Below are 59,747 nucleotides of genomic sequence, written 5' to 3'. Positions count from 1 at the left end.
CGCTGTATCCCGGGAGGTTTCTCCAGCGTGCGGACACGCCCTTCCGCACCCCACCCTCCCGGGGAGTCGGAGGCTGCATTCGCGGACGGAGAGCGGCAGTGGGCCCCGGGGTGGCCGGCAGAAAGTGGGTGCCGGGAGCGGAGCCCAGGTGTGGCGCGAGCGCCTGCCCCGGAGCCCAGGGTCTGCATCGCTGCTTCAGGCATGCCTCGGCCCCGGGCCTTGAATGTGCGCGGTGGGGGCGCTGGTGTGGGGAGAAGAGCAAGAGGCCTCAGGAAACGGAGGCAGATAAGCGAACCTCATTTACAGATAAGCTTAAGGGGCAAGCCGCGGGCGTTGGAGAATCCCTGGATCGTGCGTAATCGCTGTCCGCGCTCCTCCGGGCACTCCAGGCACGTCACGAGGAAAGAGCAGCTTTGTCCACCCGGGGCTTTGGAGCCCACAAACGTTTCTCTTTGAAAACTGACTCCGTGGTTCCAGTCCCTGCCTTCTGCTTGGAAGCGGAAATGTACACCTGTGCAGGCACGGCTGGGAAAAGGACTTTGATCTGAAGGAGGGGTGATCCCTTGGGGTGGCTGCTGGGACAGTTCCCTCCCAGGACAGTCTGACCCAAGGCGAACTGCTAGGGAGGTATTTCCCAGAGAATGGCCCTCCAACACTCACGGGAAACGTGAGGTCAAGCTCCTAAGGGAGTGAGGGAGTGAGGGAGACTTTGATTTAGAATTCAGATCATCCTGGCCCCAGTCGCAGGGGAGTGGGGGTTGTGGGTTGTAGTTTTTTCTCCAGACCCTGGTTCCGAAGCTTTGGAAAAGGCTGTTACTGTGTTGGTTTTTTTGGTTTTGTTTTGTTGGCTTTTTGGGTCACACCGGCGATGCACAGGGGTTACTCCTGGCTCTGCACTCAGGAATTACTACTGGCAGTGCCTTGGGGACCACATGGGAAGCTGGGAATCAAACCCAGGTCGGCTGCATTCAAGGCAAATGCCCTACCCGCTGTACTATCGCTCCAGCCCTGTTACTGTGTTCTTGATTTAGCTATGGTGCCCAAGTACTACAGCTGTTTGCTTGCTTTATTATTATTTTTTTACGGTGATTTTAAAATTGGAGGAGGGGGGTTGGAGAAATGGTATAGTATGCAGGGTGCTTGCTATACCAAGCATCACTAATCCCCGGCATCACGGCCATAAGGTCCCTGGAGCACTGCCAGGAATAATTCCTGAATGCAGAGCCAGGAGTAACCCCTGAGGATTGCTGAGTGTGTCCCCCAAACAAAACAAATCACAACAACAAAAAAAAAATGAAGGGGAAAATAAATATGGTTTGGGAGCCAAAGAGAAAGTACCCAAGTGAACACGCTTGCCCTGTAGCTGATCCAAGTTCCACCCCCTGAGCACAGAATCAGGAGTAAGCCCTGAGCACTTCCAGGTATGTCCCCTGCTCCCCTCCAAAAAAAGATTTGGAGCCAGATTGATAGTTCAGCACTATTTTAAAGTCAGGAGGCCCAGATTTCACCCCTGGCACCACAGGGTACCCCAAGTACCAGCAGGAATGACTCCTGAGCATTAAGTGTGCAGTTCTACTGTGAGTGGGGTGTGCAGGCACTGGTCACGTCTTCATGCAGAACTGAAACTGCCTCCATCAGACAAGACCTTCTCAAGGCCCTCTTTCCTCTCCAGGAATCACCCTCTACTTTCTGTTTCTGCAAGTTGGACATTGCAACAGTCTGAAAGCGGAATCGTCCACTCTGGCTTCTTTTGGGGTCTGGCTTAGCTCGTTTGCTGCCAAGTCCTTGAGGTTCCTCTGTGCTGTTGCATGTCACCAACTGCCTTCCTTCTTCAGAGTGAATCTTGCTTATCCATCAGTGAACAAGGGAGGGGGATGTAGCTCTGTGACCTGCTGGCAGTTCTTCTGGAAACAGCCCCAAAAGTTGGATTGCTGGATTGCATGGTAGTACTTCTCTATGTCTTTTTTTTTCTTTCCTTTTTTAGGGAACTTCATTCCAGATTTTTTTGTTTTGATTTGTTTGGTCTTTGGGCTACACTCAGCAGTGCTCAGGGCTTACTACTGGCTCTGTGCCCATTTTTGTAAGATAATCGTGATTGTATTGGAGAAAAGGTTTGTTCTTTCCGTGGAGTGAAACAGAAATGTGGACTTAAGTTGCTGCTGATTGGTCTTGGGGCCACAGCCAGTGGCGCTCAGGCTCTGTGCTCAGGGATCACTCCCGGCATCTTGTGCGAGCATAATGACAAGTCATCAAACCCTAGAAGTGTGGCATCAATATCCTCATCACTCATTAACACCATGTGAATCCTCGATCCCGCACGTGTGTGGCAAGCTCTACAGGCTGCAAGGGGCTAGGGCGGCGCTGCACGTTAGCTGCCAAGGCTGTGCGGGAAGCCAGCCGCCAAGCTCTGGTCCTTCAAACTTTCAAGCTTCGCTGTTTTTTATTTCTTTTCAAAACAATTATTTAGAATCTCTAAACAATGATTTAGGATCTTACTCTTTGTGCCGTTTATTGTGGCAGGTACCGAACCCAGAGCCTCGCACCTCGCACATCAAGGCCCGAGTTCACCACTGAGCCCCAGGCCTGCCTGGTCCCTTTTCATCTGTAGAGCTCATTGTGCTGTGTGTGTGTGTGTGGCGGAGGGAGGCTGGGAGCAGGAGCTGGACCCTGCTGTAACAGTAACTTACACCGTTGGGAAAACTGCCAGGACAGGCTTCCCTGGCTGAGTGCCAGCTCTGCATGCAGAAGCCCAGGTTCAATCCCCAGGACCGCATGGTCCCCAGAGCACCACCAGGCATGTCCCCAAACAAAAACAAATAGAAACAATGATGCCAGGCACACAGGGTAGCCACACACCTTCCATTTGTATTTATGTTTGTCTTTGGGTCACATCCAGCGATGCTCAGGGGTTACTCCTGGTGGTGATCAGGGATAAGGGATATGGGATCGAACTCAGGTCAGCCGCGTGCAAGGCAAACACCCGACCCACTGTATTATCGCTCCAATCCCACTCCATTTGTACTGAAAGACAACAGCAACACTATCTTCGAAGTGCTGTAAAGTCGTCTGCTTCTCATCTGTCCCCAGCTTTCCTAGGTTTGGGACTCCCCAGTGTCTGAGCTCAGGGTGGTATTCTCATGCATAGCACAGAACTTGGCACACAGGACTGTTGTTGTACCTTTGCTGGCACTTTGTGTACTATGTAAACACAAAAAAGATCCCTGGGGGGCTGCAGGTGCATGTGTGTTCGTTTGGTGGCCCTGAGCCGCCTCCCCGCCTCCCCAGGGCTCCCCAACAGAAACACAGAGAGACAGGGAGACGGGGAGGCTGGGGACCACAGTTAGATGGTGAAATAGCCCCTGTAGAGTTGCTAGCATACTTATAGAACATCTGAAGGGGGGTTGAGGTAAGGACGGTGTGATTAGTTGTTTACACAGATAAACATTTGACAGAGGAAATTCTTTTAGGGAGATCAACTCAAAGGAGACACTCTGTCTTCCAGGGACAACTACATTGCTTTTATGTTTCCCTCTAATTGTATAAGTTATTGATACTTGCAGTTGTTTGGATAAACACAGTAAGAGACAAAGATCCCAACACTTAGTTCTCTGGGCTGAGAGCAAGCAAGGCTTTCAACACTTGGTTGTCTGGGCTCTGAGGACAAGCAAGACTTTTACCATAAATCCCAGAGTAAGTCCTCAGGCCAGTTCAGCTAGTCCTTGTGTGTGTGGGGGGTGAAGGGGGGGTTCTATCTCTTAAGTTGTAACAGTTTGCATCAAAGCCATGCATTTATGCTTTCTAAAATGTCCCATTTCACTGCCGGGTAGTTTTGCCACTTGCCCTGGGTCCATCCCAGTCCCACGGCGGGACCTCCCTTTCGGGGTGTCAGGAACGACAGGAACTGAAGCCTGAGTCAAGTAGTTATGACCAAGTAATTATGCCCAGGAGCAGATATATTTCAGTCAATCAACTCCCAAATATTAGGAACCTAGCATTAATAGTCTTTCTGTGTTTAACCAAAGAACATTGCTCTATGGCAACATATAAAAAGGTTATAGGGGAAACAGAAAGGCTATAGGGGAAGCAAGTACAAATATACAGCACTTCAAATACAAAGCAGTATAAATATAAGTTCAAAATTACCAGAAAGTTTTATTTAACAAGCAATCAAGATTGACTTGGGGAACTGTGACAATGAGAGGTAAAATACAAGGGAAAGGTTACAGGTAAACTTTAATTAAATTAGGGATGCTAGCAAGGGTATATTAAATTTCTCTAGGAGGAAGAAAAGGGACAATTCACTGATAAAGCCTAAAGCAATTAGGGTTAATATCCAACACAAAGGGAAGGTTGAAGATAAATTAAGGATGTTGGCAAGGGCATGGTAAGTTTCTCTGGGAGGAAGAAAGGGGCAATTCACTGACAAAGCCTAAAGCACTTAGGGTTGATTCCCAACAGTGACCCTTTGCTGGCACTTTGCTTTTGGTAAGGGAAGAAGCCTTCAAATGTATCAGCTAGTTCATTCCTCAACGTAGTTACCATCATGCCCATTTCAAAGAAAAGGGAGGCATAGAGAGGTGGAGAGTGCCCCATGAAGTGCGGAAGCGGGAGGTGCGGAAAGGGTGGAGGAGGAGTGCAGGTCCCCTTCGATCTACCTATCCCGCCTGCTTTCTTTCTAGTGCCTCTGCTGATGGTGGACTGAGCCCTTTCCAAAGACTACCTGGGCCAAGTTCACCTTTCCAGTCGGGCTCGTACTTTCACAGCCCTGAGCATCTGCATGTGAGGTTCCAGTTATATGGAAACATCTCCCCACCTACCTGACTCATTTTCCAAGTTCAGCCTAAACATTACCCTCCAGACGCCTCCCCACATGCCAATGCCCTCCTCTCCTGCGTGACTGCAACCTGACACCGGGAAAGCATCGCTTGCTCTCAGTCCTTTGCTAAGCTGCCTGCCCCTCTCAGTCACCCTTCACTAGTCCACAAAAGGGTCCGCCGTGTCCCGGGTCCAGGTCCTTCCTGGACACGTACTAGGGTGCTCACGTTTCTTAGTTTTGGGCCAGCTTGGCTCCGCAATGGGCAAGATCGATAGGGAACTGGAAAGGGCTGACTTTTTTTTTTTTTTTTTTTTGCTTTTTGGGTCACACCTCGCGATGCACAGGGGTTTCTCCTGGCAGTGACTTGGGGAACATGTGGGATGCTGGGAATCGAACCCGGGTCGGCCGCGTGCAAAGCAAACGCCCTACCCGCTGTGCTATCGCTCCAGCCCCAGGGCTGACACTCTTGAGGAGACAGTCTAGTCTACTCCGTGGGAAATCGGGGCAGTGGGGGGGCTGAGGGGGGAAGGGAGCTCGCTGCCAGACGACGGTGGGTACCCGCAGGCCCGCACAGCCGTCCGAGCTCCTGGGAGGCAGGAAGCCGCGCGCCAGGGGCAGGGAGCCGGGCGGCTGCCGCGTTGCACGCCGGGATTTGTAGTCCCGTCCATTGTTACAACACTCGCCCCCGCTCCCGGCCAGTTACCTCCCGCTGTCCTCAACCACGGCACACAGATAAGGTGCAGTCTTGCGTGTCCTGCACAGAGCGCCGAGGTTGTCCCTGCCCGGCCCGCCTGGCAACACTCTCCCCGAGAAACACCCGCTTTCGGCGGCCGCTAGCGCAGACAGGCAAGGGGCGCGGCCGCGCGTGCGCAATGCTTGACGCCCCGCGGCGAGCGCGCGGCCCCGCCTTCCGCCCGCGGAGGCGCATGCGCGCGGCGTCCTCGCCCGGCGGCCCCGAGCCGGGTGGCGCAGGCGCAGTGTCCCCGGGCCAAGATGGCGGCGCGGTGCTCCACACGCTGTTTGCTGGTGGCTGTGGGGACCCCCCGGCTGCCGGCTGCAGCGGGGAGAGGGGCCCGGCCGCTCGGGGGGCGCGTGGTGGGGGCGTCGCTGGGCCGCCCGCTGAGCGTCAGCGCCTTCGCGCCTTCCCTGAGAGCCCGCGGCGCCGGGGCGCTGCTGACATTGAGAGCCGGTGTCAGCCTCGCAGGTGAGGGCCGGCGCGGGCCGGGCTCCGGCGCCCCCGGAGCGAGCCGCCCTCCGCGGCCGCCGCGCCCGCGGGCCGGACGCGCCCTGGGGTCGGCGTGCGGGGCCGCCCGGGCCGGGGGCGCCGGAGGGGCCGAGAGCCGGCGCCAGGCCTCGTGGAGCCCCCGGAGGCGGGGGCGGCGGCGAAACGCCCGCACGCCGTGAACCTTCACCTCTGTCAACAGTTCTGGAAGCTTCTCCCGGCCCGGCGCCTCTCGCTGCCCCGGGCCTGCCGGCCGCCGGTAACTGCCGTCCTGCGGGCACCTGCCGCCGCGCCTCGGTGCTCGGTGGTGCTCGGTGCTCCGCGCTGGATTGCCGCCCTCCCAGGCGGGGGTCGAGGGGGAGGTCCGGGCGCGGTAGGCCCGCCCAAGGTCACCGAGGTAGAGGAGAGGAGTTGTCCCAAGCCGGAGCTGCCCGCTGCCCCTTGCTTCACCCTCCTGTCCATCACGTGTCAGTCGGAGGGACCAGAGGGTCCGCCTGTGACGCCCTCCCCAAGAGTGTCCCGGCCACGGAACGCAAACTGACGGCCCGTGCCGTGGACACGATTGTGTCCGCAGGTCGGTGATACACCGAGAGGTCGATGGGACAGTTGGTAGAAGGAGCTGGAAAGTGGCGGCTGGGGATTTTCATGGCCAGGTAGTGAATTAGCGGGTGACTCTGCAAGGGTTTCGGATGGCCCCTTTTGCTGTGTTCCGTGACCACCCTTATTTTACTGGGGAGGTGGTGATACTGGGCTACACCTGTGCGTGATCCTGACTCTGCGCACGGATCCTATCTGGTGCCGGGGATTGAACCCGGGTAGGCTGCTTGCAAAGTAAGTGCCTTTCCCGCTGTACCGTCCCTGGCCAGATTATTTAATCTCTCTGAACTTCTCTTCCATTAACTATTCCAAGTCAGTTCATTCTTTTCTGGGTATTTATTGTCATGAAGTTACTGCTCTAGTTACTGGTGAGATCAGATCAGTGAGCTGGGAAATGAGTTTTGGTTAAGGAATTCCACCCCCAACCCCTTTTTTTTCCCCCGCATGGTGTAAAGGATCAAACCCAGGGCCTCATACACAAGGTGTGCTCTCTACCTCTGAGCTGAGAGTGCTCCAGGGACTGTGGGGGGTGCTGGGGATCAAACCCAGGTGGGCTGCCTGCAAAGCTAGTGCCCTACCACTGTAGTTCCGCTCTAGCCCCAAAGCAACTCTCCTGATCCAGCATTTGGTTCAGTAGGACTGCATTGGCGTACTTTTTTCTTTTTCCCTTTTGTTGTCTCAGGGATCGAACCCAGGTCTTATGCACGTAAACCATGCACTTTAGCATTGAACCGTGTTCATAGATCTGGGTGGCCATTCTTGGGGAGGGGCAGGCTGTGTTTTGGGTCCCATTTGATAGTGCTCAGAGTTTCTTCCTTACTCCATGCTTGTGGACCCATATAGTGCAGGGGATTGAACCTGAGCTCCTAGGTTCAAAAAATGTGCCCAGCAATGTGGGTTGACAGTTCCTGAAATACTTTTGTGCTAATCATATTCAGGGTTATAGGTCAAGATGGTCATTAATCTTATTCTGGGAGATTGGTTGTTCTTTAGATCCGCTCGTTTTGGTAATTGTTAAGGCATTTGGATCATGTCACCAGGCTTGTGACATTTGAATGTAACTTGTCTGTGTGTGTGCATTTTTGCACCCTCTGTCTCCAGTGCTCAGCCCTGTCTAAGTTTCTGTTCATGACGTTGACGAGCCTTTCCCTCTGCTAGTTTCTGCCTTCTGCATTGGAAGGAGTGGGTAGGAAGAGGCTGGTCCAGCCATGGTCACCCCCCTCCTGAGTGAAGGGGGAGACAGGGAGCATTCAGAGAGGAGCACTTGATGTTTTTTAGTATCTGACTGAAGAAAGAGAGCTGTAATTTTTGTGGCCTCTCCACCACTTTTCATCTCCCGAAGTCTCTGGTGCATGGACGAAAAACTAACATTGGGGGCTGGGAGATGACTCAGGGCCAAAGCACTCACACTTAGTGTATAGGACCCTGAGTTGGGTCCCAGCACCTGCCTAGGCCTCTGGAACTGCTGGAAGTAGCCGCTGAGTACCGCCAGATATAGAGTGGCCAGAGGGGAAAATCAACAAAACAAATACCATACTACAGAAAACGTAGGTGTACTTCCTGCTTCTGATACTGTGTTTTTTGGGGGCCACACTTGCCGATGCTCAGGGCTGACTCCTGGCTCTGTGCTCAGGGGTCACTCCTGGCAGGCTCAGGGGATCACATAGGATGCAAGGGACAAAACCAAGGTTGGCCGTGAGCAAGGCAGGCATCCTACCCTCTGTTCTGTCTCTCTGATCACTCAATTTTTTTTTTTTTTTGCTTTTTGGGTCACACCTGGCGATGCACAGGGGTTACTCCTGGCTCTGCACTCAGGAATTACCCCTGGCAGTGCTCAAGGGACCCTATGGGATGCTGGGATTCGAACCCGGGTTGGCCGCGTGCAAGGCGAACGCCCTACCCGCTGTGCTATCACTCCAGCCCTTCTGATCACTCAATTTTTTTGGCTTTTTGGGTCACACCCAGCAATGATCAGAGGTTACTCCTGGCTCTGCACTCAGGAATTACTCCTGGCGGTGCTCGGGGGGACACTGTGGGATGCTGGGGATTGAACCAGGTCAGCTGCATGCAAGGCAAACGCCCTACCTGCTGTGCTATTGCTCCAGCCCCTTCACTCATTCAATTTTAACAAACTTTTAAACCTTGTTTTGAAAGCAGTTGCGTATATGTGTGTTCAGTACTGGGCAGAAGGGAGTATTGCTCCCTGGTCTGTGCTCAGGGGTCTCCTGACAGTGCACAAGATAATCATGTTCCAGATATCGTGCATTACTTTCTTTCTGCTCCTGGAGAGTACTTGCTAATGTAGTGCTCAATGAGTTTCCTGTTGCGCTTTTTCCTTCATTCTTTACTGCCCTTAGGATAAAATCCAGCCTCCTTGGCATCGCCCAGAGGCTCTTCTGCAATTTGATCAGCCTCATTAATCTTGCTAGCCTCTCAGCCCCGATTTACTGCCACACCCTCCCCCCCCCCCCCCACACACACACACCATCCGGGACACAAGCCAGCAGCCTGTGACTGTAGGCCAGCTCCACCTGGGAGGAAGAGGGATCTGGTCAGCAGTGACCTTAAGAAACGCTGAGACCGCTGGTGTGTGTGTTCACTCCATGTCTATGTTGATAGTACACCTTCCCCCTTCCTGAACTGGGAGGTCCTTGAGGGAGCTCCATGGCTTTCGTACTTAAGGTTAAAAGAGCTTTATTAAGAAAATGGGGCTGGAGCGGTAGTACAGTGGGTAGGGCGTTTGCCTTGCACGCGGCCGACCCAGGTTCGATTCCCAGCATCCTATATGATCCCCCGAACACCACCAGGAGTAATTCCTGAGTGCAGAGTCAGAAGTAACCTCTGTGCATCGCTGGGTGTGACCCAAAAAGCAAAAAAAAAAAAAGAAAAACGGTGAAGCCAGTTGGACAGCCAGGTTGTGGCTTCAGACTTGTTCTTGATGACCTCCAAGAAGGGGAGTCTGTCTTCTCTGCCTCACTCCACAGATTCACTCTCGTCCTCCGTGTAAGGTGCTGGACCTTTGAGCAGACGAGCAGGTCACGGGCCAGTGCAGTGTCTTCGGGTTCTGTTTTGTTTGTTGATGTTGTTGCTTTTTTTTTTTTTCCCCTTTTGTCTCAAACCCAGCAACGCACAGGGTTTACTCCTGGCGGTGCTCAGGGGACCATATGGGATGCTGGGAATCCAACCAGGGTCGACCGTATGCAAGACAAATGCCCTATCCACTGTGCTATCGCTCCAGCCCCATGTCTTTGGGTTGCGGACGTGGCCCAGTGGTCTTTAGGGAGAGAAGAGAGAAGTTGGTCACTTTGTAGTTGATCACAGTAGCATCAGGACAAGGACTAAGCCGGCTCCCCCATGCTCAGTGTGGGTCCAGGGATCAGAGACTCGTACAGTGAGTGGTCTCCATGCGATCGCCATAGGGTCCCCAAGCCCTGCCAGAATTAAGTGCTGGATATGACCCGGTGTGGGCTGCCTCACCCATCCCCGCAGAGAGATGTGTGATTTAGGGCTGGGGAGATAGCCTGGGGGCTTGGACAGCTGGGCTCTGTGTCTGTGTGTCACAGGGAGTGACCCACAGTGCCATTAGGAACCACCCCTCCCCGCTTCTGCCATGGGGAATCTTTGATACCTGTAACTCCCCGAGGCACTGCCTGTCACTGCGTGTCCCCGGGCCACTAGATGCTCTGCGAGTAGTTCCTTGTTGAAGGAATGGGTGATGGATTTTCTGCGTGGATGGTTGGTGCTTGCAGAAGTTCTCAGGCATGTGACCGTTCTGGAACTCGGAGCTGCCCCCCTATTCCCTTTTCTCAGTCCCTTGTCACATGGTGAGTTGGGTGGGGGGCATCGTTAGGACTTGAGTTCGTGGACTGTGTCTCCCTCACTTTGTGACAGCCGGTCCAAGGTGGCCCCTGTTCCCTGCATAGGTCAGCCAGCCAGAGAGGCCTGTTAGCCTTTCCTCGGGGCTGATGATGCAAGAGGCCTGAAAGCAGGGCAGGGCTGGGCTGGGCTGCGGCAGCCTGCCATGGGCCCAGATTCCAGCTCTGCTCTGGGGTAACGGGATTCAGCCCAGGCCCTTCTCCCAGTGTGTCTCTTGTGTGTTGTGTTCAGTGGCGCGGGTGCTGAGCACAGTGGCTCTCGGACGCTTTATACAGAGGGCTCGGAGAACAGCCCCCCCACGGGGCGTTGGGTTCCAGTGCAGGAGGGGCAGTGTCAGTGTCCGGAGCACGCCCGCAGCCCGAGGCCGGTGTCCAGTGCTGGTGGGTTCCTTAGGCTTGTTCCACACCTGCTTTTACTTCCTGGTTTGGCTCCACACTCGTGGTGCCCCACTGCTCACGGAGTGGTGCTTCAGGGGCCAAAGCTGGATCTACTGCATGCCAAGCAAGCATACCTTTCTGTGTGCGTTGTTTTTTGTATTTGGGCCGTACCTGGCGGTGCTTTGGGGCTACCCCCAGCTCTGTGCTTGGGGTCACCCCAGCAGTGTAGGGGATCAAAGCCCCAGGCCTCCTGAATGCCGAGTGTGCTCTAGCCAGTGAGCGGTGTCTGCATCCACCGAGCCCCTGCCATGCTCCAGTCCACTCCTGGCCCTCGGGGGCAGTGGCCTGAGCCATTTTGGAAGCACAGTTGGTCTGCAGTGGGCCTGGGGCAGACACCCTGGACCATTCTGACCCCTTATGACGTCTTTCTTGTGAGATTCAGCTTCCTTTCCTTGAGTTCATCTGCAGAGTGATTGTCTCGTTTCTTCTCTAGGAGTGAAACGTTATCCTTTTGTTTGCACTGCCTCCTTCCACACGAGTGCCCCGTTGGCCAAAGAGGATTATTACCAGATTTTAGGAGTGCCCCGAAATGCCAGCCAGAAGGACATCAAGAAAGCCTATTACCAGGTCTGTATGCCTGGGCTGAACCCACGTGTGGCAGGGCTGCTGTGGGCCTTGTGTGGTCTGACCAGCGCACAGTGATGTGTCTCTGTGTGTCGGCACATACACCCACAGTGTTGTCGGGTGCTCGAGTCGGCTCAGCTGCACCATGTGCCCCGTGCACAAGCAACACCTGATGAAGAGAAATCAGTTAGATTAAAATTGCATTTATCCAGGGGCCAGACTATTAGTACAGCGGGGAGGTCACCTGCCTTGCACACAGCTGACCCTTGTTCAATCCCCAGCACCTGGAATGACCCCTTAGTGCAGAGTAAATCCTGAGCACCATAATACTTCTCCATAGACCAGAGTGGTGGTACAGTGGGGAGGGCATTTATCTTGACAGTCAACCTGGGTCCGATCTCTGGCATTACATACGGTTCCCTGATTCCCACCAGGAGTAATACTGGAGTGCAGAGCCAGGCGTCGACTCTCAGCGCTGCTGAGCGTGGCCCCAAAACAAATAAGAAGTCTTTTTTCTTTTTTGGCGGGGAGGGGCCCACACCAGAACATGCTCAAGGCTTAGTCCTGGCTTTGCTCTCAGAGATCACTCCTGGCAGTGCTCTGGGGACCTTATAGGGTGTCGAGGATCTAATGCAGGTCAGTTGCATGCAAGGCAAATGTCCTGTCTACTCTAGTATTGCTCAGGCTCCCTACCTTCCTTTGGGGCCGGGGCGCTACAGCATCTGTGCTCAGGGACTGCTCCTGGCTTGGTACTCAGGTATCACTCCTGGCAGTGCTCCAGGGACCATGTGGTACGGAGGTTGGACTCAGGTCTCCTGCATGCAAGTGTGCTTTCAGCCCATCTTTATAGTAAATAAAGCTGTTCACTGCTAACAGTTGCTGCTCTGTCTCTGGATCTGGTTATTTTGGACATTTGGAGAAATGAAACCCTAACGTGTCGCCTTTGGAGTCTGGCTCCTTCAGTTTAGAAGACTCTTCCACACTTCTGGGTTGCGCAAACTTCCTTCTTTTTAGTAACCAGATGATGTTCCATTGTATGCACAGATAATATTTTATGTTTGCATTCATCAGCTGATCCATATTTGGGTTGCTTCTGCTCTTTCACTGTTAGGAGTGCTGTGATGACATCCCCGTATAAAATGGATGTATGCTCCACCCCTCCCCGTGCTCAGGGATCACTCCTGGCAGTGCTCAGGGGACTATATATGGAACCGGGGATTGAACTCAGGTTGGCCAAATCCAAAGCAAACACCCTGCCCCCCCCACCATACAGTCTCTCCGGCCTGAAACTTTTTTAAAAATGTTTGGATTGCTGAGTAATACAGATGTTGACAAGGCTGCACTGGCTTTGGTTATGCAGTGAAATGTGGCATTGTACACTTGCAGTTGCCACGTCAGATGGTAACTCGAAAGTTTAACTATTTGAGGAACCACCAGACTATTTCAAATGACCATGTTAGGACGAAGGGTGCAGTTCAAGGTCGAACACATGCCTTGCCCATGTGGGGCCCTGGGTTCAGCCATCCCGGCACCTCTTGGCCCCAGCAGCCCCCGGTGGTGCCCTGCAGCAACAGGAGCAGAGGCCACTTTGAAGCCTGGGCAGGGCGGGCAGTGAGAGGAGGTCCCGGCTTCCAGGCCCCCTGGTGGGGCACAGCAGTATTTCACGTGGCTGTGATGTGCACCCGCTGCCTTCTGTCCAGGCAGTCATTGCCTGGCCTGTTTGTAATGGCATGAGCATCGGCTTGGGACTCGGCAGCAGAGATTGTGCTTGGGCAGAGAACACAAGTTTTTGAGCTGGGAGCCTTGTTGCACAATGGGAGAAGAGCAAGTGGGAGACGAGACGGGGCCAGGGGCCAGGTGACCTGAAGAGAGCATGCATTTGTAAGTCTTGAATCTGGTGTTAAGAATTGCTATTAATAGGATCTCAAGAGACGTTTCTGCTGACACAGCTGAGGTAGGAGGGCTGTTGGGGTGCAGCTTCTGTGATGGTTCTGTGTCTGTATAATTTACCATTTCCTGCTTCTTTAGCTCGCCAAGAAATACCACCCAGACACGAACAAGGATGACCCCAAGGCCAAGGAGAAGTTCTCCCAGCTGGCCGAGGCCTATGAGGTAAGGGGAGGCGTGTGTGGTTGGTCCTTTTTGGCAGCCCAGTGCAGGAGGCCTGGCTTGCGTGACCGGGCTCAGGCAGGCTGTGTCCCTACCCCAGGAGAGAGGAAGGTGCCGGGACGGGAGCAGGGCCCTGTGGTGTGCTGGCAGAGCTCCCCGCGGAGGCGGCCTTGCTCCCAGTTGGAGACATGCTGTGCACTCACGAAGTTTCCCCTTACTACACACGTGTGTGTGCCTGCACACGCAGACACACAGGCGTGCGTGAACACTCCCATTGCTGTCGCAGCTCTGGAGCAATTCAAAACAGTGGGTGGGTGCAGGCCGTGCACTCACCTGACTCGGGCCTGATTCCCAGCACCACATACGGTCCCCTGAGCTCCACCAGGAGTGACCCCTGAGCACAGAGCCAGGAATAAGCCCTGGGCACCACCGATTGTGGCCCAACAGCCAAAAATAAATAACACAAGAATAATAAATGAAATGTGGGCAGAGACACACCACACAGCAATTTCGAGTTAACGAGAGCTGGGCTCTGGCTCCCAGGCTCTCCCCATACCAAAGGAGTTCAGGCACCACCTGCTCTGTGGCGCTGGCCCCCCCGTGGCCCCATCGGAGAGCAGGTCACAGCTGTCGTGTCTGCACTTCTCAGCATTTCAGTCCTGCTCCTCGTGTGAGGCCATTCTCTGGTGCAGGCGCAGTCGTGTCCAAGTCAGGAGGCTGGGGGTGGGCCCTGGTGCCCCGCCGCCTGATCGCTGCCTGTCCCGAGCAGGTGTTGAGCGATGAAGTGAAGAGGAAGCAGTATGACGCCTACGGCTCTGCTGGCTTCGACCCTGGGGCCAGCAGCTCAGGGCAGAGCTACTGGAGAGGGGGTCCCACTGTGGACCCCGAGGAACTCTTCAGGAAGATCTTCGGAGAGTTCTCCTCGTCACCTTTTGGAGATTTCCAGAATGTGTTCACTCAGCCTCAAGAGGTAAGCTCGGGTTGTGAGGAGACGTGTGTGGGCTCCTCCTGGACGGGGACGTTGGTGACAGGGAGCCTGTTCGTATGTGGGTCAGGGCTGTGCAGGAAACCCTGCCACGTTACCCCCTCCTGTTGTTGAAGACCCCTAAAGAGTGCTCTGAAGGAAGAATGATAAATAGCAGATGATCTCATTGGTCTGTGGGTGTGTGGAGAAGAGAAGCAAGCGGGGTCAGCAGTGTCAGACAGTGACTGGCCCTCCACTTGGATAACTGTAGTTAACAAGCGTTGGGGAAGCGCAGAGTACACCGGGAGTAACAGGCCGTGGTGGTGGTGTGGCACAGCTGTAGAAGCAAGCCCGTAAACGCCAATGCTTGGAGACACGGTATAGGAACTGCGGTCAAGGGGTAAAGGCACTCCAGGAAAGGAAAAGAGGAGTGACTGGGGCTGGAGCGATAGCACAGCGGGGAGGGCGTTTGCCTTGCATGTGGCTGACCCGGGTTCGATTCCCAGCATCCCATATGGTCTCCTGAGCACGGCCAGCAGTGGTTCCTGAGTGCAGAGCCAGGAGTAACCCCTGTGCATCGCCAGGTGTGACCCAAAAAAAAAAGAAAAAGAAAAAGAGGAGTGACTGGATACAGCTGGCCAGCATGTCACTCTGGTCACCTTAGAGAGAATGCTAACGGGTCACCCTTGATTTCTCCAGTACATTATGGAGCTGACGTTCAGTCAGGCTGCCAAGGGCGTCAACAAGGAGTTCACGGTCAACATCACCGACACCTGTGAGCGGTGTGACGGCAAAGGCAACGAGCCGGGTACCAAGCTGCAGCACTGCCACTACTGTGGGGGCTCCGGCATGGTGAGCATCCCCCACCCCTCGGGCTGGCTGGGACTGTCCCCTCTCTGCAGCAGATGCCTCCTGCCCCCACACTCCCACCTCAGGACTAGCTGGCATTGTTATCTCTCTGCAGCCAGATGCCCTTTGCTGGAGTTTGTCTTTTCCAACAGTGCAGACGGTTAAGGGAAGGGCTGGTTTGTCTGAAAGAGACTTTGGGACATTTTGGCATTTTGCACCGGGCTCGAGTGGGGCAGACTAATGTTTTTCTTCTTAGCTTTTGAATCAATTTAGATTCCTAAGTGTTCCCTTATTTATTTATTTATTTATTGCTTGTATTCTCCAGTCGGTAGACTTCGTCCCATTTGCTTTATCATTTTGATGTGTTCATTGTCTCACCGCCCCTCGTGTATGTATTCTCCATACTCCAGAGCAGCTGCACATGCTCCCAAGTCCCACAGCCTGCGTGCTTCAGCATATATTTTCTCAGAGACATTCTTTTTGGGGCCAGAGCAATAGTGCAGTGGATAGGGCGTTTGCCTTGCGTGCGGGCGACCGGGCTCGGTCCCCTGGCTCCACTGACACTGAGCCTGGAGTAAGTCCTGCACACCGCGGGGCAGGGCGCATAAGCTCAGAAACGGACTCCAGGACAGAGGGCCAGCCCGAGCCTGCTTTTGTGTTCTTGGCCTGCGTGGGGGCGTGTTTCCCCGTCAGGAGCCATCATAGAGGATTGCCCACCTGCACCGTCAGCCGAGTCCACCTGGGACATCGGCTCCCTCCGTTCATTTCTCTTTCCTCAGGAAACCATCAACACGGGCCCCTTCGTGATGCGCTCCACGTGCCGGCGGTGTGGCGGCCGGGGCTCCATCATCACCACGCCCTGTGTGGTGTGCAGGGGCTCTGGGCAGGCGAAGCAGAAGAAGAAAGTGATGATCCCCGTGCCTGCCGGTGGGTGCTTGGGCCGAGAGCCCCTCCTCCAGGCCGGTGCCTGTGGCCCACGTGTTTGAGACCCTGCAGATGGGAATGGGGGGAGACTGGCATTGCCTGTGCTGGTTTTTCTCTGCTGCAGTTTCCCTGGAAACACGTGCATGTGAGGGCCACCCCCTCGGTCTGACCCTCCTGTTTCCCCGGGACTGCTCTCGCTCTCAAGCAGTCTTGCACATGTCACTCGCCCGCTGAAGACCGTGCAGTGACTCTGTCTGCCCGCAGCCTTCCTGGGAGAGCGAGGAGCCCTGGGTCCGCAAGCCTCACCCCAGGCCTCCTGCAGTGTGGCCTCCGAATACACTGCACTTGGCAGGCCGCCGTGAGTGCTGCCTGCTCTCGCCCGCCTCCTGGTGCTCATGGTCCTGGCAGGGCAGCCCGGAGCCTCCTGTTCTTGGAGGGGACATTGGGCGGGGTTCTGCTCTTGCCTTTTGAGACCCCACTGGTCTGTGGGGCTGGCATCCGTTGAGGGCCTGACTCTGTCCCTGTCCCCCTCCTCAGGTGCTCGGGGACCTGTGGGTGACGGTCCTTCAGGACAGTGCACACATGAGCAGTAGCTGCTCTTGTTTGCTAAGCACTCAGGGTGCGCTGCACCCTCGGGAGTTAGCTCCTTCCTGTCTAGAGAACCATGTGATCCTCCTACGTAGTAGGACCTGGCTGGAGAGAGAGTCCAGCAAGTATAATCCTGAGCACAGAGCCTGGAGTAAGCCCTGAGTCCTGCCGTGTGTGACCCCCAACCATTGTCCCCCAAAAAAGGAAAAATGGGCCGAGCAGAGACGGTGCAGGACGGCACGCCTCTGACAGGAGGTGCTGGGCAGAGCCCCATACTGTTCTTGTTTTGGTGTGTTTGGGAGGCCACACCGGCGATGCTCAGGGCTTCCAGCTCTGCACTCAGGAATTGCTTCTGGTGGTGCTCAGGGGACCATATGGGATGCTGGGGATCGAACCCCAGTCAGCCACTTCAAGGCAAGCTCCCTCCCTCTGTACTGTCGATCCAGCCCCCAAATTTTTTTTTTCCCTCTGAGACTTTCATTCTTGCAGGAGTGGAGGATGGCCAGACGGTGAGGATGCCAGTGGGGAAGAGAGAGATCTTCATCACGTTCAGGGTAGGTACTCTACCTCTCTCGGACCTTGGCTTTCCCAGAGAGGTGGGTGCCCCGAGGGGCGCATGCTGTCATCTGCCTTCCTAGACACAGCAGTGACCTCTGTGGGGCTTCTGTGCCACCTGTGGTGATAGGCAAGGGTTACTTGTGATATTTGCAAGTGGGCTACAGAGCATCCCAGCCTCAGTGAACATGTGTGTTCGCAGGGATGTACATGCCTCCGGTCCATTTCCTCAAGGCTACTTAGGCCAGACAGCTCATGGTCTGCGGCCGGAGGCCCAGGCTCAGTTCCTGGCACCACGTGGTCCTCTGAGCACTGCTGAGAGCTGCCTCCGAGCAGTGGGCTGGGGGCACTCTGTAAGCACCAGCGTGACCCCCCAAACAAACCCTGAAACCTGATGTTAGTTGTGGAGAACGCCGAAGCAGAGATGCCTCTGCCTGACCTGTTGTGGGGAACATGGGGAACATCCTTAGGCCGTCCGAAGGGTCCAGAGACGAGGTGGGTGCCGTAGGTGTTGTGTCAGGTGCAAACACGCAGCAAAGGATGCTTCGGGAGTGACGGGGGCAGCTAAGCATAGCATGGAAGGGTGGCGCAGGGAGTGTCCGTCTGAATTCCGGGAGTCGTGTCACCCAGCAGGGCTGGGCACACCCACAGCCACCTGTTACTTGTTTATATGTGCGTGAACTGTTACGTAATCTACACCAGGCACGGTGACATGGAGGGGGCTTTGGAACAGGAGGACAGCGGCTAGGGCCCATGTAGTCTCCCGAACCCCAGCAGGAGTCAGCTCAGAGCCCTGAGGACTGCTGGGTGTGCCCCCTGCCCCCACCAAAAAAAAAAGTAAAGGGTTACCCTCTTAGCCTGGAAAATTAGAGAAAATTAGAGGTGGGAGGCTGACAAGCAAGCTGTGAGGAGGGTTTGCCGAGGGTTCAGGCCTCCCGTCAGTAAGGGCGCTGAGAAAGGCGGGCGGTGCTGCGGGTCTCACGGGGGTCATTCAGGAACTTAGCCCTCTCGCTGTACCTGTCTGCTCTCCCTGCGTTTCTAATGAAGTGAGACTGCTTGTTTAGGGGCCACTCCTGACTCGGTGTCTGGGGGTTGATTCCTATGGTACTGGGATTGAACCACTGCCCCCAGCTTCATTTGTTTCTCTCCATCACTGCTGAGGACCCCCAGGGCCCCCTGTGCTACGCTGTGGCAGTGTGAGTGAGCTCTCAGAGACTGCTCGCAGCCTGGGCGGGGCATGGGGAGGGCAGCACAGGGGACTGACTGCCACCTCCCTGCTTCCCCAGGTGCAGAAAAGCCCCGTGTTCCGGAGAGATGGCGCGGACATCCACTCCGACCTCTTTATCTCTATAGCCCAGGCTATCCTCGGGGGGACGGCCAGAGCCCAGGGCCTGTATGAGACCATTAACGTGACGGTAAGACGGCCGGACTCACGCGTTGCTGCCCTGAAATAGTTCTGGAACGGGGAGTGGCTGGCCAGAGGCTAGTACTGTGACCTGCCATTGTGTTCGAGATTCGAGGGAGAAGCAGCGGGAGGGGGCGGACACGTCAGGCCATTCTCCATTCCCCGGTGTGAGTCACCAACAGGCCTCCCTGTGTCATGGCCCCAGAATGGCACAAGCCCTTCCCGACCTGTGACCGCTGTGTTGGCGTCACCTCCACCTGGCCCTCGCCGTCCTGGCCCTGTCCCCCTCTCCCTCTGCTCTCCTTCCCACTCCTAAGGCCTGAGGCTCTGGGAGGGGCGCACGGTTGGTGGGCTCGCGTCTGAGCAGACCGCCTCTCTCCACAGATCCCCCCGGGGACGCAGTCCGACCAGAAGATCCGGATGGGGGGCAAAGGCATCCCGCGCATCAACAGCTACGGTTATGGCGATCACTACATCCATATCAAAATCCGAGTCCCAAAGTGCGTACCTGAGAGACCTCCGTCCCCACACTGTGATGCAGGGCTGAGCGGGGGTGCGGCCGCTGGCGGCGTCGGGGCTGGTTCTGAGTTAGGCATCTGCAGAGAGCGCCTCGGCCCGCTGAGGTCACTGAGCTCCCGGGAGAGCTGTGCCGCTGTGGTCCCTTGTGTCACGGCCACTCTCGGGACAGGTGTGGACAGGAGCATGACACCCTCCGGGAGAAAGGCCTGGGCAGTGCTCTGGGCGCCTGTCGCTGGGCCATGTGGCCCCCCCTCGAGCGTAGTTGAGTTAGCACAGACGCCAGCGCCAGAGTCAGCATGGTCAGGGGCCAGACTCAGACACGCGCTCTTCAGAGCTCTTCCCCAGGGGTTACAGCGCTGGCCTTGCCTCTGGCCGACTCCACTTCTATCCCCAACATGTATGTCCCCCAGCACCACCAGGAGTATCCCTAGTCACGGAGCTGGGAGTAGTCCCTGAGCACCGGTGGGCGTGCCCCCTTCACCCTCCCCCCAGCCCAGAGCCACATGTCCTCAGCAGTCCCCTTCCTAGCCTCAGCTTCGGGGACTGGAGGAACGGGCTCACTGCTGTCCGTCAGAGAGCTGCCCAGGGCCGTGCTCGGACACGAACTCTCTTGGTCCCCAGGAGACTGACCAGCCGGCAGCAGAGCCTGATCCTGAGCTACGCCGAGGATGAGACGGACGTGGAGGGCACAGTGAACGGAGTCACCAACACAAGCACAGGTAACGTGGCACGGGGGCCCTCAGGGTGTGGGGAGGGGGCAGCGTGGGAGGCTGAGATGCTGCACTCGGGGAAAACGCCCTCCCTCCTCAGTGTGCCGGCTGCTCTAGAATGTTCCTGGCCTGAAAACTGTGTGTCCCGAGAGCTGCTTCTCTGAGTTCTATCCTTGGTTCTGCCACTGGCCTTGTGACCTTGGGCACGTTCCCTCCCCTGCACGGAGCCCCTGGTGACGGCCTGAGGAGACAGGGATCAGGAGGCTCCACGATCCTCACCCAGAGGCACCAGCCCTGCCCGCTGGGCTCCTGCTGCCAGGACGCCAGTGCCTCACCGGGGCCATGTTCCCCTCCTTGTTTTGGCCCTTCGGTCCTGGGGTGGATGGGTGTCTGTCCCCTCCTGCCATGTCTGCCCCCTTGGTCCTGGAGTGGACGGGTGTCTGTCCCCTCCTGCTACCTTGGCCCCTTGGTCCTGGGGCAGATGGGTGTCTGTCCCCTCCTGCTGTCTTGGCCCCTCGATCCTGGGGTGGACGGGTGTCTGTCCCTTCCTGCTGCCTTGGCCCCTCGGTCCTGGGGTGGACGGGTGTCTGTCCCTTCCTGCTGCCTTGGCCCCTCGGTCCTGGGGTGGACGGGTGTCTGTCCCTTCCTGCTGCCTTGGCCCCTCGGTCCTGGGGTGGACGGGTGTCTGTCCCTTCCTGCTGCCTTGGCCCTTCGGTCCTGGGGTGGACGGGTGTCTGTACCTTCCTGCTGCCTTGGCCTTTCGGTCCTGGGGCAGACAGGTGTCTGTCCCCCTCCTTGTCTTGGCCCCTCGGTCCTGGGGTGGACGGGTGTCTGTCCCCCTCTTTGTCTTGGCCCCTCGGTCCTGGGGTGGACGGGTGTCTGTCCCCCTCCTTGTCTTGGCCCCTTGGACGGGTGTCTGTCCCCTCCTGCTGCCTTGGCCCTTCGATCCTGGGGTGGACGGGTGTCTGTCCCCTCCTGCTGTGTCCACCCCCTCGGTCCTGGCAGCTACTCTCATCTTTTCACCATCTCCAAACGAACTTATTTTTTTTCCATTTTTTTTCTGAAGTAAAATAGTTTTATTTGGAAGTATTAGAGGAGAAAGACAAGAGAGAAGTGAGAACCCCCAAAATAAAGGAGTGACATGCCTTTCCCTCAGCGGGCGATTCCGGAGCGCAGTGCTGGACGCTTCCTTTAATAGACTTTTATTTCCTTGTATCCTTTGAGAAACAGAGGAAGTGGTTTGTCACATGTCTGAGTTATGCACCCCTGACTTGAATCCTGAACCCGCGCTGCTCCAGCCTCTTGTTGCAGGTGGGATGCGGTGACAGCGTGCCTGCTGGCTTCCACGTTGGGAGTTGGGTGCTGCAGTCACTTAAAGCTCCCTCGGGCAGTGGAGGGTTGAGGACTGGGTTCCCTTAGGAGTGGCCTGAGAAGCCCGTGTTTCCCGGGTCCTTGTCCACCTTCCCCCTTCGCTAGGGCCTGTCGGGAGCCTCTGCTGCGTCTGGCTTCCGCCTGTTCATCTCTTTATTCTGTTTGATCGGCGCAGATCCAGGGCCTCCCACATGCAGAATATGGGGACCCCGCGCCAGCCTCTCTCCAGTTTTGATCGACAGGCTGGGCGCTCGCCTCACACGTGGCTGCCTGGGATCGGTTTCCATCAGCCCATAGGGTCCCCTGAGCCCCTTTGGAGTGACCCCTAAGCACCCTGGTTGTCGTTTTCACTGCACAGCTCTGCACACAGGCATCTGGCAAGGGCCTTGTCGGCCTGCTGTGAGGCCTCAGTTTCTCCCCCTCAAGCACCAGCCGTGCCTATGATTCCCCTTTCATCCCTGTTGGCTGCACAGTGCTTTGGGGTCACTTGAGAGGGACATCCGGCGACCCCTCCCGCGTCACTTTCTGAAGGTACAGACCCAGAGCACCCAGCTCGGGCTCTTTCTGGCTGTCGTAACGGGCGGCGGTTGCCTGCCTGCGCTGAAAAGCGTTTGCTCTTGTGTGAGGTTAGCAGCCACCTGCATGCCCACGACAGTCTGTAAAAACCGTCCCCTACTCTCCCCCTAGAAAGTCAGGTTCTAGCCTCTTGGTCGTGTGTGTGCAGAGGCTCCCCAGTGCTGCCAATCCATCGATGTCCTTAGCAGACCTGTCCCGAAGGGCTGCGTGAGAGAAAGCCGCGTTGGTGGTGGTGGGGAGGGGTGAGGAGAGTTTCTGGTTGTTTTATTTATTTGTTGTGAATCATTAACCAGCTTTGGCTCTGGTGATACTTTGACCACAGGGCTCAGATAGCACCAAGGCCAGGGGCCACAGCTGGCCCGCAGGTACAGGGACAGCAGGGGTTGGGGAGGGCGATAGCACCACTGTGTGTTTAAGTCCAGTTGGACTAGTAGACACACACACACACACACACACACACACACACACACACACACACACACACACACATACACACCACACACCACACATAGAAGCTCAGCTGTGTGGATTAATTGTTTGGTTCCTGAGCCTTTTTACTTTTTATTTTTTTATTTTTTGGTTTTTGGGTCACACCTGGCTATGCACAGGGGTTACTCCTGGCTCTGCACTCAGGAATCACCCCCGGCGGTGCTCAGGGGACCATATGGGATGCTGGGATTTGAACCCGGGTCGGCCGCGTGCAAGGCAAACGCCCTACCCGCTATGCTATCACCCCAGCCCCTTACGACACATACACACACACACACACCCCACACACACAGAAGCTCAGCTGTGTGGATTAATAGTTTGTTTGGTTCCTGAGCCCTTTTACTTTTTGTTTTTGAGCCATCCCCGGCTATGCTCAGGGGTTACTCCTGGCTCTGCACTCAGGGATCACCCTGAGTGAGTTCAGGGAACCATATAGGGTGCTGGGGATCGAACCCGGGTTGGCCATGTGCAAGGCTAGCGCCCTCCCCACTGTACCTTCCCTGGTTCCTGAGCCTTTAAAAAAGGGAGCAAATAAATAAATAAATAAATAAAAATAAAAAATGGAGCAGGGGGGCTGGAGCAATAGCACAGCGGGTAGGGCGTTTGCCTTGCATGCGGCCGACCTGGGTTCGATTCCCAGCATCCCATATGGTCCCCTGAGCACTGCCAGGAGTCATTCCTGAGTGCAGAGCCAGGAGTAACCCCTGTGCATCGCCAGGTGTGACCCAAAAGGCAAAAAATAAATAAATTAATTAAATAAAATAAAAAAGGGAGCAGGAAGGCCTAAGGAGGGCGCCAGCCTGGCTCCCTGTGGCAGTGGCTGCTCCTGCGCCGTGTGTGCCTGGTCACTGTTTTGGAGCCCTCAGAATTGGGGTCACCGTGCCTCAGCCCCTTGTTTGGGCCCATTGTGTCTCAACACAGCCTTAACCCTGCCTGGCAGCAAACGGTGACCCAAGTGACCTGTGCCGCCCCCCACCAGGGCCTGAGACTGAGGTTTCTTTTACTGGGAGCAGCTGCCTTGGAGGGCGGCGCTTCCGTGCCGCACACTTTGGGGCTCTGAGAGCAGGGAGTGTCTCAGGCAGCCTGGGGTTTATGTGCAAACACCACCCGTGGCATCTGTTTGTCGGTCTCCGGCGCGGTGGCGAAGGGCCTGGGGTTGGGAGCTGTGTTGGCCTTTGAGTGGTCACCCACCCACATGCCCGCCCTGCGCCTCTCCGGCGTCGGCTTGGGGTTCCCAGGAGCCTGAAGGAGCGAAGGTGGAAGCAGCTGGCAGGGCTGTGCTGCTGTCCGGGTCAGACCCTGCGAGTGACCCGCCCGTTTCTCGTGTTCCTGCTCAGGCCCGTGGCCAGAGGAGCAGTTGGGGTGCACTAGGCAGCCCTGGCCAGCTTGGGAGTGGCCACTCTTTCCTTGGGGTGACAGTTGGTGGCTGCTTGAGTGGTCAGCCCCAGGGTGGCCAGGCGTGGGTAGGAGGGACCTGGCGTGAAAAGGCGATGTGCACCCTTGACCCCAGTTCTTTCTGCTGTTTGTGCCCAGGTGGCAGCACCATGGATAGCTCCGCAGGAGGCAAGGCTAGGCCCGAGGCTGGGGAGGACAAGGGCTTCCTTTCCAAACTTAAGAAAATGTTTACCTCCTGATATCCCAGCCGAGGTAGGAAAACGCTTGAGGCGCCTTCTCCCTGTTTCCCTCTGAGCGTACCCGGTTTCCCTCACTGCACCCTCAGCCACACCGCACACCCCCCAGGCGGCAGAGGTGCCAGTCTAAGGCAGGGTGTCTGGCCTCCCAGGGCCATGCCAGGGAGGCACTGTGCTGAGCACGGACTCGTCTGCCTGCACCCTGCCCCCAGGGGGCCTGTCTCCCAGGCACCAGCAACCAGGTTGCCCAGGGTCCGAGAGTGCATGAGAGTAGAGCCAGGCCTAGAACTCAGATCCTCTCAGCCTAGTCCTGCCGGGGTTGGGCAGCCCGGCAGGTGGGCCGTGCTCCCGGCGTGCTCCTCCCGAGGTGATAGGCTCCCACGCGGGACGCGTCTCCCTGTAACACCAGTGAAGTGTAACCGCTGTCTCTCGGCTCAGGAAAACGGTCCACTGGAAACTAGGCCCGGAGCTGCGGCCCCTCCCGTACCGGAGCGAGATGGAGGATTCCAGAACGCAGCGCCGAGCCTGCCACGGACCCTCCTCCTCGTCAGCAGCAGTCACGGGACAGCAAAACACCTCTCGAATGCTCTTGTGGTGTGGCCTCCAGGGCTGGTCAGTGTCTCTTTGCCACGGTAGGTAGCTCGGCCTCTGCTGGCTCCTGAGGAAACGGACAGTGGACTTCACAGGGCGGAGCCAAGACGAGTTTGGAATTGGATTTGGGGAGATTGTAGCTAAAGAATTAAAGACGGGGCGCCGTGTAGCCAGGAAGCGGAAGCTGCACGGAGTTAGGAAGTGACTGATTTCCTGCTCAGCAAACATCGGTCCAGGAGGTCCCTGGCAACTGGACTTGGGGAAGCCTGTGGCCTGTACAGCCGCCATCCAGCACCGCCACCTCTCGGCAGGGCCTCTCCGGCTCTGCTTGGAGCTTTCAGTTTCAAAGGCGTGAGCGGCTGGAGCGCAGGCTTCTGGGGAGTGCCCCCTGCCGCTGCTCCCCACAGTCCTTCCACCCCTGTCCGGGGGCCTCTCAAGGTCCAGTCTGTTCTGCACCAAGGCCGAGTGGGCACCGCAGCCTCCCTGCCCCCAGGCCTGTGCCCAGCTCGGCTCTCACCACTTACACCATGACACTGTTCTCAGAAGTGTTTGAACAGCCCCAGCCAGAATCTCACTGTCCCGGCCAGCTGCAGGAAGCGCTTAGCCCAGGCCCTCCAGTGGCCTCTGTGCTCAGACAGGATGGAGGGAGAGAAGGTTCCCGTTTTCCCTCAGAATATAGTAAAATAAAGCATCTCTTAGCGTCTGATTTAAGTATGTAAAATGATTCTGTATCAATGTAAATAAGATTATCTACCACAAAAAGATATTTAAAACCAAAACATGTGGTCATTCGTCTTTGAAAGAGCTCAAGCAGGGGCTGGAGCAACAGCACAGTGGGAAGAGCGTTTGCCTTGCACACGGCCGACCCAGGTTCGATTCCCAGCATCCTATAGGGTCCCCCAAGCACCGCCAGGAGTAATTCCTGAGCGCAGAGCCAGGAGTAATCCCCGTGCATCGCCGGGTGTGACCCTAAAAGCAAAAAAAAAAAAAAAAAAGCTCCAGCAGCTCCAGGTGGCTGAGAGGCAGTGGGTGGGCTGCCTCTGCCCCCCACCACGGTGTGCCCAGGAGGATGTGGTCCAGACACATCTGCCCAGGTTCAGAGCAGGGAGCCTGGCTCAGGCCCCAACAAAGCCCTTTTCTCTCAGAAGCCATCTGTGCGAACAATGGCCTTTATTTCTATGAAAATTGTAACATGGGTGAGCTGAGTGGGCCACAGCTCAGAGCCGGGCAAAGTCCCCTTTGTGCTGCTCCAGCCACTGCTCCAGCGTCTTGGCCTTGGGATTGAGCCTCAGGGTCTGCTCGATGTCGCGGTCGGGCTTCAGGGTGTAGAAGCGGAACATGTTGGCCAGGTCGCGGGCACCGGGGAAGCCAAGCTTCTCGTAGTCCTCGGGGCTCGTCTGGAAGCAGAGGCGGGTGTTAGGGCACGGCCGCGCTAGCCCCTACCAAGCAGTCCCTGGTCACTAGCCCGTTCCCGCGTCACGAGCCATGATTGGCCCCGGCCAGCGCGTCCACAGCCAGTGGCAGTGACTTCTGCTTCCTTTATCTGAGGCCTTGGGGTACCTCCCTGTCCGTACCCAAGACTCCCTCCCCACCCTCCCCAAATCCAGAAGACGGGCCCACCTTGGCATCGCGCACGTCCTTGCCGGTGTGCTTGCAGAGGAAGGCGGCGTACTCGCGCGCCGTGTGTCTGCAGGTGCTGAGCCCCAGGGCCTGGCCCACGTGTCCTTCCGGCTGCTTCAGCAGGCTGAGCACCACAGGGCCCAGGTCAGCCACCGACATGCCGTCCATGGGCACGTTCCCCATGGGCAGGCCTGGCAGGCAGAGCACACGTGTTGGCCCGTGTCCCAGAACACACATGCCCGTCTCATTGCCACGCCCACAGAGCACCTGATGCTGCTGCATGTAGCGTTAGTGGCATTTACTTAGAGTGGGACAAGATGGGGATTCGTGAAGGGACAGACCAACCCTGGCAGGTGTCACTGAACCACGGTGGTGGGTCAGGTACTCCTGAATCCTAGAAGGAAACACCAGCCCGCCTGGGGACTGCACAGACCCCAAGGGCCTTCCTGAGTGACCTCGGGGGTGGGGCTGCAAGTGGCTCCGCTCCCTCGCTAAGAGGCGGCCAGAGCAGCTTCCTGTTTGGATGAGCTGGGGAGCCTGTGTGCCGGACGCCCTCTTAGGATGGACCCAGCGGGCATGTGGGCACAGCTTTGCAGAGTGTAAGGAACAGGGCCCGTGTGCCCACCCCATGCCCACTTGTTGTCAGCGGGCAGGACCAACACTGGGCGCCTCCCACTACAAGACGGCCAGGGTGACAGGCCCTGGGGCCAGCTCCAGGCCTCCCGCTGCCTGCTCCTTTGTGGAGGGAAGTTCCAGACTACTTCTGCCTCCAAAGCTCCAAACGGCAGCAGCACCGGAAACGGGAAGCACAGGCCGCACCTGGAAGCATCCGTGACAAGCCCATTTGGGCATCTCCTACAGCGCCCTGGGGCAGGGACGGTTCATGCTAGGAGGGGGTGCCACTCACTCAGCAGGTAGCTCTTTCCATCCGGGGCCTTCTGGGGCAGGAAGTAGGAAAGGAGGTTCTCAAAGTAGCAGGGCAGCCGCACGCTGGTCATGGGGACGCCGATGTCCCAGAAGTACTCCTCCACCTCCCCTTTGCCATCGAAGTGGCCGGCCGTCAGCCTCCCGGCCGTCAGCTTCTTGATGTTCTCCAGGCCGCTGTAGACCACGTACTGAAGGCCCAGGCGCTTTGCCACATCGGCCAGCTGCTTCCCCTGGAGGGCAGGGAGGCTGAGTGCCCGGAGGGCTCCAACTCCACTGACCCTTCTGGGAGGGCTGAATCTTCCAGAATGGGGCTTCCACCAAAACAGCCCCCCACATGCACGCAGCTGCTCCTCTGCCACCCCCAGGGCTCAGCACCCTTCTGTAGATCACTCGAGTTTCCCCCCTCCGGAGGTCCTGAGGTTTCACCGATGTGGCCCCCTGCAGTCTGAACGGGGGGTGGGGGGGGCCTGCAGAGACCATCCTGCCTGCGGGGCTATCCCTGGAGGGGCGCTACCGCTCAGCAGGACAGCTGGACATGGGTGTTGCCCACTCAGGCCTCACAGTTGGAATGGGGACAGCATCTCTGGAAAGGCCTGCCCACCTAGCCCAGGCCACCCAGGGTCAGCGTGACAACCAGCAACAGAAGGGTCTGGGGAAGGAGGGGGTGCCCCAACCCTGGGACGGACAGTGCTGAGGGGCGGTCGCCCTGGATTACCCTGGCAGAGCAAAGAGCGGACAGAAGAGCAGAGTCCTGGGCCCTTCGGGAGGCGAAGACGGACAGAACAGTCACGGACACCAAGACCTCCAGAATGGTCAGCCAATCCGTTCCTGGCATTTATGGACACCAGGTGTGGGTCACAGAAGCTCCGGGGCACTGAGCCAGGCTGCCAGATGGGCACCAGGCTGCTGTCAGGAAAACAGAAGGGCCCTGGGAAGGAGCTGGGAGACCGACTCCCCGTGTGGGAGAGGCAGGAGACCAAGCCTGAGCAGGCAGGGCAGTGACAGCATGGATGAAACAGGGCCGGATACAAAACGTCGGCCCCATACCAGCCTCTCCACCTGGGCTCAAGAAGCACCCATCAGAGGCTGGAGTGATATCACAGCAGGTAGGACGTTTGCTAGGTGTGACCCAAAAAGAAAAAAAAAAAAAGAAGCACCCATCAGAACAGATGGGGAAACCATCAAAAAGGTCATGGGATTCGGGATCCACATGATTGGGAATCAAGTTACATATGGGTGCAGGGCCAGGGAGATGCTCCAAGATGAAAAACATCTCTTATTTATTTTTATATTTTTTTTGCATCACACCCGGCGATGCACAGGGGTTACTCCTGGCTCTGCACTCAGGAATTACTCCTGGCAGTGCTTGGGGGACCATATGGAATGCTGGGAATCTAACCTGGGTTGCCTTGTGCAAGGCAAACGCCCTACCCGCTATGCTGTCACTCCAGCCCCGAAAAATATCTCTTGCACATGAGAATCCTGGGTTCAAAGAGCCTCAGCACTGCAGGTGTCTGTGGCCCGTAGTACTGATGCGTGCGCCCTGCAGAAATACCACTATGAAGCTGGGGACTGTGGGGCTGAGACAACTCAGTGGGCGGGGCCAGGCCCTCCATGCAGGAGAGGATTCCGTTGTCCCCCCCCACCCCCTCCGGCCACCGCACTGTCCCCTGCAGAGATGGGAATGGAACCAAACCCAAATAAATGAAAATTAAAGGGTAAAACACACAGTGCCTGGATAGTACCTCAGAAAGCAGCGGTTCTGAAGAGAGTGCATAGGTGGGGTGCGTGCCTGGCGTGTGGCCACCCCGGGTTCCCTCCCCAGAACCCCTTGCGGTCCCCATATGACTCTCACCAGGAGTCAGCCCTGAGCACCACCACGTGTGTGTGACCCCAAAACAAAAGTAAAGCAGCGTCTGGGGAGCTCCAGGGACAGCGTGCAGGCGTGTGCCACCGCGCCGCCGGCCCTCACCTGCTTCACCTCCTGCTCCTGGCTGCAGTTCTCCCAGTAGTTGGTCACGATGAAGGCGGCGTGGGCGCCGCTCAGGGCCCGCTCCATGCTGGCCTCGTCATCCTGGTCTCCCTGCACAACCTCCGCACCCAGGAGCCTCAGCTGCTTTGCTGCCCGCTGCTCAGGGTTCCGGGTCACTGCTCGAACCCTGAACGTCCCATCTTCCAGGAGTGCTCGGGCCACGGAGCCCCCCTGGGCACCTGTAAAGGGGCAGAGAGACCTGTGGGTAAGAGCTGCCTGGAGTCACAGATTTACAGCCAGGAATCCGCTTCCTCTCACATCCCTCCTCTCAGGCATGCAGGGCAGGGGCGGGAGAGCTAGGGCCGCAGGGAAGGCCAGCCTGCCCTTACCACGTATGGTGCCCCCAGCCCCACCAGGCCCAGACACATGGGGTGTGGCCCACAAGCAAAAATATAAAAGTGGGGCACTGGGGCCAGAGACAGCTCAGTGTGTTTAGCAAATGCCCCTGCAGAGAGCCGGAGCAGCCCCAACAATGCTGGGTGTCTCCCCCAAATACAAAATCTATGAAAAACATTTTACTCATTCATATTGAGGTACCAGGATTTATAATATTTTAAAATTAATATTTTCCATACATACATGGTTCCCATACCAACATACCCACAAAATACCTCCTTCCCTCTCACCCCAGGGAAGCTGAGTTATGTAGACAAAAATACATTTAGTGGGGTCAGAGCAATTGTACGGTGGGAAAGGCCTTGCCAGAAGTAATTCCTGAGTGCAGAGCCAGGAGTAACCCCTGAGTATGGCTAGGTGTGACCCCCCCCAAAAGGCACAGTTCCAGTGCCATTTGGCCTTTTCTTGTTCCCTTTCTATGTTTCTTTATATCTCACATGAGAGATTTTTCTTTTGATTGTGGAGGTGGTAACACCTGCACATGTGAATAAAGGTCAACTCCCTAAATTACACAAAATTTTAAATCAGTGACAAGTTAATAATTTACTCTCAAAAGTTAATTTTTTTTTACAGAACTATAAATTTTCAAATAGTATGGGAGTGATGTTGGAATAATGTATGCATGCAAAATAAAATTAATATTATTATAAAGACCAGTAGCTCAATAAAAACGGTTAAAGGGCTGGAGCGATAGCACAGCAGGTAGGGTGTTTGCCTTGCACGCGGCTGACCCCGGTTCGATTCCCAGCATCCCATATGGTCCCCTGAGCACCTCCAGGAGTAAGTCCTGAGTGCAGAGCCAGGAGTGACCCCTGTGCATTGCAGGCTGTGATCCAAAATGCGAAAAATATAAAAAATAAAAACGGTTCAAATCTTTCTGCTGGTGGGGGCTGGAGTGATAGCACAGCGGGTAGGGCGTTTGCCTTGCACGCGGCCGACCCGAGTTCGATTCCCAGCATCCCATATGGTTCCCCCCCCACCCCAGCACCGCTAAGAGTAATTCCTGAGTGCAGAGCCAGGAAGCCAAGGAGTGACCCCTGTACATCCCCGGGTGTGATCCAAAAATAAAAAAAAATAAATCTTTCTGCTGGGCATAGTCTTAAAGTTAAATATATATAAATTCACGTTTATAAAAATAATTCATAAGCATAAACTTATAAGTATATATATGTATAAGTATATACACTTATATACACACACCCCAGGCCCCCAGTACCCCCGAAAAGCCTTCGTGGCCCCATCCCATCCCCACAAGCACCGCTGCTTGCGGACCCATAAAAAGGGGCGACTGCACCGCTATTCCGAGATTCCGTCTTTACGGGTTCCCCAGGCCCGACCCCTGCGGAGCCTCGAGCCTCCCGGCGGGCTGGGGGTCCCTGCCCGGGGCGGGCGGCGACGGCGCTTACCGGTGGCTCCGAACACCACCACCAGCTTCGGCTGGGCCATGGGGGCGCGGCGGGGACACGGCGGGGCCGCGGGGCAGCAGCGATAGGTGGGCAGGGGGCCGTGGCCAGGTCCCCTAGCTGGGGTCAGCTGCGCCCCGCAGGAAAAGGCGCGCGGAACCCACCCCTTCCTTCCCAGGCGCCCCAGGCGAGGGCCGAACCCCCACTTCCGGCCCAGCCCGAGCCCGCGCTCCGGCGCGCAGCCAATCAGCGAGTCCGCCGGGGTCGCCCCGCCCCCGAGCTCTGAGGGACCGCCTCTCGTCCCGCTGCTGGGACCCCGCCCCCGGTGCTCAGGTTGCTCCTGGGGCGCTGGCTCCTGTCTCACCTCTTGGGCTTGCCCCCCTTTATCGCTCATGAACACCTGAACTCTGGGCTAGATAGTGTTGCTCAAAGATCAGGGACTCATGGGGGCCAGAGCGACAGCTCAGCGTTCAATCTCTAGATCAATCCCCAGATCAATCTGGCATCCAGGTTCAATCTCTGGCATCCCATATGGTCCCCTGAGCACCGCCAGGGTAATTCCGGCGTGCAGAGCCAGGAGTAACCCCTGAGCACCCCCGGGTTTAGCCTAAAAATATATAAACAAACAAATAGCAAACAAAAAACCCAAAGAGCCCGGAATCTACAGGAGTTAATCTTGTTTTGGTTTTGCATTCTGGTTTGGCTTTCAGCACCCAGCAGTGTTCAGGGTTTACTAGCTCTAACTAAACTCAGAGATTAAAGGGGTATTAAGTTCTTGGCGCGCTCTGGGGACCAGATGGGGTGCCAGTGATCCAACCTGGGTCAGCCAAAGGAAGCGCCTTACCTGTTATGATACCTCTCCAGCCCCCGCCTTTTTTTCTAATGTGTGGACTTAAATCCACAAAACCTGATGTTCTGAGATCTCCACTGTAAGAAAATAAATCCAAACAAAAAGGTTCCCAGCAGGAGCAGCAGCATTATTTCTAAGGCCCAGTGAAAGATGAAACTCTGCAGTTCCTTCTTTAAAAATTAATGGAATTTGGGGACCGAGAGAGAATACAGTGGGTTTGGTGCTTTCCTTGGATAGACAGACCCAGATTAGAGCACTGTCAAGAGTGATTCCTGAGTGCAGAGCTAGGAGGAGCCCCTGAGGACCCCAGATGTGGCCCAACCGCCCCACCCTCAACAAAAAATTAACAGAATTTAGTATAATTGCTCATATTAAAAGTATTAGAGGGCTGGAGCGACAGCACAGCGGGGAGGGCGTTTGCCTTGCAAGCAGCCAACCCAGGTTCAAATCCCAGCATCCCATATGGTCCCCTGAGCACCGCCAGGAGTAATTCCTGAGTGCAGAGCCAGGAGTAACCCCTGTGCATCGCCAAGTGTGACCCAAAAAGAAAAAAAAAAAAGGATTAGAATTTCTGGCATTGGGAATATGACTCAGTTTTAAAGTACAGCCTTACATACATCAAACCTGGGGTTAGTCCACATAAACACACACACACACACACACACACACACACACACACGTAAACACACACACAGAGCAAAGATACCAGGAATTTATGATACTGCAATAACCAAAGTTCCTGTCCAGGAGGTAGGCTAGGGGGTGGGAGGGACCCTGGGGACCTTGGTGGAGTAAAGGGGACACTGGTGGTAGGACTGGTTCTGAAACATTCTACACCTGCAACTATTATGATCAAACAACACTGTAAATATAATGCCATAATAAACAAATAAATCAATTTTTAAAATAATTATCAGAAATTTCAAGATAGGAATAGCTGGTAATGAGGAGGGGGAGGAGGACTTGGGGTCACACCCGGCAGTGCTGGGTGATACTCTCAGCAGTGGCCAGGAGACCTGGCACTCCAACTTCCTGACTCTGAGCTAAAGTTTTATCTCTGGAGTCTTATTCCGCCCACAACCAGGTGACCTTCTGGCACCTTCAGGGAATGACTTGGCAGCGGTGGCTAGCACTCAGCCTGACTCAGCAGTTCTGTGGGACTTTACGTCATCAGCTTCCCCATGACGCCTACTAATGGTGATATCAGTGGGAGCCCTAATCTGGGTTCTTCTTGGGTGTCAGGTTTAGGCTAAGCCCTGCATCACCTCATTCAAACCCTCCAAGCAACCCTCCTTTAATCAGTGCCACTGAAGGTGTGTGTTGGCTGGGTGTACTTCCTGTTTCTCTGTCTGAGGATGATAACTGAGCCAATGTGCCTGCTTTGTATTCAGGAGTCCCAAGGTACCCCTTGAAGTTACACTCCTACCAGCACCTCTAGCTCAAAACAAATGAAGAAAAGAACCGTTTTAGAGGTTTGGGATGCCCAGGACAGAATGCAGGGTCTCTCACAGCTCGGGCAAGAGCTCTATAGTGGAGCTGCAGTGCAGGCCCTCTCTTACTCACCCCCCTTATTTTTTGCTGGGGGGTTCTTTTAGGTGAAACCCGGCTGTCCTCACAGTTTACTCCTGGTGGCGCTCAGGAGACCCTGCCGGTTGTAAGGTGGGGAATAACCTGGTAAATGCCTTACCAACTTTGTCTCCGTTCAACCCTTACTTTTTTGTATTTCAAGTAAGCTGCAGATAATTACATGAAATACACTCCTTGGTTGCACTTCAAGTAACCTGTAGATATCATTACCCTTCGCCCTTAAAGACTATTTTGAATAGGAACTGCTGCTTTTGGGGCCCTGTTGAAGACAGACAGAAAACATTTCTTTTCCACGGCATCCTGGGGTATATTAATTTGTGTCTTTAGTCCCAGCATGCGTGCACAGGTGAGACTGAACACTGCTAGGTCCTATGAAACAGTAATAACCAATCCGAACTTTCTACACCCCCGGAGAGCTCGCACCTCCTCCCCACGAGGGCTCCCAGCCCACCGCACACTCTCGGGTCGACCCGCCTGGACTCCCCGGCCGGGGGAGGAGCCACGGGCCGTCGCAGAGGCGTGGCCTGCGCGGGCCCCGCCCCCGCTGCGCGCGCACCTCGGGCCGCCCTCGCGCCCGCCCGCTCGGCTGCTGCGCCCGCGGCGCCCGGGGGAGTCGCTGACGGACTCGCTGACGGCGCGAGTGACGGACGCGAGGAGCGGTCCGGCGGCCGGTGAGTGTTCGCGACCTCCGAGGCTGTCCTCGGGGGCCCCGGCGGTCCTGGCCGGGACGAGCTGTGAGAGTCCCGCTCGGCCCGGCCGCGGCCCGCTGCCCCCGGTTCGCCGGCCTGAGGGAGACACCCGCGGGCCGGCTGCCGGAAGTGGGGTGAGGCGGCGCGGGGGGCCCGGGAGGGGACCCCGCCTCGGCGGGCGGCGGCCCGGGCCCCCCCGAGCCCGGCGTCGCGAGGGACGGGGCGACGTGAGCGGGGTCGCGGCGGGTGCCCCCCGGCGCCCTCCCCGCCGTCGGAAGTGCCCTTGGAGTCGCGGCCGGGACCTGGCGGTGACGCGGCGGGTCGGGACGGCCCCGCGCGCCCTGTCACGGCGAGCGCCGCGCCCCGCGCCCGGCCCGACCCTCGCGGAGGCGCCGGCGGAATCGAGGTTTTCCCGCTGGCACACGGGGTCCCGGGGGAGGGGGCGACCGTCGCCCGCCGGAGCCGCCGGGGTGCTGCCCCCGGCCGGCCGGGAGCGCCTGCAGCCCGCGGGGTCGCGCCCCCTGACGGGCAGGGGTGAGGCGACCTCAGCCCCCGCCCGCCCGCTCTGCTTCCTCGGGGTTGGTTTGTCGCTGGTTTATTTTGAGGAGGGGTTTGTGGTGCTCAGGGGGCACTCCCGGCGGGCTGCCCGGCGCGGGAAACGTGGGGTGTCGGGGATCGAACCCGGGTCCGCTGCCCGCGAGGCGAGCGGCCCCTCGGCTGTCGGGTGGAAGAAACGTGACGAGGCAGAACCGCGGTTCGTCTGTGGGCGTTTGCGGAGCCGATACGGGGAGCCCGGAGAGCCGGGGCCGTCGCAGGGTGAGCGCGCCGGCAGGACGGTCAGTGCTCGGCGCTGTCCGGCTGGATCTCCTGTTCCAGTGCTCTGTGTGACGTGAGATCCGTGCGGCCCGGCGCCCCGAGTCAGGTGCCGAGGAAGGGCGGCGGTGAGAGGGACGGAAAGCCGGCATGCGTTGCCGCGAGCTCTCCCGCTCCTGCCGCGCTGTTCGGAGGGAGACCACAGCCGGGCCCTCTCGGCTCCTCCGGGGTTGGTTTGTCTTCGGGCCACACCCAGCCGCGCTCAGGGCTTCTTACTCCTGGCCCTGTGCTCAGGAACCACTACCAGCAGTGCTCAGGAAGACCGTATGTGGTGCCGGGATAGAACCCGGGACAGCAGAGTGCAAAGCAAAACGCTCTACGCCCTGTACTATTGCTCCAGCCCCTGGGTTTGTCTTCTTTTATTTCTTATTTTTAACTGAATCACCGTGAGCTGCAGTTACAAAACTTTCAGGTTTGGGGCTGGAGCAATAGCACAGCGGGGTGGGCGTTTGCCTTGCACGCGGCCGACCCAGGTTGGATTCCCAGCACCCCAGATGGTCCCCTGAGCACCGCCAGGGGTAATTCCTGAGTGCAGAGCCAGGAGTAACTGCTGTGCATTGCAGGGTGGGACCCAAAAAGCAAAAAAAAAAAAAACCACCTTTCATGTTTGAGTTCGGGTCAAACACCCATCCCTCCACCAGTGTACATTTCCTCCCACCACTGCTCCCAGTGCCCCTCCCTCGCATTTGTCTCCTTTCAGCAGTTGACTTGCTTTTTCTGGTTTTGTATTTGGGCTACACCTGGTAATACTCAGGGGGTAACTCTTGGCTCTGTACTCAGGAATCACTGCTGGCAGGGCTTGGGTGAGGCCAGAGATAAAACCCAGGTCTGCTCTGTGCGAGTAAGCACCCTGTCCGCTGTAGTATCGCTCCAGCCCCTAACTTTCTTACTAAGATTGTTGTGTCCTGGCCGGAGTGATAGTACAGCAGGCCCGGGACACCTGCATTGCACTCAGCCAACCTGAGTTCAATCTCCAGCATCCTGTATGTTACCTCAAACCCCGCCAGGAGTGATCCTTGAGTACTGAGCCATAGTAAGCCCTGAGCATGGCCTGGTGAGGCACAAAAAAAAAAAAAACCCTAAAGTATCACTTCTTGGAGAAAAATATTTTTAATATTCAAATTGTAGATTTTAGTGTAAAATATATTCAAATTGTAGATTTGTGTGAAATTTAGAATTCAGATCTCAATTCCTCAGAGAGAAAAGAGAAGAAGAAACTAAATTACTTCCTTGTATAGATTGGTTCTGTCTAAACGAAAACTTTTAAATACATATTGTAATCTTTTTCTGGGAGAATTAGGAATTCTGGGTCACATTTTCTCTTGTGTTCTACATAGTGAAGGTTATCTGCTTTTAACTTGATTAATTACTATTAGGTTTATGCATAAACAGAATGAAAACTGTCTTTAGTTTTGCTCTGAAAATTTTTTCAGGATACTTCTGCCCTAAGGAGCCATTACTGATGTTAATTCTTGGGGCTGGAGCCATAGCAAAGCAGGTAGGGTGTTTGCCTGGCACATCGCTGACCCGGGTTAGATCCCAGGCACCCCATGTGGTCTCCTGAACCTGCCAGGAGTGATTCCTGAGCGTAGAGCCAGGAGTAATCCCTGAGCACTGCCGGGTATGACCCAAAAACCAAAAAAGAAAAGCATTTCAGAGGTTCTGGGGGTCTGAAAGGATATTGCAGAAGGCAGGGTGATTGCCTTCCACGCATCTGATCTGGGGTCTCTCCCTGGCACCTCATATGACACCCTAGCCCCGCCAGTAATGCTCCCTGATCACTACCAGGCATGGCCAAAAAACAAATCCAAAAATTTAGGAGGAAGCAAAATTGATTTTGTTGCCATGCCCAGCTTTGCTCAGATATCACTCCAAGTGGGCTCAAGGATGGGGGCGGGGTGCAAATGCCTTATTCTTGTACTATCTCTGGCCTTTGGGGTTATTCTTTTGTTTTGGTTTGGCTTACTCCTGACTTTGTACTCAGGAATCACTCCTGGTGGGGCTGGGGGACCATATATAGTGGCAGGAGTTAGACTGGGTTGGCCCCATGCAAGGGAAGAATCTTACCCACTATCCAGCCGGGGGGGGCGGGGATTAATCTATTATTTATATTTTTTTGGGGGGTCACACCTGGCAATGCACAGCGGTTACTCCTGGCTCATGCACTCAGGAATTACCCCTGGCGGTGCTTGGGGGACCATATGGGATGCTGGGAATTGAACCCGGGTCAGCCGCGTGCAAGGCAAATGCCCTACCCGCTGTGCTATAGCTCCAGCCCCTATTATTATTATTATTATTATTTATAGTTCCAGAGATGTAGGAGCTACAATTTTTTTGTCTTTGTATTTGGTTTTTCTAAGGCACCTTCCCAGGTTTTATTATTTTTTTGTTTTGGGGTCATATCCTGCAATGCTCTGAGGACCATTTGTGGTGCTGGGGATCAAATCGGGGTGTGCTACATGCAAGGCAAGGACCTTACACACTGTACTATCGCTCTGGCCCTCTTCCTGGATTTAAAAAAATAATATTTAAGTGATGATAACTTGTTTGGCAAATATATATTGTCTCCCCGGTGTGCACACAGGGTGTGCGAAAACACCAACACCGTTCTTGGTCACTCTAAGTTCACAGTCCCCCTGGGAAGATGTGAAACGGTAAAACTACTTTGTAAGATTTATGATGGTTGTTTTTACAGTCAGTATTCTGTGAGATGGGAGAGATAAAGACATGCAAAACAGAAATTAGGAACTTAGGCCAGAGTGATAGTACAGTGGGTCGACGTTTGCCTTGCGCGCAGCCAATCCAGGTTCAAGCCTGTGTATTCCATATGGTTTCCCAGCCCCATCAGAAGTAGAAATAATTCCTGAGTGCAAAGCCAGGAGTAACCTAAGTAACCTACCCTGAGCATCATCAGGTGTGGCCTCCCAAACAAAACCCAAATAAAGAGGCTCTTCTAGAACATATTTCTTCCTCTCAGTTCTGGGAACGTAAGGGACCTCGGGGATGTTCTGGAATAGAACAGGCAAAAAATATATGGGCTGGAAAGAGTATGGCAGGTAAGATCTTGCACGAGGCACCCCTGAGTTCAATCCCCCAGCATCCCATGTGGCTCCCTGAGCATTCCAAGAGTAATTACCGCTAAGCTTGCAGGTGTGGCCCAAAACAAAAGCAAATAAAATCTTTATTTGTGATTGTTCTAGAGAAAGAGTACAAAGACTTCATCTAATTTTCAGCGAGATTTATAACAAAAAGCTATTATTATAAAATAATCTAGTTTGACAAATATCTTTCCTGTCTTTCTCCAGAACTGCTTGTCCCTGAAGTTCACAAAATAGGTGTTTCAGTGGAAGATTAGAGGCAGAAACGCTAGGACTCTTATAAACAATCTTCATTGAACACCAAGTGCTGTGGGCCATGCATGAGTGTGGGATGAAGTACGGTGTTTTCTAACCTGGTTCCCAGGAGGCGTGTTGCTGAAGCACCAGCTCTCACTAGTGTGAGTGAGGCTGCAGCTCTACCCACTGGAGTAGGGCAGACCCGGGCAGACCAGCCTCACCCACACTAGCAAAAGCTGGTGTTTTAGACCTTTTTTGACCTTACAGTTAAGTACAACTGGTAGTTGGCACTAACTACTAGTACAGGGGATGCCGGGGATGGTTTAAGTAGAAGGCACAGGGACCATAGACTTTTAAAAGATTAAGCTATTTTTCAGGAAGTTGCTATGTAATATATTAGATCTCCGTCAATAACCTTAGGCCAGTCTGGAAAAGTGTATAATCCAGGACTAGCTGCTTTGGACTACAAACCTAAGAGATTATTCTGGAACCGTGTCATAACACCTGTAGTGGAAAATGGGAGCTAGAAAATGAGCGTCCTAGTTCTCCTATGCCACATCTGAGCAAACAGGGCGAACTTCGGGTTTCTTCAGACCCCTGGAGATACTGAGCCTTGTCTTCTCGCTGCCCTCATGTCTCTCCCTGTTTTATGTATTGGTCTTCTGTTAGGGTTTGGTTTGAGAAAGGAGTTGAATCTACCTCTCAGCATTGGAGCTTTTGCTTCTCTGCTATTTTTGGTTTACACGCTGTTGGATGATTGCCCTTCCCATATGTCTCCCTCTCCCGCCTCCCTATTTTTTTTTGAGCCACACGTAGCAGTGCTCAGGGGTTACTCCCGGCTCTGCTCATGGAACACTTCTGACATGCATGGGGAACCATATGGGATCCTGGGGATTGAACCGGGTTGGCTATGTGCAAGTCAAGCACCCTACCCACTAAACTCTCTCCAGCCTCATCTCTTGCCTTAAGGTTAAAATAACTGTTGCCTTTCCCTGGAGCAGTAAACAAAAAGAGAATCTTGTCTGTCATAAAGAATGACACCTGGAAGTGTTACTGGTTTGATAATGCACGGAGTAACATGTGCAGGCATGCTTTTGTTAATTTTGGCTGCACATTTTATTATTTATTTTGGTGGGGAGCACTCCCATTGGTGCTCAAGAATCACTCTTGGCAGGGGCCTGGAGGGGGCCATATAGGCTGCATGGAATTGAACTTAGATATGTCATGCAAGGCAACTAACTTGTCTTCTATTGTCTCAAGCCCCATATCATTACTTATTAATTTATTTTTGGTTTGGAGGCCACACCTGGCAGTGCTCAGGGGCTCCTAAATCAGTGCTTGTGTGTTGCTCCTAGTAATACTCTGGATATATAGTTCTGGAGTCAAACCCAGGCCTTCCTGCAGAGCCTACGCTCCATCCTCTTATGCTCCAATCTCTCTGGTGCTGTATACATACTTTTTTATTGATTTTGTTTTTGGACTACACCTGGTAGTGCTCAGGCCTTACTCCTAGCTCTACATTCAGGAATTACTTCTGGAGATGCTCTGGGGACCATATGTGGTGTTGGGATCAAACCAAATCGGCCGCATGTAAGGACATGAACATCAACCTGTCCACTGTATTTCTTCTTCTTTTTTTTTTTTTCTTTTGAAAAGGGGCAATGAGCCAAGTGAGTTTGACAACCTCTGACCTAGATGACATGATTTCCTCAGGGTGTCATGAGGCATCTCTTACTCAAATCCCGTTTAGCTCTTACTCAACCTCACTCACAGCTAGCAGCATCTGCAGTGTTGATTTTCTAGTTGCGGTGATGGCACATGTCTTGCTTGGAAAGGTGTTCCCTTTTCCTGACACTGCCAGGGAGCAAGCTGAGTTGAGTGCTTAATGTGACCTGTCCAGTGCTTTCTGTAAATTGCTGGATTTTTGTATTGTCACTGTTTAGTAATTACACAGCTACTTATTTTTGCCAACAGCTTTTGCAGTAGAGGTCATCATCTCCATTTGGGCAGCATTACAGTTCACGAAATTATGACATGAAGTTATTTAGTCCCATACTACACATAAAGATGTGGATCAAAGAGACTGTTTCAGGCTGGAGTGATAGTACAGTAGGTAGAGAGTTTCCCTTGCATGCAGGTGACCCAGGTTCAATCCCTGCCATCCCATATGGTCCCCGAGCACCGCCAGGAGTAATTTCTGAGTGCAGTGTCAGGAGTTACCGTTGAGCTGAATTGCTGGTTGTGACCCAAAAGGACAGGGGGAATTTAAAAAGCGAGACTTTCGTGGATGAGAAAACTCTGCCCTTAGGAGGTTGTGTCTTTACCTACACTGTAGATCATGCTTTGTTGTTGTTGTTGTTGTTACTTTGGTGGTGTGTGGGTTATGTTTGAACCGCACTTGATAGTACACAGTGCCAGTAATTAAACCTAGACCTTCTGCATATTAAGAATACACAAGGGACTAGATAGAAAGTACAGCACTTGCATTACACACAGCTGCCCTTCGTTTTGTTTTTGTTTTTGTTTTTGGTCACACCTGGCGATGCACAGGGATCACTCCTGGCTATGCACTCAGGAATTACCCCTGGTGGTGCTCAGGGGACCATATGGGATGCTGGGAATCGAACCCGGGTTTGCCACGTGCAAGGCAAATGCCCTACCTGTTGTGCTATTGCTCCAGCCCCTGCCCTTGTTTTTTGTTTGTTTTGGTTTTTGGAGCCACACCTATTGGTGCTCAGGGATCACTCCTAGAAGACTCGCTACCATTTGGGATGCTGGGGGATTGAACCCTCGTTGGCCTGTGCAGGGCAAATGACTTACCCACTGTACTATAGCTCCAGCCCCATCAGTTGACCTTGGTTTGCTCCCCAGCGCCACATATGGTTCCCTGACCAACACCAGGAGTGATCCCTGAATACAGCTAGGAGTGAGCTGTAAGTCACACATGGGTGTGACCCATGTGATACTGCTTGTGTCAGATTCGATATGGAATGAAAATCTGGTGAGCAGTGAGGGTAGTTGTGGAGATAAGTTTTTTTTATCATTTTTATTGAGGTACTCTGAGATTTTATAAAGAGAGTCGTGGTTTCTGAAGTTGGACAGAAGGGACAAGATCGGCCTTTCTGCAATAGGTGTCTTTCTTTGACAGAAGTCTGCAGTGCAGGGCTGTAGTGAAAATCATTGGCCTGATTTCTTTCTTTCTCTCTGTCCCTGGTCCTTCTCTCCTCTTTCAGGCTTTGTTTGTTCAGCAAATGTTTGGGGTAAGTGATTGTTGTAACTGGCACATCACTCAGTCCCTTGTTGTCTCTACAGGCCCAGAAGAGAGCAGCAAGAATCAAAACTGACCACCATGTCAGCAGAACCAGAGACCTCAGAGGGGGTGGATGATTCTGAGAAAAAGAGCCCAGGGACTCCAGAAAAGGAAAACCACACCAGGTGAGCTCTGTGGGGGTGCTACACTCTTAAGGAACCCAGGGTCTACAGTATCCATCACACTAGTCAGAAATCTTGCCAGTCTGGAAGATAGATGCTGGGTTGGAACTGCAGAGACAGCATATAGCACTCTCAGCTTTTCAGAACTCTCCCTTTGTATTCTGACCATTACCTTACCCAGAAGGCAGCAGCCACTGCCAGGAGGGTCTTTGATCTCTTGTCCTTCTCAGACCTCTTAAGTGCTTTTACATCCTGGGTGAGAAGGTAGAGGCAAAAAAGCTGGCACCCATTAAAATATGGGAACAGCTGTTTTTCTTACCTTGTTGGACCAGTTCATTCTATTGTGCCTGTTCTTCAGCCTTCTCAGTTTCTGGTGATAACTTCATTGTTGGCAAAGTTCTTTTTTCACACTCTGAAATAATGGCTAATAATAAATCATTCTAGCACGTGGGTGATTTGAGCTCATCTAAAGAAGCCAGTAGAGAAGGGGCCCCTGGAAGCCAGCTATTTCTCTCTTCAACAAATGGGTTGAATAGACACACACGCCCCCAGTATCCAGACTGCGTTTGGGGTCACGTGATCACCAGTGTTGTCATTACATCCTTTGTGTTTTTGTTGTCACACAGACCTATATTCCTAACTTTTTTTCCCTCATCTGCCTGTGCCTGGCAGTTTGGAAGAGGCTGTGGGTCCAAGATGGCTGTAGGGCCATCTCTGAAATCTGGTAGTCAGGCTTTCAAGAACAGTATTGGAGACACCTTCCCAAAGACTGGCTGAGCAGTGGAAAAGCCAGCAAATGCTGTGGTGGGATTGGAGATGTGTTACTTCAGGCTGCAGGCAGTAGAGAAGCAAGGTGGTTTATTTGGGTGGTTCAGTGAAACACGGACGCTAGTGAGTCAGTCCCGTCTCCCGAGGCTGTGTCTGCTTTCCCTAGGCTCCCTGGCAAGACCCTTTGCTGATGCTAGTCAGGTTTCTGAGCAGCCCTGCTTCCGGCTCAGCAAGTGGCCTTTTAAGATGGGAAGGGCTCACATGCACATGCTCAGACAATCATCTCTCCGTAGGATGACCGATCTCTCTGAGCTCCTGAAGGAAGGGACCAAGGAAGCCCATGACCGGGCAGAAAACACCCAATTTGTGAAGGATTTTTTGAAAGGCAACATTAGAAAGGAGCTCTTCAAGGTTTGTGTTCCACCTTTGTGCACAGGATCGGTTTGGGTGCCTTGGTTCCATGAGAAAGGTCCCCCTTATGCTGGGTTGAGGGGGAAACTGGGCCTTTTCTCTGCATCACTCTATTGTGATTTGGGGGTCATTTCCAGTGGTGCTGGGGGCTTTGTGGTTGGGGATCACTCCGGATGGTGCTCAAGGGACCTCTTAATGCCAGAGGGATGGAATTGGAGTCAGCCCCAGACCTCAGTCTCAATGTCTGGTGGTTCTTGTGGCTCAAGTGGAATAACCGTATCTATAAAGCATCCATGTTTCAAGATTCACCAAGCTTCCTGGGTGGATGGGTCTTTAGGCTTCAGTGGCTAAGACATGTGACCATAGGAGTTGTCGCCCAGCCCCTAAGCTATTCCCATTGTCTTCCCATCACCCAACAGCTGGCCACTACTGCACTTTATTTCACATACTCAGCCCTGGAGGAGGAAATGGATCGCAACAAGGACCACCTGGCCTTTGCCCCCTTATACTTCCCCACGGAGCTGCATCGGAAGAAGGCCTTGACCAGGGATATGGAGTATTTCTTCGGTGAGGACTGGGAAGAGCAAGTGCAGTGTTCCCAGGCTACACAGAAATACGTGGAGCGGATTCACTATGTGGGGCAGAATGAGCCAGAGCTGCTGGTGGCTCATGCCTATACCCGCTACATGGGGGACCTTTCTGGGGGGCAGGTATTGAAGAAGGTGGCCCAGCGGGCCCTAAAACTCCCTAGCACTGGGGAAGGGACCCAGTTCTACCTGTTTGAGAATATAGACAATGCTCAGAAGTTCAAGCAGTTCTACCGGGCCAGGATGAATGCCCTGGACCTGAACCTGAAGACCAAAGAGAAGATTGTGGAGGAGGCCAACAAGGCCTTTGAGTACAACATGCAGGTACTGCTGCAGGCGCGCGGGCTCGTGGGGCCAAGGCACAGCCTGCCTCCAGCATGGAGGGGCTGAGGCGTCAGGTCTTAAAGAACGGCTGTTTCTGGGGCTGGAGATAGTACAGTGGGTAAGGTGCTTGCCTTGCATGCACCAACCTGGGCTCGATCCCCGGCATCCTCTATGGTCTGCCAGGAGTAACCCCTGAGCATTGCCAGGTGTGCCCCGCTCCCCAAGATAAGAAAAAGAATGGCCATTTCCCTTGTTTGCAAGGATTGCTCCAAAAGGTAGTCCTGCTCTCCCTGGGCAGAGTTAGTCCCTCCTCCCAGGGAGAGAACTAAAGAGCGAGGAGCTCTGTAGCATTTAGGGGTTCTGATTCAGGGCCTGGGGCTGCCCTCAGCATTGGGAAAGTGGACCTGGGAGTGTGCAGTATCAGCCTGACCACAGGACTTCTAGTTTGACGCCTCTGGAGACACCAACCCTACTGGGATCGCTTCTCCCACATTCTTATTTTCTCATGTTTTGCTCAAAGTACTTAGAATTGGTAGTCAGTGCTCACAGTGGGTGAGATTACCCCTTTGCCTTCCTACTATCTACCCCAACAATTTTTACAGACCTTCTGTTCCATGCATAGGCCAAGTCCTCTGCAGCTGGCCACTTTGGGGTGCTGGGTCAGGGAGTGCCAGCTTAGTGCACATCTTCCCATGCCCAGATGGCTGGTTTGCACTCCTCAGCCAGCTTCACCAGCCCCTAGCTTCCTCTGCAGGAAAGAAGGTCAGTATGCAGGCAGTGTACATAGTCCAGTGATAGCTGCTGACCCTCTGCTCCACAGATATTCAATGAACTGGACCAGGCTGGCTCCTTACTGGCCAAAGAGACTGTGGAGGATGGGATCCCAGTGCATGATGGGAAAGGGGACATCCGGAAATGCCCCTACTACACCGGTGCAGACAAAGGTAGGCCAGCATGTCTCCAATTCCCTTCCGGGGTGGGCGTGTCAGCCTCCCCTCTAATGCCTGTTCCCCTCTTGGTGCTGCCACAGGTACCCTGGAGGGTAGCAGCTGCCCCTTCAGAACAACCATGGCTGTGTTGAGCCAGCCCAGCTTCCAGTTCTTTCTGGCCGCCAGTGTGGCCTTGGCTGCTAGCCTCTTGGCCTGGTACTACATGTGAAGGATTCACACTGGTTCCTACCGCCACCCGTGACTGAACACCACCTCAGGTGACATATTTTCTAATACTAGGTTTGAGAAAACAAGCAACCAATAAAAGCCAGATGCAAAATCCTCTGCCTACCAGCGTCTCCTGCAGGCCGGATGCTGATCAGGGTGTAGGCCCACGCCCCTGCAGCCCCAGGCACTGGAACCAGCTCTGCTGCTAAGGCTCACACCTCTAACCCCCAGCTCAGTACCTTTCTTCCTTCTGTTGGCACCTCTGCCCTACTGGAACAGAGGAACCAACCTGCACAGAGCTCTAGGAGGGCGCGAGGGGCCTCTTCTGCAGGCAGACCAGTACCTACCTGTCTCAGACCTGGACTCTGTTCCAAACAGAGGCCTGGAGGTCTGCTCCAGGCGACTGGATCTAACCTGTATATATTAATGTTCCGGCATTCAATAAAGTGAACTATGACAGTTGCCTCACTCCTTCCTGCCACGGGTATCCCCTATCACACTATCCCCTGGTTGTCTTCTGCCCTGAACCCCCACCACTACTGGTCACCTTCATTCCAAAGTACTGACCCTCAGAGACCCTGTGAGTTCCTCTTGCTTGTAGTTTAATTCTTGAAAGTGTTTTGGAAATTGCCCCAAATAATCTTTGAATTATTGTGGTTTGGGGTCTTACCTGCAGTGCTCAAGGATCTCTCCCAGGTACTTGGAGGATCAAACCCAAGCCTCATGCATTTTGGAAAGCTTGTGTTGAGCCCATTGAGCTCTGGTTATATTTCCTATTTTATCTGGAGGCCAGGCTGGAGTGATAGCACAGTGGTACGGCGTTTGCCTTGCACTCAGCCAACCTGGGTGTGATTCCTCCACCTCTCTCGGAGAGCCCGGCAAGCTACTGAAAGTATCTTGCCCACACGGCAGAGCCTGGCAAGCTACCCTTGGTGTATTCAATATGCCAAAAAAAACAGTAACAACAAGTCTCAAAATGGAGATGTTACTGGTGCCCGCTCAAGCAAATCTATGAGCAACGGGATGAGAGTGAGTGATTTGGAGGCCATATGTGGTGGCGCTGGGGTCAGTTGCATACAGGCAAGTGCTTTAAACCTTGCACTCTTTCCAGCCCTTTACCGACTGATTAAAAATAAAAGGGGGTAGGCAGAGGCTAGGGAGAGAAGACAGAGGTACTGTGCTTGCTTTACACATAGCCAACCCAAGTTCAACCCCATGTTCAATCCCCAGCACCCTATATGGTCCCTTGATTGCATGTAGGTATGGCCGTCAAACAAAAGAGACATGAAATAATGAAACAACACATGTCTAAAATGATGTTTCAGGAAGTAACTCAGTAGTAGTTTATGTTTTGCATGTCTAAGGCCCTGGATTCCATCTTTGCACCACAAAATTAAAAAATAAATATGTGTGTATATATATATGTGTGTATATACACACACACCAACTTACATACTTTTATTAATGAGGACCTGCAAAAGTTTAATCAGAAAGTTGACAGGGAAAGTCTTTCCAACTATGAGTTTGTCATCCTCCTTGATTAAGATGTGGGGTTGGAGCAGAGCCTACCCAGAACTGGGGTACCCCTTGGGACCGGCATCAGAGACAGCAACTGCTCTGTGACTGGGTCATAGCCAGAACTGTCCACACCATCCCACTCTGGCGTGGCTGAATTTGGCAGTCGGCGCACCCACTCTGGCCCTCGCTCCCTCACCGTCCCTTGCAAAGAAGGAAGCCAGGCAAGAGAGCAGAGCAGAGGCCCCCAGCGGGGAGTGAGGGGGCCAATTTAATGAGAAACTACAAACCGAGACAGGTACGACTCACAGTGACAGGCGGCCATGCAGTGGCAGTGCAAGACCAGGAGGGGCAGGAGCAGGGTACAGCATCCACATGAGCAAGTCCACACAGACCATTCCGGAAAGAGAGTGGGCCCAGGGCGGGGCTGCTGTCCACCAGAGCGCTTCTGCCACTTTTGCCTTCTTTGTCCCCAGTCCCAGGGCCATAGTTGCCACCATGCCTGACACATTAGCGAGCATAGCGACAGCAAGTCAGCCAGGGTGAAGAGGGGGTGTTGTTAACTGGGAAGAGTCCATGGAAAGTCCACTGCCATCTGTCTCAGGTGGGACGCACCGGCCACGGGACAGGTCACTCCCACATGCAGCAAGAATAGAGTGTAGCTGGATGGGTGAATCCTGGACATTCCTTCTGGCACCGGCAGATGGGCTCAGGGGTTGGGCCAGAAGGGGAGCTGGGGAGGGGAAAGACAAGTCCCTTCTTGGCAAGTCAGAGCCCAGTCACTTACCCAGTGGCCTTCAGGGATGCTGGCCTCACTTCCTTATCCCAGCTGCCTCCTGGGCACTTCACAAGGTGGGCAGGCTTCCTGAGAGTCCTGGGGGCCAGGGCATTCCTGCCAACCATCCTGCCTATTGTCAGCAGCCCACACCCAAGCCCTCTCCTGCTTGACTCCACAGCCCTGCTTTCCTCCCTGAAGATCAGACGCGACTGGGGCAGCAGGCACTGCTCTGCTTGCTTCGGACCCAGCCGGTGAGGACCGAGCCTGTGCAAGCACAGGACCGAAACGGAGCCCCTCCCTAACTCAGCCTCCCGGCCACAAACGCCAGGCACACCAGCGTGACACAAGCTCCGTGCCAGCCCTTACCACCTGCTCACTGTTGGCCTTAAACCCAGCAGTAGCTGCCAAGAGTCCTACGGTCAGGGAAGGGCAAGGTGAAAGGACAGGACTTCCAGGGACTGGTGGAATGGCTTCCAGCCCCGTGGGAGCAGGGAAGCCAGGCCACGGAGCGTGGGGAGCAAAGCACAGGGGTCAGGCTACCGGTGGGGAGTCCAGTCCAGCTCCGTTAGTTAGCACAGGCGCTTGTATGTGTAGATGTAGGCTTTGCAGCTGGGGCATGTGTGTGTCACGTCCTTGAAGTCATTGATAAGGCAGGGGATCAAGCAGCAGCCCAGATCACACCTGCAGCAGAGGGAGACACGAAGGCCTGAGGAGATGCCCCGGCACTCGGGCCAACTCCAGCTGGGTGGGGGTGAGCATGCCCCCCTCCCCCATGGGTGCTCCACCACCTACCCCATGAAACAGCAGAAGAAGCCCAGCACGAAGTTCATCAGTCCGATCTCATAGGAGATCTTGGTGGTGATGGCCTGCTGGCAGTGGGGGCACACTGTCTGCACAGGTGCACCCTCAAAGATTTCTCCCTGGAGCACTGTCACTGTGGTGGCAGCCCCTGAGGGGACTAGGACAGTGGCTGTGTGGCCCCCAGGGCCAGGGTAGGGCCCTGGTGGGTAAGGTCCCGGCGGGTAGTAGCCCATGGGTGGGTGAGGACCCGGAGGAGGATAGAAACCTGGAACAGCAGACAACAGTAGAAACAGGTCACTGGCTTGGCACCTTCCTCACATGAGAGGGGACAGAGTCCCCAAGCCGCCTCAGCACCCAGTAGTGCAGAGTGGGGGGCCCCGGGCCAAAGTGATGATATTCTTGCATATTCTTGTCCCGCTATTCTTGTCCCGACCCCTGGGAACAGGCTGAAGCTTCCTGGCCAGCCAGCGCAGAGAACCCATGCTCAGTCTCCCCAGAGATCTCATCTGTGCTCCCCACTTTCACACTAAAGGACCCTCCGACCTGCCCTGCAGCCCCCCTCCCAGCCTTCTGGCTTGCTGCAGTGCCAGCACAGCAGGGTCCGCTCTGTGGCCCACGGCCTCACCCTGAGCCCCAGGAACCCACCTGGGGGCATGTAGGCGCCATCTGCATTCACATGAGGGGGGATGAAGCCAGGCTGGGGCAGAGGGTGACCTGGTGGCTCGTAGGGTGGGGGCCCGATGTCTGCAGGGGGCACTGACGTGCCAGTCGGGGGCTGCATCACAGCTGGGGAGGAGCGGCCTGGAGGAGAGAAGCGGGGAGAGAAGGCTCTGGCGCCAGCGCCTCCATCAGGCCCAGCAGGCCCCAGGAGCGCCAGGCCCTACCTGGGGTGGACGGGGCTCCACTCTTCTCCTCCAGCAGGGGGGCTGTGGGGCCCCCAGGGTAAGGGGGGGGTGGCTCATTGGACATCTTCACTGCCTCCCTTGTACCTAGAAAAGAAACCCAGAGGTGAAGGAAGCTGCTGGCACCCCTCCTGCCAGTCAGACCCCTATCTGCAGCGAGTGCTTCCCCCCACCCCCGTGCCACTGCCCAGGAGCCAGCTGAGCCTTCCCCCCTGCATGGGTTGGGAGACCATGCATCAGAACGCTCCCGTCTCCTGAGCGCTCTCTATGGCTCGTGGACTTAATCATCTTTTAAAAGCAAAGTACTGGGGCTGGAGTGACAGTACAGCAGGCTGGACACAGACACCAGGAGTCATTCCCGAGCATCTCCGGAAGTGACCAAAACACCCAAAAAAAAGTACTGGGGCTGGAGCAACAGTACAGGGTGGGGCATTGGCCTTGCTTGTGTCCAACCTGGGTTCGATCCCAATACCCCATACGGTCCTCTGAGCACTGCCAGGAGTGATCCCTGAGTGCGGAGCCTGGAGCACTGCAGGGTATGGCCCCTCTCAAAAAAAAAAAAAAAAAAGGACACTACTAAAGAGATACAAACAAAAAAATAAAAGCACAAAAAGATGCCTGTACTTCACAACATAAAGATCCCATGCCCGATTTTACTTTGTAAAGAAGTGTGGTACAACCATCCCGTGAAACTTCTCACGTAGATACTGCGCAGAGAGCACAGCAGGCAAGGCACTGCTTGCACACAGCTGACCTGGGTTCCCTCTGCAACACCCCATGAGCCCCTGAACCTGCTACAAGTTATTCCTGAGCACCGAGAAGTAAGCCCTAAGCTCTGCTAGCTGCGGCCCCAAAATCACCAAACAGCTGCTGGGGCTGCACATTGCAGGAGGAAGGCGCTGGCATGAGGCTGCAGTGTGACCACAGTTCAACTCCCCGGCACCACCGAGTCTCCTGAGCACTGAGCCGGGAGGAGTCCCTGAGGCCACTGGGTATGGCCCAAACCCTCCATCCCCCAGCACCGCCAGACGCAAACAGCGGGCTGAGGACTGCTGGGAGTCACGGGAAATGCCCCCAGCAGCTCCCCTGGGGGCAGCCCCTACCCAGAAGGCTGGAAGCAGGCGGGAGCCCTGCGCAGCACAGGGCAAGACCCACAAAAACGTACTGAGAAGGAATGTACTTCGGGAACGGCTAAGGTCGGTGAGGGGTAGCCCACTCCCCCGAGGACGGGCTGTCCTCCCCAGGGGTCCCACCGTGCAGGAAGAAGACAGCCCCCTCCCCTCCCTCACCGCAGTTGGGCCAGTGGGCAGCAGCTGGGTGCCGCCCTCTGACGTGTCCTACCCTGGGAGCGGCCCGGGCACCTCCAGGTGCAACTCAAAAGCCAGAGAAGAGCCTGTGGGCTGGGGCCTTGGCAGGCTGAGTCTGACCCCAGGGGGACCCTCCACACCACAACCGAGCAGAGAGTGGATCTGTAGGGAACGCAGGCCACCACAGCGAGCACCACAACCGAGTATGTGCGTCCCATCCCAGAGGCGCAGGTGTCAGGGCCGGGCGCTTCACCCAGTCCACCCGCCACGTGGCCCGGCCCCTTTCACCCAGACGCAGCCCAGGTGAGCGCTGCCCGGGACGCACTCCACACCTGAGCCAGCGCCTCTGCCGGCTGCCAGACCCTCAAGCATTGGGGGGGGGATCCCCAGAGGGGCGGGGGCCTAGGAGGGGCTGGAGCAGCAGTCCAGATGGCAGTGACCCCAACAGCTTCCATAGGAAGGGACAGAGTGCAGGGCAGGTCAGAGGGCAGGATGGACGCACCCCGGACCAGAGGCGCCTTCCGCCACGTATCCTGAGCTGCCTCCGCCCGGGCGGTCCTGTCAGCGATGCCCTGGGAAGGCCCGGCACAGGGCCCGTTCCCAGGGCACCGCTGTCCCCAGGCGTGTGGCCAGGAGGGGCTTTCTGCCAGGCTGGTCCCAGCTCCCTCTGACGTAAAGCAGCCCCAGAGGCCCCCGCTGGGGCCCGGGTCTCCAGGGCAGCCAGAGGACGTGAGAAGGGCACAGCAGCCCTGCTGGGGGCGGGCCCGGGGCGACAGGCCAGTCCCGAACAGCTCGCTGCTCTGCTCTCTGGGTCTGGGGCCACACCTAGTGGTGCTCAGGAGACCCTTCTGTGCCGGAAGGGCCTAGGGCCTCCTGCGTGCCCCTTCTGGGCCCGAGTCGCCCCGAGCCTAATCACAGAGTATGACCTGTGGTGACCAAAAGTCTGGGGCACTGTGGCCCGAGAAGACCTAGTGGGGACTCCGGATCGACCCTCCGAGCTGGCCAGAGGACAGGCAGCCAAGGCGAGGGGACTCGGGACAATGGCCGGAAGGCCAGTCACAGCTTAAGGAAGGAGCTGCACCCAGTGTGGGGGGAGGGGACGTCCGGGGCCTGGTGCCAGCACTTGGCGTCTCAGAGGGGTGGCCCCTCAGCTGCCGTGCCACCTACCATGCACCCTGGGCAGATGCCGTGCCACAGAGGAAGGGGGGCTGCAGCCTGCACCCGAGTCCTTCCTCCGGAACTGATACGCCGGTCCAGTCAGGGAGCCCCGGCTCCAAGCCCCGGCCAAGGAATAAGGGCACCCCGGGCTGCGCGGGAACCGCAGAGGCGGCCACACTAGCAGCCGGGCTGCCAGGTGCCCTGGGCACGGAGGGCCCGAGCAGGGCCACGAAGCCCGAGGCTACAGCCAGACACCCCTGTAACACAGTCCCAGGCTATCTGCTTTGGTATGGTTTGGGGGCCACACCCAGCGATGCTCAGGGGTTACTCCCGGCAATGCTGAGGGGGGTGGGCTCAAACCTGAGTCAGCTGCGTGCAAGGCAGGTGCCCTACCACTGCACGACTCACTACCGCCCCAGTCCGGCTGCCGGGTCAGCTCCTGGGGACTCCTGTCCACGCAGCCAGGGGCCAGAGACCATCCCCTCAGGACTCCCTCGTGATGGGTGAGTTTCCGCTACACGGGGAGGAAAACAAGATTTAAAACACAGGCTGGAGCCAGAGCTATGGTCCAGCCTTCCACACGGCTGACCTGGTTCGATTCCCGGCATCCCATATGGTCCCTGAGCACCACCGGGTATAGCCCAAAAAACAAAAAATAAGAAAAACTGAAAACACGGGCTGGGAGCAGGGTTCAAAGGGCGGCTTGGAGCCCCCGGCCTAATTCCTGAGCTGCGGGGCCCCCACGCACTGCTGACACAGGCTCCTGAAGAGTGCCAGCTGTCACCCCCAGATCAAAAATACCCCCGTGTGGGGCCGGAGCGATAGCACAGCGGGTAGGGCGTTTGCCTTGCACGCGGCCGACCCGGGTTCGATCCCCGGCATCCCATATGGTCCCCCAAGCACCACCAGGAGTAATTCCTGAGTGCAAAGCCAGGAGTAACCCCTGAGCATCGCTGGGTGTGACCCAAAAAAGCAAAAAAAAAAAAAAAAATACCCCCGTGTCAGGGCTGGAGCGATAGCACAGTGGGTAGGGCGTTTGCCTTGCACGCAGCCAACCAGGGTTCGATCCCAGCATCCCATATGGCCCCCTGAGCACTGCCAGGGGTAATTCCTGAGTGCAGAGCCAGGAATAATCCCTGTGCATTGCCAGGTGTGACCTAAAAAGCAAAAAAAAAAAAAACCGTGTCTCACAAAATAATCAAAGCTCCTGGCAGAGGGCGTCTCTGCGGGGCCCCTTATGTCCACACTTGGGGATCACAGGCACCTCCGGGACTCCAGACACACCTGGGCGTCAGCAGCTGACAGAACTGCTGCCGCCCTGCCCTGGGGACTGAGCCTCTCCCAGCAGATCCGCGGCCCAGGGGTGCGGCGGGGGGCTGGGCCCAGGCTGTCCAGGGACCCCACAGCCGGTCTGGCCCCTTGCCCTGGGGCCTGGAGGCCTGAGCAGAGCAGACTGGGGTGGGCTGGGGGCGGGCGAGGCCCATCCTGTACGGGCACTGCCCCAGGGCTGAGGACAGGCCAAGGGGGACACAGGCACAGGGAGACCGGATGGGGGGGGACATTCAAATCTGACAAGTATGGGGGGGGCAGGCATGCGGGGCAGACACCGGGTGGGCACTGGCAGAGGGGGAGGCATAGGTGGGCAGATGGAGGGAGGGCAGGACAGGGGTGACAGCGCAGAAAGGACAGTCACAGTGCACCGGGGGCAGGGAGGGGGCACAGGTGAGCCCTGCAAAGGCCCCTTTCCGCCGGCCTCTCCCGGGTCAGACCATGCCCAGTGCAGGTTTTTCTTAAGTCGCGGAGGCTCAGGGGGTCCCTGGAGCCACCAGGGAAACCCTTGCGGCCTCTAGTTGTGCTTGAGGGGAAAGGCAGGAGGCGGAATCCAGGTGGATCCGCGCACACCCCCAGGGTCTTTGCATAGGCGGGAGGGTGGGAGGAGGGTGTTAAGGCCCACAGAGCAGGGGAGAACGAGAACGTTCAGGGGTACCACATCTGTCACAATGCCCGGGAACACCCGCTGGGTGCACTTGGCAGCGAGGGGGCTGCGCGGGCCGGGCAGGCCGGGCAGGGCTGGTTCCGGGGCGCGCTCCAGCGCCCGCCCCCTCTGATCTGCAGCCGCTGCTGCCACGGGGAGAATCCCGAGACCCGACAGTCTGGGCCGTGAGCTCGGAAACAGTCCCCCAGCCCCGGGGACTCCCCCGCCGCCACCCTGCCCTCCAGCCTCTCTAAGCACCCGCCCCAAGCGCGTCCACTCCACTCCCAGGGAGCGTCGGGGATGCCCCCCCCCAACCCAGGCGGGTGCCCGTCAATCACTGCCAGCGGGATTGCCCCTCCCGGGGCAGCCTGGGCCGGAGGAGTCCCCAGAGCTCCCACCAGCAAGGACCAGTCCCCGTCCCCGCCATACGCAGCCGCCCAGCTCCTGCCACTGCGATGGCCCGGACGCGGCCGGCGCCCCGGGGTGGGCAGGCGCTCCCAGACCCCCGCTTCGGGCGGCCAGCTCCAAGCCAGACGGCCCCGGGACTGCTTGGCCCGCGCTTAGCGCCCGAGGCACCAAACGCCCGGGCCAGTGGCCTGCGCTGGACAATCTGGACAATCTCCTGGCCGCTGGCGATTTTCCCTATCAGATGCTGGGGTGGGGTCGGGGTGGGGGGGGGGAACAGACTGATCTTCGCAGGGCAGAGGGCGCGGCCTGCGGGGCGGCCTGAGGACCCCACCCAATTCAGAGGTCAGCCCTGAGGGTCAGTAACGGAGGTCACACGGGCCGCCCAGCCCCACCCTCAGTCACAGCCGAGCCTCGGGGAAGAGACCCCGGCCCGGGACCCCCGCCTCCTGGGTGGGTCGCCGGTACCCCGCGGCTCGTGGGGAGTGGGGGGGACAGCGCAGCCCACGCAGGACAAACTCCGCGCCGGACACCTGTTGCGCGCCTCCGCGGCGCCTCCAGGGGCAACGGGAAACACACCCTCTCCCGGCCCGGGCCCGCGCCCACACCCGCGCCCACGGGCGCCCCGGGCCCCGCAGGCAGGCGGCGGCGGGCGAGCGCCGGGCGGGCACGTACAGCCCCGGGCCGCGCAAGGTCAAAGGGGGCTCCGCGGGGGCCCCTTCCCGGACCCCGCGCCGAGCCGAGCCGGGCCCGACCCCCACCTTCCCCGCAGCCCGGAGCACAGACTAACGCGCCCCAGGGGAGCGGCTCCCCGCCCCCGCCCCGCTGTCACCACGGCTCCGCGGGCGGCGGCCGACGCGGCGCGGCCAGACGCCCCAGTCCCAGGGGCCCCGGGCCCCGGGGAGGTGGCGGCAGCCCCGCGGAGCCGCCCGCGGGCGCCCTTTACCTCCAAAGGCCGGGAACCCGCGGCCGAGCGGCGCCGAGACGAGCCCAGGTCCGGCCGCTCGCTGGACTAGACCCTCGGCCCCGCGGTTCTGTGCGCGCACGCCGACCCCCACCCGCCCGGAGGCTTCTGGGGGATGAAGTCCGCTTGCGCACCCGCACCCCCGCCGGCCGCACCGGGAGGACTACAACACCCACAGTGCACCGCGCAGGCGCCGCGGGCGGGGGCGGGGCGGGGGCCAAGCAGTCCGGCTCGGCCCCTGGCCCCGAGGGCCGCGAGGCCGGCTTCTAGAAGCTCCACGGGCAGCCGGCCCCGGGGGTCTCCCAACGGCCGAGGCGACTCACCGTGCCCGGGACGCCCACGGCAGCGGGAACGGCCGTCTCCGCAGCCCGCGGGCGCGCGTCTGTCACGGGGAGGACGGGGCCTGAGGCGTCACCGGAGGCGGGGCATGACGTCATCGGGGCGGGGCCTCTGCGGACACGTGACCGCGCGCCGTCGGGGACCAAGGGGCTCACGTGGCCCTTCCTGCGCGGGCGCCGGGCGTTCTGCAGCTCGGTGCTGCCGAGCGCGAAGCCCCGACGTCCTGGGCCTCGAGTTCAGTGTCACCGCCACAGACACTCACAAAACTCGGTTCTGTTCGTTGTTATTTTGACTCTTGGGTTTTGGGGTTTGGGGGGTGGGGGGCACACCGGCGGTGCTCAGGGATCTTCCTGGCAGTGCAGGGGGACCGTATGAGATGCGGAGGGCCAAACTAGGATGGGCCCCATGCAAGGCAGACACCTGCCAGCTGTGCTATCGCTCCGGCCATTTGTGTGGGGGCGTGGAGGGGGCTGTTTAATTGGCTTTGGGGCCACACCTGGCAGTGCTCCAGGATTGCGCCTAGAGGTGTTCAGGGACCAGGCAAGGCAGGGTTCAAATCGGGGCCTGTCACATGTAAAGGTGCTCTGCCCATTGAGCTGTCTGTCCCCACCCATGCTGGTTGATGCGGCGGCTGTGAGCAGAGGCCCCCCGGGAGCCCTGTGTGGTTCAGTGTTTGCAGGGAATGCACAGACCTCCCACCAGACTGTCGTTCCCACTGACAGTTTAAACAGCCATTCCGATAGCTGTATGAAGAATGACATAGCCGGAAGGCCAGTACCATGTTAAAGTTATATGAAAACTGAGAACGTAGCCCTATACTAAGTTCCTCTCTTGCCGGAGAATTTCTTTCTCTTCCACTTTTCTATTAAAAAAAAAAAAAGGATGAGATTGATGTTACTACTGTCTACTTCAAGCCAGTGTATGCAGAACATTGTTCCAATAGATGCTAAAAATACAGGCCAGAGTGATAGTACAGCGGGTAGGTCAGTGATAGTACAGCGGGCAGGTCACTGGAGCAGACAGGAGATAGGGGTGACCACTATGGTTGCAGGTTTCTTTTTTTTCCCCCTTGCTTTTGGGCCACACCTGGTAGTGTTCAGGGACTACTTCCAGTGCAGTATTCGGGGTCCTCAGGTGGTCTACCTTTGATCCACACTCTTGACCTTTACTGTAATGGGGTGGCTGGCACCCCTTGGGCCCCACACCTTGAGTCACACCTTTGTCCCCAAGACTCTCAGCACCCTGCCAGTGAACAAACACGTGCTGATCTGTGTACGCACCAGGAGCCTGTTTCATGGGGTGTGGGGTGCCTCACTTCACCTCCTGAGCCCAGAGCTCATACCTGACCCAAGTCTTACACTGAGACCATAAGAAAGAGCGCCTATACCCTTGGTGTTGAACTTCGTGCCTGAACGCCCACCCCGTAAAGCCCCTCAGCATCCTCTCCCGCCTCAGTCCTCTGTCCCCATCCAGTGACCAAGCTCTAGCCCGGCTCCTCAGGACAGGTTTATCTTTTTTCCACACCTGGCAGTGCTCAGGACTGACTTCTGACTCTGCACTCAGGAATTGCTTGTGGGGGAGCTCGGGGACCGTATAACCCCGGCTCTGCCACACGCAAGGCAGGTGCCTGATGGCAGATGGGCTGATGTCTTTGGTGACTGGGCCTTTGCTGCAGGCTGGAACCAGGAGCTTATCAGAGTCGTATGTATACGACCACTGGGCCACCAGGTCTGCTTGGGTTGGTTTTTTGAGGGGTCAGGGGGGCACACCCGGCTGTATTCCAGGCTTAGTCCTGGCTCTGGTTTCAGGAATTACTCCTGGCAGGCCTTGGGGAATTATATGGGATGCCGGGGATCGAACCCGAGTCAGCCACGTGCAAGGCAAACACCCTCCTTGCTGGACTGTGGTTCAGGCTCCACTGGCTGCTGCTCTGAAGGCATTTCCCCTCCCACCCCGCCCTCTCAGATCCCAGCCCTGGGGCTTCTCTCCCCCAGCCCCTCCCACCTAGCCAGCTGTCCTGTCCCTCTGTCCTGTCCCTCTGTCCCGCTGGCTTGAGAGCCACAAACCATCTGGGAGGCAGCGCTGATACCCCGGAGCCTCCCTTCGGGGCCAGCTACACGCATGTCCTGCCCTGCCCTCGGCTGACCCCATCTAGATCCTGGGCATCGAACAGGGTCCCCCAAGCACCACCAGGAGGAAGCCCTGAGCATAGAGTCGGGCCTCAGATGGCAGAGACCGGGATGAACTGAGCTGCGGCTGGCTGGGGTGTCCGGCCCCGCCCTGCCCTCAAGCGGGGCCCGCTGGCCATTTCAGTGTCCTAGCAACCAGAAGCTCAGCGGAGCTCCTAGACAGAGGCCATTCTCCTGTGACCACAGCCACCTGCGGACTCCCTGGCCACTTTGAGGAGTCATCCATGCCAGTCCCGGGTGCCCCCAAGCCCACCCCTCACCTGCCACAGACCTAGAGCCTGCTGGCAGAATGAGCTTCTCGCTGACCTTCAGCGAGCTGGTCAACGTGGCCATCCCACAGTGTGGCGTGGTCAACTTCAAGGCCCTGCACCTGCTGCTCCAGGCCATCCTGGACCACGTCCACCTGGCCGAGCTGGAGAAGGTGCTGTCGGGGGATGAGGACTTCCTGCAGACCTCGCCCACCAGCTTCATGCCCCGGGAGGCCGACGGCCCGCCCGCCACCACCACGCCCATGAAGAGGCTCAGCAACGTCTTCGACCACGTGGTGAGCCGCATCGACAAGGTGGAGAGCCAGCTGGCCACGCTGCAGGCCCTGCCGTCCACCGCGCAGCTGCTGGAGGGCAGCACCGGCACCCAGCGGCCCATCGAGGACTTGTACCACCTCATCAAGCTCCGCAAGATTGTGGAGGGCAACGAGGAGGCCATGGCCAAGGTAAGCGCCTGCTGCCCCTGCCTGCCCGCACCCTTTCTCAAGTGTTCAGAGTCGAGGAAAGCAGTTGGCAAGGGCCCATTTGTACGGGGTCTTTCGAGAGACAAGCCGCTGGCGGGTGCCAGGATCTCAGGGGTCGCGGAGAGCGGGGAGGCCATGCTCCCGCTTGCCGCTGAGCAGCTCCAGGATCCCGTGTTCCTCCTCCTCCTCCTCCTTCCCCCTTCCCCTCTCCTCCCTTCTCCCTCTTGGGGACCCCATGTGGTGCTGCGGCTAGAGGCCAAGTGCCACGTGCCAGGTGAGCGCCCACCCTTGACTATCACTCTGGCCCAGGATCCGATTTTCTTTTTTGGTTTTGTTCTGTTTCATTTTGTTTGGGGGCCACACCAGGCTGTGCGCATGGCTTAGTTCTGGGCTCTGCACGTAGGGATCACTCCTGGCAGGCCTGGGAGACCCCCTGGGGCGCCGAGAAGGGAACCCACTGCACTATCTCTCTGGCCCTGGAATCGTTTTATTTTATTCACACCCCTTTCATGGCTGAGGGCTGTCCCAGCCCAGCCCCCGTGGGCCAGCTGCCCCCAAGGGTTGGTGCCACCGCATACTCCATCCCGCAACAGACCCACTCCTTCTTCCCGTCCCGGATCAGCCCGCCACAGCTCTGAGCACAGCTGGCTGGGCTGTACGGGGTTGTCGCGGAGCGTGGCTGTCAGCCGCGGTCTGCCTGAGCCGCACCAACGTCACGCCCTCCCTCCCCTCCCCGCAGTCCATACAGACCCTGCAGGATTTACTCAGCAACACCTACGAGCTCAAGGTGGCCGTTGAGACCCTCAGGAAGGATGTGGACGGGCTGCAGGCGGTATGCGGAAAGGTAGGCCTCCCAGTGTCTGGCCTCACTCTGCTGGGCGGGAATGCTGCAGGTTCGGCGGGATCCAGGTGCATCCTGGCATCCCCGCCTCCCCTCCCCACCCCTCCTGGTGCTCTCTTGGGCTCCACCTTCATTCTCAGGCAGGTTCTCCCCTGGGCGTGGCGAGTGCAGGTGGACAGCCCACTGAGAGCAGGACGGGAAACAGTGTTTCCTCTCGTAGGAAGCTCCTTGTGCGCTGGAGGGCAGAGTCTGCTGGGGCGCAGTTGTGCTGCCGGCTCTGGCTGCACAGATGAGCCCCCGGCCCCAGGTGACACCGTCTGTTTCAGGTCCTGCTCTACTCTCAGCTCAGCACAGCCTTTCTGGCCTGGCCACCAACAGATTTGCCGTCGGGGTGGCTCCCGTCAAAGCGGAAGGGTAGGGGCCGGAGCAAAGCCGGTGGGGAGGGTGTTTGCCTTGCACATGGCTGACCCAGTGCAATCCACGTACCCCGTATGGTGCCCCAAGCACTGCCAGGAGCAATTCCTGAGCTCAGAACCAGGAGTAAGCCCTGAACATCACCAGCTATGGTGCAACACACACACACACACACACACACACACACACACACACACACACACACACAGAAGAGGTAGTGTTGGAAATGCAGAAAATGCTTGGGA

At 56.6% G+C, this 59,747-nt stretch overlaps 5 protein-coding genes across 9 annotated transcripts in view; 3 read left to right on the top strand and 2 right to left on the bottom strand.

The window, feature by feature from the left end:
• Positions 1–5,781: 5,781 nt before the first annotated feature.
• On the top strand, positions 5,782–25,572 carry DNAJA3 (DnaJ heat shock protein family (Hsp40) member A3). 2 transcript variants are annotated; one of them, XM_055135735.1, is made up of 12 exons: positions 5,782–6,020; positions 11,382–11,515; positions 13,541–13,624; positions 14,391–14,591; positions 15,285–15,437; positions 16,214–16,361; positions 17,436–17,500; positions 18,788–18,916; positions 19,291–19,406; positions 20,047–20,144; positions 24,105–24,218; positions 24,641–25,572. In XM_055135735.1, the coding sequence occupies exons 1-11, from the start codon at positions 5,810–5,812 to the stop codon at positions 24,203–24,205; spliced, it is 1,440 nt and encodes a 479-aa protein (XP_054991710.1). In that variant the 5' UTR covers positions 5,782–5,809; the 3' UTR covers positions 24,206–24,218; positions 24,641–25,572. The 2 variants fall into 2 exon arrangements, with proteins under 2 accessions (XP_054991710.1, XP_054991711.1); XM_055135736.1 differs by lacking the exon at positions 24,105–24,218 and having other exon boundaries at positions 5,783–6,020.
• A 369-nt stretch (positions 25,573–25,941) lies between these two features.
• On the bottom strand, positions 25,942–31,377 carry NMRAL1 (NmrA like redox sensor 1). 2 transcript variants are annotated; one of them, XM_004604149.2, is made up of 5 exons: positions 31,175–31,377; positions 29,313–29,551; positions 27,321–27,570; positions 26,414–26,604; positions 25,942–26,190 (listed from the first exon to the last, which is right to left on the bottom strand). In XM_004604149.2, the coding sequence occupies exons 1-5, from the start codon at positions 31,212–31,214 to the stop codon at positions 26,011–26,013; spliced, it is 900 nt and encodes a 299-aa protein (XP_004604206.1). In that variant the 5' UTR covers positions 31,215–31,377; the 3' UTR covers positions 25,942–26,010. The 2 variants fall into 2 exon arrangements, with proteins under 2 accessions (XP_004604206.1, XP_054991712.1); XM_055135737.1 differs by lacking the exon at positions 26,414–26,604.
• Positions 31,378–34,153: 2,776 nt separating this feature from the next.
• HMOX2 (heme oxygenase 2) lies at positions 34,154–45,643 on the top strand. The gene is made up of 6 exons (XM_004604148.2): positions 34,154–34,279; positions 41,818–41,940; positions 42,999–43,116; positions 43,536–44,027; positions 44,848–44,971; positions 45,058–45,643. The coding sequence occupies exons 2-6, from the start codon at positions 41,855–41,857 to the stop codon at positions 45,183–45,185; spliced, it is 948 nt and encodes a 315-aa protein (XP_004604205.1). The 5' UTR covers positions 34,154–34,279; positions 41,818–41,854; the 3' UTR covers positions 45,186–45,643.
• A 1,288-nt stretch (positions 45,644–46,931) lies between these two features.
• On the bottom strand, positions 46,932–55,431 carry CDIP1 (cell death inducing p53 target 1). 3 transcript variants are annotated; one of them, XM_004604145.2, is made up of 6 exons: positions 54,972–55,125; positions 49,163–49,267; positions 48,924–49,079; positions 48,270–48,543; positions 48,018–48,158; positions 46,932–47,432 (listed from the first exon to the last, which is right to left on the bottom strand). In XM_004604145.2, exons 2-5 carry the CDS (start codon positions 49,245–49,247, stop codon positions 48,047–48,049), a joined length of 627 nt encoding a protein of 208 aa, XP_004604202.1. In that variant the 5' UTR covers positions 49,248–49,267; positions 54,972–55,125; the 3' UTR covers positions 46,932–47,432; positions 48,018–48,046. The 3 variants fall into 3 exon arrangements, with proteins under 3 accessions (XP_004604202.1, XP_054991230.1, XP_054991229.1); XM_055135255.1 differs by lacking the exon at positions 54,972–55,125 and adding an exon at positions 55,313–55,431 and having other exon boundaries at positions 46,932–48,158; XM_055135254.1 differs by having other exon boundaries at positions 46,932–48,158.
• A 2,375-nt stretch (positions 55,432–57,806) lies between these two features.
• C4H16orf96 (chromosome 4 C16orf96 homolog) overlaps positions 57,807–59,747 on the top strand; it is an 18,692-nt gene continuing 16,751 nt past the window's right edge. Inside the window, exons 1-2 of the mRNA XM_055136812.1 lie at positions 57,807–58,229; positions 58,987–59,091. Coding sequence (XP_054992787.1) covers positions 57,807–58,229; positions 58,987–59,091 — 528 coding nt within the window. The remainder of the gene's footprint in view (positions 58,230–58,986; positions 59,092–59,747) is intronic.

This window comes from Sorex araneus, chromosome 4 (genome assembly GCF_027595985.1).
Source record: "Sorex araneus isolate mSorAra2 chromosome 4, mSorAra2.pri, whole genome shotgun sequence".
Classification (NCBI taxonomy): domain Eukaryota; kingdom Metazoa; phylum Chordata; class Mammalia; order Eulipotyphla; family Soricidae; genus Sorex; species Sorex araneus.
This window is presented reverse-complemented; position numbering and strand designations above follow the sequence as displayed.

What these genes read in the sequence shown, in the direction of transcription:
- NMRAL1 (XM_004604149.2), bottom strand. Translation starts at nt 31,214, where the DNA reads ATGGCCCAGCCGAAGCTGGTGGTGGTGTTCGGAGCCACCG. An exon ending in GGTGGTGTTCGGAGCCACCG is followed by an intron (nt 29,552 to 31,174) that starts GTAAGCGCCGTC and finishes GCCCCTTTACAG; the next exon opens with GTGCCCAGGGGGGCTCCGTG. An exon ending in TGGAAAGAGCTACCTGCTGA is followed by an intron (nt 26,605 to 27,320) that starts GTGAGTGGCACC and finishes TCTGCCTGCCAG; the next exon opens with GCCTGCCCATGGGGAACGTG.
- HMOX2 (XM_004604148.2), top strand. Translation starts at nt 41,855, where the DNA reads ATGTCAGCAGAACCAGAGACCTCAGAGGGGGTGGATGATTCTGAGAAA. An exon ending in TTAGAAAGGAGCTCTTCAAG is followed by an intron (nt 43,117 to 43,535) that starts GTTTGTGTTCCA and finishes ATCACCCAACAG; the next exon opens with CTGGCCACTACTGCACTTTA. An exon ending in CCTTTGAGTACAACATGCAG is followed by an intron (nt 44,028 to 44,847) that starts GTACTGCTGCAG and finishes TCTGCTCCACAG; the next exon opens with ATATTCAATGAACTGGACCA.
- CDIP1 (XM_055135255.1), bottom strand. Translation starts at nt 49,247, where the DNA reads ATGTCCAATGAGCCACCCCCCCCTTACCCTGGGGGCCCCACAGCCCCC. An exon ending in TGGAGCCCCGTCCACCCCAG is followed by an intron (nt 49,080 to 49,162) that starts GTAGGGCCTGGC and finishes TCTCTCCTCCAG; the next exon opens with GCCGCTCCTCCCCAGCTGTG. An exon ending in TTCTTCTGCTGTTTCATGGG is followed by an intron (nt 48,159 to 48,269) that starts GTAGGTGGTGGA and finishes CCTCTGCTGCAG; the next exon opens with GTGTGATCTGGGCTGCTGCT.
- DNAJA3 (XM_055135735.1), top strand. Translation starts at nt 5,810, where the DNA reads ATGGCGGCGCGGTGCTCCACACGCTGTTTGCTGGTGGCTGTGGGGACC. An exon ending in TCAAGAAAGCCTATTACCAG is followed by an intron (nt 11,516 to 13,540) that starts GTCTGTATGCCT and finishes CTGCTTCTTTAG; the next exon opens with CTCGCCAAGAAATACCACCC. An exon ending in TGTTCACTCAGCCTCAAGAG is followed by an intron (nt 14,592 to 15,284) that starts GTAAGCTCGGGT and finishes TGATTTCTCCAG; the next exon opens with TACATTATGGAGCTGACGTT.